Below are 72,089 nucleotides of genomic sequence, written 5' to 3'. Positions count from 1 at the left end.
TGCCGATCTAGTTATGTAAACTGGGTTTTATATAAAAATGAAATATAAAAATACTCTTGTTACGTAGGTTTCATCACAGACGATTCTCAACATTCTTGAGTTACAAATTCATTTCAAAATAGTAAATATAAACGACGTCAAAACATACTTTTACTACGTACCCAAACAGAAAACGTTGTACATAACCAATAAATTAAACCCGCAGTGGCGTGTACAAGGAACTTTATATAAGTTTTCAGCCGCAGGGCTTGCGTGATCTTCATTTGTTGCAGATGATTATCCCTCTCATTGTTTGCAGGCCATTGTGTGGACGACTGTACGTTTGTTTTAATTTACCACGAATAATAGTCGTTACGGGTGCTCATAAAACCTTTTAATTGGTTTTGTTAACATTTTATTTCTCATTTTATTCTTAATTGCTACTTAAATTCTCATTTGTAGTTTCATCTTTTTTGTGTAATAATACTTTTAGTAAAACTTAATATCAGTAATATTATTTCGCTTAAAATAAAAATAAACTTACTACTAGTTGTGTCTTACTTATAAAATATATTTAAGAAATTAAAAATATATTATTTTATTTTTCGCAACCCGAGTTCTGAATTGCCCTATTTAATGTATAAATGGTTTTAAATGTTTTATACAAAATCAACAGGTGTATAACATAAAAGGTACAAAAAGTTTTATAAAACAAAATGTTAGGTTTTATTCTGTAATGAAGAATGTATTTACTCCACTAGAAATTCTGTTTTTCTTCTTTAAATTAGTTTTTATGTTTATAAATTACGATATTTCATTAGCTGCGTAAATTAAAAAGCAAAATCATACAAACATCACGAAATTCTTTTTTGGAACGAAGTTTCTTTTAGAGCGTTGCGGAGGTGTACCCTAGCCAGCAAAAAGTGTCCGTAACGTTAAATAAAAGCGTAAGATTCCGATGGCTATACTATATATATATGATGGCTAAACGTTATCTTATGTATAGTTTACGTGATGACTGTTATTATTATTGCTGTTTGCTATTATTATTATTATATCATTCGATAATTCTTATATATTTTTATAAATCATTGTAAATATAATAAAGGTGTTAAGATAGTTTTGTAATGTAGATTTTTTTATCGATAAAAAATCATAATAAAAAATGTATATCGGAATAATTATTTTCTTTATACCTCGAATAAAACTTGAAAGAAATATTTTATAACGAGGAACTTCGTTCCTATCTAGTGTCCCACGACACCATTTTTCAATCAAGATATAAATATATTGTTAAAGTGGAGTGTTCATAATTTCGCATTTTATGTGCTGTTTGTAATCAACACTAAAAGCAGTATTATTTGGCTGTGATCTTCCGTAAGGTTGGGGTACTTTCCCAGTCCGGCTGCTCCAGATTTCAAGCAGGTTATTTTCTGCTGTACCCTACCTACAGGCAGCGTAATTGTTCTTTTTTACAACTATATAGGCAAACGAGCGTACGTTTTACATGATGGTAAGCGATTGCCGTAGCTTATAATGCCTGTAACACCGAACCATCCCCGAAGAGCTCACCTTAATCACAAAAGTAGTATTATTTAGCTTTCCAGGTACTTCCCCAGTCGCTCCAGATTTTTAGCAGACAATTTCCTGATATGCCCTATATTAATGAAGTATTTTCGATAGAAATGTAAATATTATATTACGATTTATATGGCTAGATGAGGTGGCCAACTCGAGCAGTGAATGTGAGCGTTGATGCGCATCTCAAAGGGGGCCTCTTTAAACCTACATCTAAGTCGCAAGTCCTAGGAACTGTTCTGAGTTTCTCCGTCTGCCACATGATAGACTCGGTGGACGGACCACGATGAATCCATCAAATGCTAAGAAGTTAGTCTCGCCCCCGTTAACTAATAACTATCTTGTGTAACCTTACATTGTAATTAACCAGTCTCAGTACCTTACAGCTCAGTACCTACATATATAACATTAAATTTTAGTTAAAGTCTTTATTGAAAATAATTAATGTATAAATAACGGTAAATGGGCTCGAACATGGTATCGTAAAGTGTCACGTTTCCGAGATATTTGGAAGTAAAGATCGCCATTTGTGTCCAAAGGCGATCATTGAAAATCGAGTTATTATGCGTGTGTGAGCACTCCATTTTTTGTTTGTATAGGCGTCTTCTATCCAAATATACCACTTTTATTGAGCTCGGAAATTTTAAAAAAAAACCAAAATGGCGGCGGCTAGATATGCCACAAAGGTTCGTACCCCTTTGTATTTTCACTTGTGTGGTTGGCGTTGACTGTGTCTTTCCGAGGAAAAAGTTTAATTTCTAGAACTTTTCTAAGTAAATATACCTTGGGCTATGAGCTCATAAAGTTGTCGGATAGAATTTATGATATTACAAACTTTAAAGTTTCTCACATTGCCGTTTATTATACAAATACAAAATAAGAAGAAAAAACAATTGTTTTTCTATTGTCATATGACTCTTATGATGAAATGAATATTATTATAAGATTCAATTAAAAATAAAAGTTAAAATAAAAAAATCATCAAGACAAGCGAATGGGGTAAATTTATCATGTATACATTGCGCTTTAGCCTGTAATTTCCCACTATTGGGCATAGGCCTCTTTTCCCACGAAGGAGAAGGATCAGAGCTTAATCTACCACGCTGCATCAATGCGGGTTGGCGGATATATTCCCTACTATGACTAACGATCGCTATCAGGTGTACATGATAACAACCGGGACCGACGGCTTAACGTGGTCTCCGAGGCACGGTGGGGAGACCCACACGACATGCCGCGTTGGCGCAACGGTCACAGCCATGGACTGTACCTGTTGCGCCGGCGGCTGCGGGTTCGATCCCCGCACGTGACAAACATTTGTATTGGCCACACTGGTGTTTGCCGTTGTCTGGGTGTTTGTGCAGTGTCCTTGTGGGTCTCCCTCCCGTGGCTCGGAGAGCACGTTAAGCCGTCAGTCCCGGTTGTTATGTATACATTATTAAAAGTGATTATTCACTTTCGATCGATATTATTGTTTTATCACCAAAGTTTCGAACCAAACTGAATAAAAACTTTTTAATTTGAAGCCACCAACTGGTTAAAACCTGTCTTGCAAATTTTTTAAACTTTTACAAAAAAAAAGTATAATATTTTATTTTAATTTTTATTTTTATTTCGGAATTTTTATTCATGTATGGTAATACTGTATGTTTGCCAATTTGTATCACTAATTAGCGTTCAACGTTAAATCTTCCAATTCATTTTATTGACGATGCTTTGTATTTAATTACCATAATATGCAATTTTAAGCAAATAAAATCGAGTAACCACTCGCATTTCGATAGTATACGAAATGAATAAAAAATATGGTTTAAAGCTTATCATTTAATTATTCATAATTGTCGTAATCATTGCGTATCTCTGATGAGATTTTAAATTGCCTTTTAATTCGCTTCATTTCATTTCATTGATGAGTTCATTCATGCGATTGCACTTTTAACCTATCATTTGATTTAATTTAAATAGAACCTCATACGGACATTGATGAAATAAATTTTTATATTTTTTTTTTTTTTTGTACGAAATGAAATAATAAAGAACCTAACCGAGTTAGCCTACTAGATGGAAAATATCGATCTCAAATTTATTTTTCAATGGACATTGTCTTGAAATTTGTACTTTAATAAGAAATTCTGATTTTTTTTTCACAATAGAAAAAACATTGTGAATTGTTTTATTTTTTAATAAGTTGTTTTATAAAATATAATATATTTGAGTTACAATTCAATGTTTACCCCACATAAATGTGTTCTTATTGCTATCATAAATAATATTTACTGTTTTCTGTTAACGAAATTGTATGTATGACCATTGTATCGTTGGGTCTTGGTAACCTTAATTTGTAGCAAAATCATGATTCCTTTTAATTTTTCGCACTCCATTGTGAGCGCTAGACATTTGTTTTAATTTACAGTGAATAACTGTTATTACGGTCGGAAAAAATGTAATTGTATTTATTTTTATTTCAAACATTTTGTTAATAAGTTTCGTTCCTGACATTTTAACACGGTCCTTAAATTTTTATTAAAATCTATCTATTTCAAACTGCCTTATCGAACTATTGTATCGATCCATTCGAAAGCAATCATGCCAGAGATAGATACACAGACAGACATTAGCGTCAAAATTATAACATAATTTCTTATTGCGTCAGGAGTTACAAAAGGGCGGCTAATAAGCAGGCAGTATTTATTTATTTATTACTTCTTTATTGCACAATACATTAAAGAATTGTACAAGAGGAGGGCTTAATGATAAAAGCATTCCCTACAAGTCAAACTTAGGATGTATTAGAGCGAACGTTTGTAGGTGTGCAGAATTGAGTATTAGTGAAATTCACTTTAAGAGAAAAAAAAAGAAAAAAAAATTGCGTGCGTACAAAGTACACAATGTCAGAACTCAAATTTCTTTGGCAAAGTAATTAAAAAAAAAACTAATTAAAAAAGAAAAAAAACAAATTGAAAAAACAAAAAGCCAACGTCACGCGGTGTTCCCAGGCGGTCACCCATTCAAGTACTGACCGCGCCTGGCGTTGCTTAACTTCGGTGATCGGAAGAGAACCGGTGTATTCAACGTGGTATAAACCAAGCGGTCACCCATCCAAGTACTGATGCGCCACACGTTGCCGCGTCACACGTTCTTTCAAATTTCACCCCTCATGCGCCTAAAGAAGTTTCAATTCAAAAAGAAAAAGGGAGGGAAAAAAGGTAACCCTAGTGATAATCGTTATATATTGTATACACGAGCAAATAATTCATATACATATATACAAATACATAAAATAAATACATAAACATACATACAGACGTCTACATACGTGACGTGTACATTTACGTACAATAATACAGATGTGTCTGGCATTTGAAGTTAGTGTATGTTTTTGACATACAAATAATAATATATAAAAATAACAAATATTTTTATAAAAAAATCTTAACGTGACACAGATATCTGATATTATAACGACGCGTTAGCGCAGCGGCAATAGCACTGGCTGTTGCGCTGGCGGTCGCGGGTTCGATTCCCGCTCACGACAGACATATGTATCAACCATATAGATGTTAGTCGTGGTCTGGGCGTTGTGTTTGTGTATTGTGTAATCCTACGGGGGGATTCATTGAGTGTAAAGCGTTTATTAATTATTATTATTATTATTATTATTATATGCCTAACCTATTAATGATATATTGCATAGCTTTTTAGGATTTTATAAAATAAGTGAAATAAAATAATGCTCTGCATGAAAAGAGTTCGTTACTTAGCTTATTTATTTAATTACTCCAAAGTGTTTTACTTAAAGAATATAAAGTTTTTTTTTTAAATAATTATTTCTTTATAAAGATTGTTTCTATTAATTCATATGTACATTCTAAAATTTCTCCTTCAATTTACGTAGGTACCTGTTTGCATATACATTAATACATAAATACGCTAATGGACCGCTATCTTAAGTCAAAGGAAGTATTGTTTTTACGTTACTTTATCGCACTAAAAAAATATATACAGAAAATTACACGTATGGTTGAAGGCAAAGGTGGACTTATTATTAATTAGTATTAATTTATAAGCATATAACATGTTCATTCCATAATTTAATTTCATTGCTCTTATTATTATTACTAATGAAGTCAGCCAGTTTAGCTCTTTTTAAAATTGCGCGAATTTGTTTTTATATCTACCACACTACTCCGATATTTTTCGTCTCTGTAAAATTACTTTACGAAGAAATGTCTCCTAACCTAAGAAAACAAAATGAGCACTTATGATATAGTCAAAAGTTAGTTCTTATTCAATCACAATCTATCAAATGAGTTTGAATAGAGGGTAAAACGGGTGAAGTACACGTGAAGAACAAAATCAACATTTTGGCAAAGCAATTCCACCGAATATCTAAGACCCGTTTTAATCATACAACAAATAAAGAGATTTAAAAAAGCACTACGAGAAAAATAAACATTACGAGACACATATACGACTTTCAGACTTTAAAAAAAACTGTTTGAGAATACCGATTCAAAATACTAGGTATTCGGCTGAGCACGACTTTACCGGCGTCATGTGTATTTCACTGCCTGCACTCAGTCTTTTTTATTTGAAAAAGAAAGGTTGTTTTGCATATCTATGCAGATACAAAGAATACATAGCTTGAATGTAGAAAGAAATCATTTTTAAAAAATTTTGTCAAACCTGTGTTAGAAAGTAAAGTTAAAAGCCTAAATATTGATATGTTTTCATCAAGATATAATAATTATAGTTATTATTAAATAATTAAAAATAGTAAATTAAAATCCCTAAAGTATAATTAGCGTACTAAAGCGCTTGTTTGTTGGATTTCAGGCTTTAATTATTACAATAGTAAGAAAATATACTTAATTTAAATTCCATTAAAAGCAAAACATTAAATAAAACGACAAATAATCTAAGTTAGATTATAAACAACTAGAAATAACAAAAAAATTGCTATTTCTTACATTTATTTATTATATTTATAAATTTTTTAATATGTTTTAAAAAACCGAAACGAACTTCACGATCGCACGGCGACTGGATGGTCGGATTTCGCTGCGGTTTACATTGGCGGTTTCACAAGCCTGTCCACTTGTTTACATTTTATAATCCCACGTCGCGGAAGTTAACTTGGTTTTACACTTTTCATTATTTTTAAAATAAATAGATTTCGAGGTAATTAAAAAAAAAAACATAACAAGAACACTAGAAATCTTAATAAGTTCTTCGGGTTTTCGATAAGTTTTTATTTTTACTTACCAGAGTAAAAAAGATAAATATTTGTTTGAAGTATAGGCTATAATAGGTATTTATGAACACGCTACAGTTATTCATAATAAATTTGAAAACTATCAATTAAAAAATGTCTGTATTATATATATAAGTTGTTATATCATTACAACTCTTTTTGTTATCGTCTGGTACTTATATCATATTATATGAAAATTCACGTTCGTCCTTCATAATCTTAAAGACAAAACGACTGAAAGCATTACGTTTTTAAACTCAACTTCAAGGTATTGTGTTGGGCAATACAAAGGATGTGGTGTTGCGACACTACACATGGTTTCAGACGTTATTGTTTGTTACCATTTATCACCAGTTCATTTGTAATCACCCGTTATATGAGATAATAATAATTAAGCTTAGTCAAGTAATCATCTAAATACGTACATTATGTAGGTATTTATTACAAAAGAATTTCATAATCACTAATAATTCTAATCGTTAACTTTATGTTCTTTATTTACTCGACTTTAACTTTTGTGCTTATTTCAACACCGTACATAGGTATCGTAATGTCTGTAAATTTTCTCTAAGTAGGAACTTTCTGTTAAGGACATATCAAATTGATAATCTAACAAATTTCAGCGTAATTGTATACGTATTACGTACATATTTCGAAGTATTTGGTTAATAATACCTATGGAAATAGTTGACTTGGACATTAACTAAGTGACAATAACCTCGTGAAAGCCAATCTGAATTTGGGTATCTATCAATTACGACCCAACGTACTAAAATTAGTTTAAAGTAGTTGCGGTTCAAGACATTAATCTCTCATCGTGGGAGTCGCATGCCATTGTGAACGTAACGATTTTTTTTAGTTTAAAAATTACAAGTCGACGTTGTTATAATTAAAGATTTTTAAGGTTTATACTTTTTTTAATATAAGTTGCTGATTTTATTTTATTAAATTTATTTAATTATTAAAAAAATAAAAATAATTTTAGGTCACTTGGCTATTGGAAACCGTATTGGGCCGCAACATCTAAATGTTTTTGTTCTTAAATTAGGTCTGGGTCTGGCCTTATGAGACTATATCGGTAGTTTATTATTTAGAATAAGGTTATATAAGCTGATGTTTCCCGTTCACTTATTTCCAGTCTGCATTACCCCGAGCCACGGTAATAGCGGTCTAAATAATATAATTAAAGGAAAATATGGAACGTCCGCTGTTAGTAGGTTAGAATTTAGTTGGATAAAACCGCAAGGCTTACGATTAATGATGATAATAATTATTTTCATTATATATGTTGTGTTATGCATATTGATGGTGAGTTAACTGACATGTTTAGGTATTCTTAATGGTCTTTGCGACCCTGTACGACTATTAGTGTAGACAAAATTAGTTATGTATATTTTTGTTATATAGTGCTACCGTTGTAATCACTTTTACAGAAGATCACAGCAAAATAATACTGTTTTCAAGCAGTATTGTGTTCCTGTTGATGAGTAAGGTGACCAGAGCTCCTGGGGGAATTGGGGATTGGGTCGGCAACGCGCTTGCGATGCTTCTGGTGTTGCAGGCGTCTATAAGCTACGGTAATCGCTTCCCATCAGGTGAGCCGTACGCTTGTTTGCCAACCTAGTGAAATAAAAATAAAATAAAAAAAAACTTCTGCTGCAGAGGCGTCATAAAGTTAGGAGGAGTTAACTAACTAACTAGGAATCTAGCAGAAATTTTAAGTCTCTAGAGTAAAAAGTTAAAAAATTATCAACAACTAAAGACCTGGTGTCGCGGAAACTCCGCGAGCCTAAACGATAGGTTAAACAATAAGATTTAATCTTCACTTTTCTAATGTTTTCATATCCTTTAAAAGTAAAAAATTAATTGAATCATATAGTTATCTAATAACTAGCATAATGATCGAAAGGTTAAAAAATTCTTAAACGATGTCATTGAAATAACCCCTTTTTAAGGTAAGTATTTTGCAAATGCAGTTAGAGTACTAGTATTTTTTGTACTAACAATCTCTTAACAAATAATAGTTTATTTAGTATAAAATTTGTCGAAGCTTGAAAGCACTATTGTATCCGCTTTATAAAAATTTCAAGGCTCGGCAAAGAGCCAATCTCTTAATAAAAATAGTTGTTATACGCACGATACTGTATGACGTAACTGGGTTACTTATCTCTAGTGTTTGAAGATAACCAATAATAATTAAATACTAAATCATATATACATTGTTCTAGTATTGCAGTAGTTTTATTGTGTGTACTCAGAAGCTGGCCCAAGACAAACAACGTGGGTAATAAACACATGAGATGTAGCAAACATGTGTACGGTACATACGTTACAATGCAGCTAGGAATATAATTTAAGTTTCCGATCTGACTATACGTTACCATTTCTGGGAAAATTAATTTATTTTGAACATCTTACATAAGTAAGTTAAGAATCTGTGTATGTAACATTCATATATGGACTAGCAGTGTCCACGACTTCGTCTCCGTGGAATTCCAAAAAAAAGTTTCTGCACAGTTTGCAAATACATAAAATAAATAAATTTCTAAAATAAAAGTAGCCTAAATTACTCCTTATTACATCAGCTATCTGCTAGTGAAAGTCTCGTCAAAATCAGTCTCGACGTTTCAGAGATTAGCCGGAACGAACAGACAGACAGACAAAATTGTAAAAAAAAAATATTTTGGTATATGCACCGTGTACATATCCATATGCATTTAATAAGAAGCAGTTATTTTGATATTAAAAACAGATAAACTAATTTTACTTATTTGTGTAGATGGTTCAAGTATGTCAAAATAGTTGATTGTTTTTTAAAACCAGCAATAGCAGGGAGTAATTCATTAAACTCAGGATCGATATAAACAATATCAAAGAGACTTATTTTGTTGATAATATAACGATACGATAATAATTCAGCCTTTTTTTAGCCTGCAACATCCCACAGCTGGGTATAGGCCTCTTTCTCCATCTAAGAGAAGGATTGAGCTTAATCTACCACGCTGATCCAACGCCAGTTTAAGCTTAATCAATTTTCTAACATTTTGTTAAAAAATCTTATATAAACAAAAAAAAATTTTAGATATAAATATGGAAGGCTTAAAACGTCATCACGATACTACCTACGTATAAACGACTTAAGCGACCAGAGTAGAGTTTAAAATTTGCCTGAAGTGACTTCATCAGTGACATACATATCGAAATTTAATTTATTATAGGTAAGACAATAATTGTCATCTAACATTAATAAGCTTATGAAATGATATAAAAAAAGTTTCATTTTTCTTTTTAAGTTTCGTTTCTATCGATAAAAGAAATTCTATAAAAAAAACTTTAAGTTGTTGAGCATTGAACTAATATTAAGATATAAGTGAATGGTGCGAACAGAAAATTAAAACTTAATTTTTTATTTTCTCGACGAAATCGTAAACAAAAACCTTACAAGAGCTCATAATGAAATTGGAAAGGACCACTCAGAATTCTTTTCAAAATACATTATTAAAAAATACATTTTGTCCTCTGAGGCAAATTTGGTAAACTCGTAATACAAGCGTACAATTATCTTATGTTATTGAGGAAATAATATATACTTTATGATCATAAGCTTATCTTCTTGTCTGCCATGACATTATCTATCAGATATATAACTGTTTTATATAACACTAGCGACCCGCCCCGGCTTCGCACGTTTGCAAAAACTATCATTGTACCTCTACTATATTATACATGTATTCTACGTATAAACCTTCCTCTGGAAATCATTCTGTTTACTAAAGAAAACCGCATCAAAATCGGTTGTGTCGTTTTAAAGATCTAAGTATACAGACAGCAGGAAGCGACTTTGTTTTATACTACATATGATACGAATATATTCGTATTTGTACTTGCATGTATCTGCAAATGTCTTAGTTTTACCATACAATTATGATTTTTATTTTTTATAAAACAGCGTTTTTTTTTAATTTTCAAGATGTAAATAATATTTAAATTTCATAATTAGAATCCAATCAGCTGTCATCCGAACGATGAATTGAAAGCCTTCGTCTAAATTAGCAGTACTTTGCTTTAATCCGGGATAAGCCAAGCTAGCCTAAATGGTTTAGGAAATAGATTAAATTTAACGATGTGATCCCAATTTCGGCTCTCAGTCTTCAAACAATTTAATACATGGATAATATGGCGCGACGGACCGATGGTAATTTTAGGCGAGCCCCGGCGACTGTTAACATTAATGGTACAGTGATCCCATTGGGATACAATGATGTTCAACTTATGTTATACTCAACACGTAAGAGTAACGGTAAACGCGTAGCATGAATCCATATTTAATTCATAATTGAATCTTGCGACTCAGCCTCCAGCAATAATTTTAATTGAGTTTCAATTACTTATTTACACTAATATATACTACACATACTTACTTGTTTGTTAAAATTAACGATTAATATTAATTTTTGTATTCTATAAATAATTTGAATACAAGCAAACAAGCATAGCGATATCTAACCAGTGATCAATTACGGAAATAAATATTAATTATAAATTATTTATTTTTGAATTCCAACATGTGCCAATCATTTACAATTTTTACACAATTATAACAATTTATCTGAGATGAAAAAAATACATAAAAAGAATTGTGTGGTTTTATGAAACCACAATGCAAGTGAAACTTTAGTGAATAAAACCATGTACTGTTCCGTTATCGTATTTTTTTGTAGTAAATCGTAGTTTTAACGTTATAATCGATGTTCTGTGTAAGTAGGCTTATGCAGTAACAAAAAGCAGCCTTAAGCTGTTATGCGCGCACTGCCCGCGAGTTGAGATTTTTGACAGAAACTTGAAGGTAATTGCAATTACGCTGACGCTATGCTGACGCGACCGCCACCGCGGGCTTCTATGCGGTTGTTCTATGCGGTGTTATCGTGAAATACCAAACTCTTAGCATCTTCTCAACTCCAAGACTTTTGATGTGATGTGCAGAATCCAACCAGCTGGTGTGCCCAATCGATAGTGGAAGTCATCATCGATTCTCTAAGGTACGTGAGTACATTCGATTTTGTTGCTGCGTGCCTATTATCGTCCTGAACATCGATACCATCGGCAGATTATTCCTGATCTAACCCGAATGTAGTAAGAAGCCACCAATATTTTCCTTTGTTGAGGTGCGTTTGGTACATATACACTAATACACAGTTCAAAACATACAAGTACCGCGGAACATTTTCGACATGCAACATGCGATAGATGAACGAAATTTTTCGTTGACACTTATTCTAAGCCAAATTTTTAATAGTACGTGAAGTCTACCTGTACCTGACACAGTTCCATTACAACGTTTTTAGCAAGAACTCGATCTATTGACATTACTACAAGCATTTTTCTGCTGAGTGGACTTCGATTAGGTCCATTCATCCGAGTCCGCCCCAGGCGAAATCCTTGATCTTTTGTAATTACGGAGTTAAATGTTCAACTTTTTTTTATACTGTGATTTATAAAACCTTAATGTGAGTTCACAATTTTTTAAATTGTGGTTAAAATAAAAATTATTAGATAAGTTTTGAGTAATTTTTACAACAATTATTTTTATCCACTAATAAGGAACTTCATTTTGTAATTTCAAAAGCAAAAAAAAAAACTGTTTTATTACCAAAACGTGTTAGCACATTTGTTTTCTTTATTAGTAATACAATAATTATAATAGTATGACGAACAAGTGCTTTGAAAAATCTACACGACACTTGGTTGGTTAAGAAATTTCTTTAAAATATTTTTTTACCGTATATTTGTAGTATTTTTAATTTTGCCCCGCATTTGCATTTGTTTCGAAGAAACAGCACAATAACTTAGTTTTTTGATTGTGTGATGATTGTGTTTGCAGGCAAACGAAGAAAAACCGATTTCAATTATATCGACAAGTAATACAACGTAGGTAGACGAAAAAATAGTCAAGTAAATACGCATTATCAAAGATTACTCCAAAAGTTGTAATCAGATCTCGATGAAATTTAAATTTGCCCACATGATAAATATCGGCTTTCGATTAAATTAAAAATCATTAAAATCGGTACACCCAGTAAAAAGTTATGCGGATTTTCGAGAGTTTCCATCATCAGATCCTGATTTCCTTATCATGGTAGCAAATCAGGTATATCTCCTTTCCAACAAAACAAAGAATTATCAAAATCGGTTCATAAACGACGGACTTTTCCCCCAACATACATAATGTATATATACGGTCGAATTGAGTAACCTCCTCCTTTTTTGAAGTTGGTTAAAAATAAAGTGGACATACTTGTTTTTAAAATAATGCTTCAAGGTGTATACGACATTTAGATTTGTAATTGTTTGTCTCTAGTAAAATTATGTAACTATATATAATATATTAAGGTTGGTAAGCCGAAGACTCGGTTTTTAACTCTGGCTGATTCTACAAAAAAATATTATTTTTTTAATTAAACTTTCAGAAAAAAATGTTAAGGTAAAAATAACATGGTATGCTTTTGTAGAAAATTTCCTGAATTAAAAAAGTTTCACATCATTTTCTTGTTAAGTTTATAGGTAAACAGTTATTTTTGAAAAACTTTTCACGCCACCTTTTGATCTATTAGGTACTTTGAACGTCTCAAACTTTTTCAGATTGTATAGGTTATTATTTTTAAGAAACACTGTTTTAAAAATACGTCTTGCCGTAATTTTTACAGCTTTTAATGGAAATTACTAACCGTTACAAATCTTCATATCCCTCGATAAAACAAAGTGAAATTAAAAAAAAAAAAAAAATTACACTAATTGCTGTACAAACGACAGTATTAAGTTACTTGCATTCAAAAAAAATTGTAGTAAAAGTTAGTTGAGAGCTATTTTATAGTCCCCTGTGATTAGCTGAACTCAGCGAAAAAGCTTTTACATGTTACACTCAGAATATATTTTCTGATGTTTACATAATATGTAGTTTTACAGTTGAAGACCAATAAATTAAAAAAAAAAAAAAGAAATTAAAGAACCCTATACACTAAGTGATTCGCTAGTGCATTCTTGATCTGTACGGCTAAAGAATGGAACTCTCTACCAGCGTCTGTATTTCCGAAAAACTATAACCTCTAGGTAAGCGTGCTCCATCTTAGACCGCATTTTCACTTATCGTCAGGTGAAATTGTGTTCAAACGTAAGCCTATCATTAGATAAAAAAATGACACCAAGTTTTTCACTAGTATAAATTTGTCACTTTCTGTATGTATAAATAATAAAATCTTCCCTTTATGCTTGGTTTACTCATAGTAATATCAGGTTTAAGAACTTCATTTCTTATAAGAAAAACACAGTTCACTTTCATAAGAAACAATTAAAGTTTAACCATAAAAAGTAAGGGGCAGTTACGTACAATCAAAAAATGTAAAAAATATTGGAGGTAACATAAAGTTTGTTTACAAATGAATATGTTTAAAGATTCCTTAGACTATGCGAAACTGGATGTGGCATGTGTGTAATTTGTAGATATATTAATATTGTGTATATTATTATTGTGTAATTATTTAGTATGTAGTATTTTATATTTATAATGTTATATTAGCTAAATTAAAACAAACCTCATTTTATAACAAATAACTCATATACAAATTATCCCTAAATATCTAAAGGCTCTCAACATTCGTTAGACCATATCAAAATTTTAGGCGAAACGTTATTTCCATTTTAATATTAATTAATTTAAAAGTATACCTGTGAACTAATCCAGGAATTGTAAATTTATTTTATTTATTTATTTTATTTTAATTTAATTTAACGTTAATGTTTCTATTATGCGGCGTTTGGCAGACTCCGTCGAGTCTTCACTTCGAAGATTCCGCAATGCTTGAAGACAAAAGTTTTCGAGCAATGCGTCCTGCCTGTGTTAACATACGGAGCCGAGACGTGGACACTGACCAAGGGACTGGTCCACAAGTTTAAAGTCGCTCAACGTGCAATGGAACGGGCTATGCTTGGGGTCTCTCTCAAAGACAGGATTAGAAATGAGACTATCCGCGAGAGAACGAAGGTAACCGACATAGCCCACAGAATTAGCAAGTTGAAGTGGCAGTGGGCTGGTCATCTGTGTCGCAGGACCGATGGCCGTTGGAGTAGACGGGTCCTAGAGTGGAGACCGCGTCTTGGCAAACGCAGTGTGGGACGTCCTCCGGCCCGTTGGACCGACGATCTACGTAAGATTGCCGGTGTAGGCTGGATGAGGATTGCGGAAGACCGGGATGTGTGGCGCGAACTTGGGGAGGCCTATGTCCAGCAGTGGACTGCGATAGGCTGAAGTGTGTGTTTCTATTATATTCCTAAATGATTTTATTTAAACATTAACTTGTTAAAGGCTTATCTTAAGTAAAATCTCGAGATTATTTCAATTTACACTTTCTAAAACAACTCTATAGAAATTCTATAGATTTGTATTATTATGATAGTAACATCTAAAGCGCTTTAGATTTTATCAATACTTTATGTAACTAAAAATAATTCTAAATCTTACTCCCTTTCAAAGGAAGGGCCAGAGAATAGGGTGCTAAATGCTCTTCACGACTCGTAAATCGACGATTCGAAGCCGAGGGTTGTAATAAAGACCTGATTGTAATATCACTTTTATTAGAATACCGTTTGTGATAAAAAAATCTATTCATAGATATGAGAAATAGAACAATTGCATAGTTAAACGTTTTATTTTTTTTATTTTAATGAAAAACGTCTGCTATCTAGCAATATTTTTTTAGGGTTCCGTACCCAAAGGGTAAAAACGGGACCCTATTACTAAGACTTCGCTGTCTGTACGTCCGTCCGTCTGTCTGTTACCAGGCTATATCTCTAGAACCGCGATAGCCAGACAGTTGAAATTTTCACAACTTATGTATTGCCGCCGTTATAACAACATTTACTAAAAACAAAATAAAATAAATATTTAATGGAAGCTCCCATACAACAAACGCGATTTTTTTAATCTTTTTTGCTTGGTATCAATAACGATAACAGGTAGGCATTTGAAATATTCACAAAACACTCAGGTACATTTTTAATTTAATAAAAGATAATAAAATCGAAATAAAATAAATATTCAAGGGCTTCCATACAAAAAACGCTTTTTTTTGCTTGTTTTAGCCTATTTTATTTTTATCAATAAATGATAACAGGTAGGCACTTGAAATATTCACAAAATATTTATTTGTATATTTTTTATTTGTTTTACTTTAATAAAAAATACTAAATTAATAATAAAGTAATAAAATAAAAATAAAAAATATTTAGATAAAAAATTTTTGTCTAAATATTATACCAATGGTACGAACCATTCGTGCGTGAGTCCGACTCGCACTTGTTGTTATTTGTACCAGCGTAGAATAGAAAACAGAAAAAGCTAAAATAGTATAACATGCGACTTGCTCTCGAGGGTCAAGGAAGTGTGAAAACGTCGTGTTTTTATTTTATTTTATACATAGATAGGCTGGCGTTTGACCGGTATTTCACCTGATGATAAGTGAAAATGCGGTCTAAGATGGAGCACGGTTACCTAGAAGTAACCTATTCACTCGCGACTTAAAGATCCCCAGGTCATAGCTTTCGGGGAACACAGACGCTGGTAGAGAGTTCCATTCTTTGGCGGTCCGGATCAAGAATGTATAAGCGAATCGCTAAGTGCGTATAGGGGGAATGTCAACGGACGGCTTTAAGGGACAAGTTCGTGTCTATTCCGTCAATATTTATGCTGAATTAACAAACAACAAAATTACAAAACAACTTAGTCACAAAACAGTTCTTATTGATGATCATCTAACCTAAGTCTTAGAAAAAATAATAATAATAACACGTGTCACACTGTTACAATTAATAAAATTCTCTCCAAAAAAAGTAAAGTTGTTATGTCTTGTTTTCCAAATATAATGATTTTTGAGGAAATACGTTGTATGTTATTTTTAATGAACGCTTCCTTTTTCCTTCTATTTTATACAAGCTCTGACCCAGGTGCCGCCTGTGTATGAATTTACATTTGTATATATTTAGTACAAGAGGCAGTAACTGTTATTATGCTTCAGCCAGTAATATCCTACTGCTTGGCATAGGCCTCTTTCCCCATGTAGGAAAAGGATCAGAGCTTAATCCACCATGCAGCTCCAATGCGGGTTGGCGGATATATTCCCTGCCATGAGTAACGATCGCTATCAGGTGTACATGATGAAAACCGGGAACGACAGCTTAACGTGCTCTTTGAGGCACCGTGGGGAGACCCACAAGGACTAACAACTAGACCGAAAATAATTATTTATTTAAACACTAATATCCAATTCAAGCGGGAATCGAACTCGCGACCGTCGGTGTTTATTCGCCGCCGACATGGCACACGCACATTACACGCGGTCAAATAAATAAATAAACGATTCACACTCAACGGCCTTCAGTAGGATTTTCTCCTGGGACCCCCCCCGGGTTGGAAAGATATATATAGATATAATGGTAAGAACTAACAGTTTTCATTATTAAAGATTATTTCCTGCAGCCTTCAATATACGCCGTGATAAGGGTCTTGAGTTTGATCCTCTTCCGTAATAAATAATTGAATAGGATACGTAATGTATTGTTTATTGTCATTTATCCATATCACAGAACTTTATATTAGCAAAAGATGAAGTAATTTACTGTTGAATGGGAAGCTTTTAAATAACAATGAAGACTGAAATTGAATTAAATGAAAATACTACACACATAAAGAACATTAAAAAAAATTGAAATTTTTAATAAATAACAATAAACTAGCATTACCTGTGCGAATAATTCGCACTAAATGAGTAAAAATTTTACCGACAGTCAATCACGTTGGCGTTATTTCAAAATTATAAAAAAAATATATAATATAAGCAATAATAATTTTTTTTAGTTAAAAAAGCAATTGTCTATAAAATGATATATAATTCATGTGGAGTAGTTGTGAGGTTTTTTTCTAAAAAGAGAGGCAAACATCCTTAACCTTAGCGTATTAATATATGTGATTATGATAGGAAAATCAATACACAATTTAGAAACATTTTGCAGAGGCGACGAAGCATACAACATTTCACAGAATTAATAATAACCTACTTTAGAAGTTGTCTTGGAACTTCTCTTGACATAATAAAAACGTCCTAAAATAGCTACAGCGCTTACTGTAGCGCTGAGTATAATGAAGCTGATGAAGTATAGTTTAGGTAAAAATATACTATCCTCTACTAAGGTACACAAGCTTTACATATTATTTGTAGCGTTAGCTTAGAACAAATTTATCAAATCACTAAAAACCCAAGCTCATTACTTTTCACTTCCAGAGAACTTTTTTCCTGTTTAGCATATACGTTAGCAGTTATAGAAGATGAATTTTATAGTATACCTTACTCACTCTATAGCTCCATACATAATTTTTATGAAAAATCAGCGAACAATTAGGTGATAGATTTATTGTTACATAATCACCAACGGCAAAAACACTTGGGGAAAAAAATATTATCTTTAGACCATTTATGTGTATTGTCTGTACTGTTTGTTATATTACTATTTGTACTATCGTTATCTTTTGTTAAAAAAAAATAGTCGAATTGAGGAACTCCTCCTTTTTTGAATGTCGGTTAAAACTATGTTTTATGATTTGACGTAAGTTAGTTGACAATTTATACGCCTTTGCAACTTGGTACCTCTGCCAAAGCCACTATGAGTCAAACTTCATAGTTGGTAATTGCTTCTACCTGTGTTGAAAGCATACGCTGGATACATAATATTTTCAACTTTAATATAATATTTATATTCTCAAAATAGAAAACTTTTATTAAGACGCTAAACGAAGTAAGATTACTTCTAACTCCTCTATAGAACTCATTTAAAATTTTCGTTTTCCATTTTAGTAACAAATGGTTTAGCAATAATTGCTAAAGCTGCCGTGAAATTTTGGAATTTTTAGAAACTTGTCCAAAACAAACACCAAAAGTTATATCAAAACTAAATTTTAATATAGAAACACAACTAAATCTCCAACAATTCAAGTTTATTTCTCAATTATCTATGAACATTTAATAGTCACCTTTAATTGTGAAACTGAAATTATTCATGATGTAGAACTCAATTAAAATAACAAACTCGTATAATCTGACCGTGAAGTGGTCTCTCGGTATGTATTATTCAATTTTCCAATCTACTGATCAAAATTGGTAACAATAAAATTAAAAGTTTTGTTATATTTACATAATAATTATATTTCGTTATTTCATTCGAAGATATACTTATAACTATGTAGTACCTTTATCCTACAAGGCAGCTCGCACTATTTAAAAGACAAATCAATTGACGTTTCATTCAATTGTCAAAACTGTCATCGGATCCACTCGGCCAACACTGTCACATTAACTCATTCTTTTCTCGTGCGAGGCAGCGTTCGCACACGCACCTGCTTCCTAGTTTTCTTTTAATTCATCTACCCACATTTTCTAAATTAAAAAATGCCGAAAGATTATCAAAAAAAATTTAATCGTTATAAACGAAAATTAAAACGATTAGAAGAAAAACAAAATAAGAAGCGTCGTAGAATATTAGAATCGTCGGATTCTGAAAACAATTCAGGTATGTAAAAATGTTATTATGCAAGTGTTATAAGTGATTTATTCGCATAAATACCGACTCCTTAGTGAGAAAATTTTAAGCAAAGCCTAGAGGTTAACTGCGGGTTATCACGAAGGCATATAGCAACTAATTAGGATATTAGTTGTTCAATTTTGCTTTTAATGACTGGAGGTTGACTGCGGGTCAACACAAGGGTCAGATGATGCCTAGAGGTTAACCGTGGGTTAACACGTGGCTTATACAGTTAGCGACATATGACGCTGTTAACTTAATCCCACAAAAAAGGGGGTTAAGTTTAAATATATGTTGTTCATGTGGTGACGGATATTTTATTAAGAATACATATGTCATCACCCTATTTTCTCCCATGTGTGCTGTAATAGCCAGCTAAGGGATAAGCCCAATAGTGGGAAGTTTATAGACTGAGAAGGACTATATATATATTTATATATATTTGCTAATTCCAGAACCAGAAAGACTGCCTATCGAACCGGAAGTTCTCGATGAAGAAACACTTCAGAATTCTGAAAATGGTGTGTTGCCAACAGGCGACACTCAAGCGGCAGAACACGAGGAGTTAGACCCTGAGATCATACAAGCCTTAGGGGAAACCACAGAGGAGGCACCAAAATTCGGAGAAAAAATATACGACAACTTGGCGCGCCTGTGGACTCCGATACTACGGACAGGACTTTCCAAGGAAAGTAAAGATACTCTTTTAAAGAAATATCTGATTCCCGAAAATTGTCCACTATTACAACCACCTACTCTCAATCCAGAGATCTCAGCTGCCATCTCAGAACCATCTTGAGCTAGAGATAAGCGTGTTGAATCAATTCAACAACAGTTAGGTCTTGGTGTCACAGCCATTAACAGGGCCCTTGTCCTGCTACTTAACGGTGATAACAATAAATTGGAGGCAATTAAGGTTCTTAGTGATAGTTGCCGCATTTTATGCGACCTCCATCACGTAGAGACTGTAGCTAGAAAAAAATTTATAACTACTGGCCTTGATAAATCGTTTAAGACAATGGTACAAGGGGTAAGCAGAGATGAAATGCTATTCGGTAGTAAGCTTTTAGAACAAATCAAAGCTTCCAAAGTCATAGAAAAGCAAGGTCTACAAATTAAAAGGACTGTCCCTACCCCTAAACCTCTTTCATCGTTTGTACCTCAGCCATCTACGAGTCGCACTAGACCCCAGGGAAACTGGTCGGGCCCTCCTTGCTACCCATCAAACAGGGGGGGACGAGCGGGGGGGGCAAGGAAACCCAACACTGCGGGAGGCAGCTACCGCAGAGGTCCCCCGATGAACCAGTCGAAGTTAACGAAGACAACCCCACGTCCAACTTAACAACATTGCAGGTACATGCGGGTAGATTAAAATATTTCTATAATAATTGGAAAAATATTACCACGAATCCATTAGTTCTTAAATGGGTTCGCGAGGGGTACTCTATACAATTTAATAACACTGTAAAACAAGGGAAAATTCCCCAAAATATATTAAGTACTAACGAAAAAACTTACATGTCCCTTGCAATCAAAAAACTATTAGACTTAGGTGCTATCTCGTTGTCTAAACAAAACGACGATATTTTTATTTCTAGCTCTTTCCTAGCCCCAAAACCCAATGGCGATAAAAGATTTATCCTCAATTTAAAACCACTCAATAAATTTATTATTAATAATCATTTTAAAATGGAAGACCATAGGACAGTGACTAAACTTCTATCAGTAAATGCTTTTATGGCTACTATTGATCTTAAGGAAGCATACTTTTTAGTCCCCATCGCCAAAAGTTGCCGCAAGTACTTATGTTTTGCTTTTGATGGTAAAATCTATCATTTTAATGTCTTACCATATGGTCTATCTGTTGCTCCACGTATTTTTACAAAAATAATGAAAGAAGTTATGAATCATCTGAGGTCCAAGGGTTATAGATCTGTTATATACCTTGATGACATTTTATGCATCGGTGATACGTTCAGTGAATGTGTCAGAAATGTCACAGAAACATTAAATTTATTAGAGCGCTTAGGTTTTGTCGTTAACTGGGAAAAAAGTATGTTATTGCCCCAACAAAACTACAGGTTCTTAGGATTCACGTTTAATACCGTTGAAATGTCACTAGGCTTGCCCGTAGACAAAAGAAATAAGATCTCTAAGTTGATAAATATTTATTTAACGTTACCAAAATGTACAATTCGAGAATTTTCACAACTAATTGGTGTACTTGTAGCAGCATGCCCAGCTATAAAATACGGTTGGCTATACACACGAAGTTTCGAAAGAGCAAAATTCTTAGCCTTATAACAGATTGATGATTACAGTACAAAAATTAAGCTTTCTAAGGATATTTTACCTGATCTACGATGGTGGAATAATAACATAACTTCGTCTAATAACTCTCTAAGACCACAAGATCAATTTATGTTAGAAATATTCTCAGATGCGTCGAAGACGGGTTGGGGAGCTTTCTGTAATGGAAATCGGGTAAATGGGGGATGGAAAGACAGTGAACTTTCCTTACATATTAATTACCTAGAGCTATTAGCTGTATTCATGGGACTTAAGTGCTTTGCTAAGAATCTTTCAAACGGCTCTATTCTGTTACGTGTAGACAACACAACAGCAATATGCTACATTAATCGAATGGGTGGAATTCAATTCCCACACTTGAATGATCTAGCTAGGTCTATTTGGCAGTGGTGTGAGAAGCGCGATATCTGGTTATTTGCTTCATATATAAATTCTCAAGATAACATCAAAGCTGACCAAGAATCTAGAAAACTTAATATTGATATAGAGTGGGAACTTTCAACATGGGCATTTAATAATATAAAGGAAACGCTAGGCACACCAGATATTGACTTGTTTGCCTCTCGCGTCAATGCTAAATGTCAACGGTATATATCGTGGAAAAAAGACCCAGACGCAGTAACTGTAGACGCATTTACAATTAATTGGTCTAAATATTTCTTCTACGCTTTCCCTCCGTTTGCTTTGATACTAAAGTGCTTAAACAAAATAATCAACGATAAAGCCTCAGGCATACTAGTCTTCCCTCATTGGCCTGGACAACCGTGGTTTCCACTACTTAAAACAATGATGACTTCAGAAATCATATTTTTTGAACCTAATCCACATCTTCTCAAATCCCGTTTCAGATCTCTTCACCCGTTGCACCAGACCCTTACCCTGGCAGCTGTGAAGCTCTCCGGTACGCCTTTAAGCACCGCAACGTTCCAAGCGTAGCTCTCGATCTGATGATTTCCTCAATATCAGCAAACACTTTAAGACAGTATAACGTTTCTCTTAAACTTTGGTGGCAGTTCTGTCTGGAACAAAGTCTTAATGTACTAAATACTTCAATAGAATCAGTAATAACATTTCTTACGAATCAATTTTATAATGGTAGTTCATACGGCACTATCAATACCCATCGTTCTGCACTATCGTTATTCTTAGGTAACCATGTAGGCTCCGATGAGAGGATTAAAAGGCTGTTAAAAGGCATTTTTAAGCAAAAACCCTGTCGCCCTAAGTATATTACTACTTGGAATCCCCAAGTGGTACTAGATTACATTTCTCAGTGGGTTCCTAATAAAACCCTGAGCTTAGAACGATTAACTAAAAAGGTGACTGTTCTCTTAGCATTATGCACTGCTCATAGGGTACAAACCTTGTCTCTGATAAAGATTGAAAATATCATAAAATCTTCCGACGGAATTAAAATATTAATAACCGATCTGATAAAGACGTCTTCAGCTGGTAAAGAACAGCCCCATTTGTACTTACCCTTATTTAAAGAAAACCCTAATATATGTCCTGCTATGGCTTTAGAAGATTATATGTATATCACGAAAGATTTAAGACCACCCAATACAAAAACTCTTCTTATTACATATAAAAAGCCTTATAGAAAAGCATCCTCTCAGACTATTAGCAGATGGATTAAGCAGACATTGGCAGAGGGCGGGGTCGACGTTGGCGTGTTTAGCGCGCACAGCACGCGACACGCGTCTTTATAACCGCCAAATTTCAGATACTGTATCTAGAACAGGCAGGCTATTTGCTGAATCAGTGTGTCAAATAGTTACAAATAATTAATATAATAAAAATTGTAAAATAATCAATATATTTGTTAAATTAATTGATTATCTGATAAAACTAATTGTAGATAATTATTATTTTTTTCTTTTTCATTTGTTTTGTATAAAATTAAATAAACATTAACGAAAACGTTTGATATGTTTTGTAATTTTAAACTAGCACACCTATCTCTAAACATCTACATAGTTATAAGTATATCTTCGAATGAAATAACGAAATATAATAGATGATCAACTGAACTTCGAGAAGCGAAGTTCGATCATTATTATATGAGTTATTTCATTCGAAGATATAAACACCCGGCCCACCCTACCCTATAACAAAAACAAGATTTATTTAATTTTATACTCTCTGAAAAGAATGAGTTAATGTGACAGTGTTGGCCGAGTGGATCCGATGACAGTTTTGACAATTGAATGAAACGTCAATTGATTTGTCTTTTAAATAGTGCGAGCTGCCTTGTAGGATAAAGGTACTACATAGTTATAAGTATATCTTCGAATGAAATAACTCGTATAATAATGATCGAACTTCGCTTCTCGAAGTTCAGTTGATCATCTATTATAAAACAAATTTCATGTTATTGTGGATATAAATAATCTTTTAAACAGCAATCCTAAATTATCTTTTGAGCTAAATTCCATCTTTATTTTCCTGAAACTAATTAAATACGTTCGAAGAAAACGTAACTAAAGTTTTTCAGTACATTTCATTATTGCGTTTCGATTCTTTAGGCTACAGATAAGCTGGAAATATCCTGTGACTAGACGCAATGAAGCGAGATCAGTCTCTTCATCCGTGTCTAATTGCATATTCACTATTCATTAGTTCCTAGTTATTGTTAGTTCAAGCATTGCGGCGCGCGTGAGTTTTCCCATTCTAACGCGCTAAATAGTTATAACAATAAACGGTTCACCTTAATTTAAAGGTGACGATAGTTATTAATAACGCAAATGAAATTATGGGATTGATTAAAATTTCTTTGTGGTGATAGATTCCTTTATTATGTACTGTTGATTACCCGGCTGATGAACATTTGTGGTTAGTACAGCAAATCTTTGAGATAAGAGAAAAAGGCATAAAAAATTGAATACAAAGATTAAAATTATTACTGCAGTGAATATTGCTTCATTAAGTAAAGTTTAAAAATTGAAATTATTTAATTAAAAATTAATATCACGATACACGACTGAATATACGTTGCAGTTTAGTTTAGAAGAAAATTAAAAAAAAACAATTCTACGAACTTCACATTATTTAATACATTCCTAGATATCACAAGTCAATTCAGATTGACATTTATGTAGAATACCATTCTATCATCAAATTTCTTCCTGTAAGTTATATGGTAAGTGATATGGCTTATTACCCGACTGCCAAGAAAGGGTTATGTTTTTCGCGCGTATCTTGTATGTATGTATATTTGTATGTAATATTCTTTACTACCTCATATTTCTAGAACTACTGAACGGATTTACATAATTGAGGTATCGTTAGGTTTGTCTTAGCTGCCCAAGTGTTCTTAGATAGGTGACATTAAAAAAAAATCAAACATGGCGGCTGCGCGAAGCCATTGTAGTTAATGAAAAAAAATTTTTTTCCTCGAATACTACAATATGGGTATCAAATTGAATGGCACAATACAAGGATTTTAAAAAGGTATATCATGATTGTTATTACCGTAATACTAATAAAGAAATGCAATATTAAAGTTTAAAATCGCTCTTTCCCACGCCTATGCCATGCCAAACTCGCCTCCTAGGTGACGATCAACTTCGGGGTGTAGACTTTCTAATAAAATACAATGGTTAAAAGAAACATACAATTAAAATTACAAATAAAAATTAATAAATGTCACACCAATTTACAATTACATTAATAAAATCAATAACAAATACATAATACCAAATACAAACAAATAATTTTAATAATAATTTCATTATATTAAAACTAATAGTTGTTGACTTAAGCAGTCACCTATTTGCTAAAGGTGAGGCTTACGTTGCTTTGAGCAGAGTGAGATCTTTTTCCGGGCTTGCTATCAGTTCTCTTGACCCTAAAAAATTATTTAATCAACCACATGATGTAAACTGTTTTAATGAATTGAACCGATTACGTAATTTGTCTGACTTAAAAGACATAAATAAAATAATAATTAAAAAAAAAAAAAAAACCCGCCTGCGTGAAGAACAACTAATAGAAAATCAACTGAAAAAGCTAGAACAAGATAAAAATTCAATATGCACACAAAGTCAGCGAAATAAATAGAAACAATATCAAACATTTTGTGCTGTACATTTAAAATATATTAAATACGGTAGTCCATCGAAACTTTATGCAACGTCGTAGATAATATGCAGTCGGAGGCATGAAATTGAAGGATAAGTCAAATCATTCTCTCTTTGTGCATGTCTCCGACTGCATGTTATGTACGACGTCGCATAAAGTTTCGAAGGATATATGCATATATATATATATGTATATATATATATATATATATATATATATATATATATATATATATATATATAACTCCGTCGGGGATAACTCCGTCGTTTATGAACCGATTTTGATAATTCCTTTCTTATTGGAAAGGAGATATTCCTAGTTTGATACCCTGATAAGGAAACCAGGATCTGATGATGGGATCCTAGAGAAATCGAGGAAAATTCTCGAAAATCCGCATAACTTTTTACTGGGTACCGATTTTGATGATTTTTAATTTAATCGAAAGCCGATGTTTATCATGTGGGCAAATTTAAATTTCATCGAGATCTGATTACAACTTTTGGAGTAATCTTTGATAATGCGTATTTACTTGACTATTTTTTCGTCTACCTACGTTGTATTACTTGTCGATATAATTGAAGTCGGTTTTTATTCGTTTGCCTGCAAACACAATTATTTGAACAATATTATTCCTCGAAAAATATATGAAAAAACGCTACTTCGGACTTGTCATGCGTCGACAAAGCTTTTAAGTGCTATTATTCTGAGGACGGTCGTACAAAAACACCCAATTATCTTACATTCTTATATCCCATCTCTTTCTTGGCTATTTGATAATTCTTTTATCTCATTAATACGTTTCGTTTCCTATACTGGTATTTCATTATTTGACGTCGTTTTCAGGCAACTCAAGATGTCAACTCGACACGTATGCTCGATTATATTATGTTACATTTTTTTTATTGTTATCCGTATTTATCTTCTCTGTTTGTGAAATAATCAAGAAGATAAATATGCCAACTAAATGTTGTTTTTTTTTTTGTGTGAATGAAATTATTAACTAAAGCTTTATTCAGTAGTTTTGCTTTTAACTGACTGGCTTTAAAATGACAGCTACAGCTCATGTCGATTCAAGAACATGGTCGCTGGAAGGTATAAAAATTGGAGCGTTGTTATTGGAAAACTCTATGTTATTACCGATGTCTTTCAGACATACTCGAGTAGGATGAAATAAAATGAAAGTCACAAAGAAATATGTCGAAAATTTCCAAAGTCATGCTTTCCTTTCAAATATTTTCTTCAAATAGTAATTTGTTTTCCTTTTTTTAAGCGATATAATTCACATTTGATTCTTAGTGTAAATATTTGCAATTTAGTGCAAATTAAGCCACAAAAATCAAACACGAAACCCAACAACAGATCGGTAGATTAAAATGTTCCAGTTACGTAATGCTTCCTAACTATTTGTCCCTTTAAGTACGGTTCTACGATTTAAAATCAGTCTCGCTATTCTCCTGAGTCCTTTTATTGACTGGGACTCTATTAGCTCCATTCATTCGTAACTTGCCGAAGGCTTTTACTCTTTTGTACTTCTTACAAAACCTAGCGTAGCGTAATAGCGTTAGCGTGTAATTTGAATGGGTACACTTAATTAACTATAGTAATAGTCAATTTTCGTTGGCCACCTGTGCACGTAGGATTTGGAATGATCCTGTTATTATGTACGATTATATTTTTGTGTTACCCACACATTAGGAATTCTAAACATTTTTGAATATCATATTAAAAATTGATCGTTCCAGCGGGGATCGAACCTGCGTCTCCAACTGACCGTGTCAGCGCTCTCGCCAATTAAGCTATGGAACGATGTACCCGCTAGATCGAAATTTTTGATATGATGATTTTATTTTCGATTTAAGCGAAACGGCGCCACGGTTCGCTTAAACCAAGACTAAACCAAGCTTTAAAAAAAGATCCTGTTATTAATATTTGTATACGTGAATCATAACTTATGATCGTTAGTCCAGGTTGTTATCACTATACGCAAGCTACATTGTATATTTTTTCTTAAGATGGTGCATACTTTAAACGTTTTGAACAGATTAATATACAACAGAATACATAATTATGTACGAGTATATGGAAACACCATAATAATCTCTTCAAAACGCCTTACCGCAAATATGAAATTATTTCTTGACCATAGTGTACTCATTCAATTTATAAACACAATGTTTTATCAAATGCTTAGATACAAACTTCTTAAGTACATAATATTTTTAGATTCAAATGAATCTGAGGGGGGGGGGGGATGAGTAAGGGTGTATTTTTAGAAAATACTTAAGTACATTATTTTCGTAATGTCAGTTAATTAACTTTAAACCAAAAAATAATCAACACTACATCTTAACATTTTTATTCTTTTATAATAAATGAAAAGTCATATTAAAACCGAAAAATCACAAAAAAACCGAGAAAAAAATGATTTCTACGAAAAAATTACATCAGAAGACTTAAGTATTACCAATATAAGAGAAGAAGTAAGAATACCATTCACTTTTTTATTTATAAGTATATTGAGTATTTACATCTTAGAATTTTCTATTCAACATATTTCCAAATAAGTTAACGACGAAATCCAAAATAAACGATGAATTCCATTATCACCCTCGCAACCCATCACTCCATAAAGTATCAATAAACTTTCGTACAAATTTAATATCATAATTTCAATGTAATTTATTCCTGTTTTACCTTACAATCAGGTAAGTCAGTTGATTAATCATATATTCATCATATCCCAAAGTATTCAGACAGTTCTTCAGACTTCGACTTCACTTGCAAAGCTTTTTTCTGTTAAAAAAAAAATGGTTTAAATTTTCTGTTATTCAATTTTAAGGATTCGAATTACTTAAATGTCATATAAAAATCAATTTTTGAATCAAAACTGAATGCAACTGAATAGAAGTGAAGCATTCTCTATGTTTGGACGAGGATATTAGCTCAATCCGCTATGCTATTCCATTTTTTTTACTGTGGTATGCTGGTAAGGTATTTTTCAAACTATGATTACAAAACAATAATTATTATTTACGGTAATAACTGAGAGCGGCCTCAACCTCTACCCTATAAAAGTTATATTTTTCACGAGGCATTATATGTTTTCATGCTGTGTGGCTACGGCACTAAAGAATTTAGCCACCCCCTCTCTTCCCGTGGGTGTCGTAAGAGGCGACTAAGGGATAACTAGGTTCCACAACCATCTTGGAACTTAAGAAGCCGACCGATGGCGGGATAACCATCCAACTGCTGGCTTTGAAATACACAGGCCGAAGACGGGCAGCAGCGTCTTCGGTGCGACAAAGCCAGTACTGCGGTCACCAACCCGTCTGCCCAGCGTGGTGACTATGGGCAAAACACATGAGTTCACGTTATTTTTGGCGTAAACTTGTGGAGGCCTATGTCCAACAGTGGACTGTATAGGCTGTAATGTATATTATATGTTTTCAATAGACATTGCAAGTACTATTATCAAAATTGTTCAATTGCAAGTGCAGTCTATCGAACGCAACACTTTCAATTGATACTTTAAACTGTTTACACTCTAGAGGTAAAGAATATTTGTAATTTTAGAATTACCAGTACAGTTTAGCAAATATATATCTATAATCTATCTATAATATATATAAAAGCGAAAGGTCATTCATCACGAAGTCTCCGAAACTATAACACCTAGAAACTTGAAATTTGGCAGGTAGGTTCCTTATAGAGCGTAGACATCCGCTAAGAACGATTTTTACGAAACTCGATCCTTAAGGGGGTAAAACGGGGGTTGGAAGTTTGTATGAAAGTCCTATGTTTTTGAAGTAAGAGACTTGAAATATAAAATGTATGTTCTATAGATGGTGAGGAGGTGTCCAAATAATGAATCTTTAGAAATCAACTTCCTTTTGGGGTTTAAAGGGGGATGTCAGGTTGACTCACTCATCACGAAATCTCCGAAACTATAACAGCCAATAACTCGAAATTTGGCAGGTAGGCTCCTTATAAGACGTAGGCATCCGCTAAGAACGAATTTTACGAAACTCGACCCCTAAGGGGGTAAAATGGGGGTTGGAAATTTGTATGAAAGTTCTATGTTTTTGAAGTAAGAGACTTGAAATTTAAAATGTATGTTCTATAGATGGTGAGAAGGTGTCCAAATAATGTATCTTTAGAAATCAACTATATTTTGGGGTTAAAACGGGGGATGGTAGGTTGACTCACTCAACACGAAATCTCCGAAACTATAACAGCCAATAACTTGAAATTTGGCAGGTAGGTTCCTTATAAAGTGTCGACATTTATTAAGAAGGGATTTTATGAAACTCGACCTCTAAGGGGATAAAACGGGGGTTGGAAGTTTATATGAGTCCTATGTTTTTGAGTAAGAGACTTGAAATTTAAAATGTATGCTCTATAGATGGTGAGGAGGTGTCCAAATAATGTATCGTAATCTATATGTATAAAAGAGAAAGGTCACTAACTCACTCATGACGAGAACTCAAAAACCACTGGGACCATCCAGTGGTTTTTAATCCATCCAGGATGGATAAAGATGAAATTTAGTAGGTAGGTAGATTATAGTAAGTAGACGTCCGCTAAGAACGGATTTTGCGATATTCCACCGCTAAGAGGGTTTAATTGGGGATGATAGTTTGTACGAAACATAAACAGCAGGTATAAGTTCGCCTGATAGGTTATTTATACTGCAGCCTGAAAATAAAGCTAAAAATGTGATGTATAGAGAGGTTTTATAAAACTAACTATTAAATTATACTAAATTGTGCCTTTTAAAAAGTTACTCAGTGTGATAAGCATTTCAAGTGACTGAAATAAAAAAATAGTTTGCGTTAAACATCTTAATAGTAATGCATATCTTCATAACCACGCGAACGTAGTCGCGGCAACAGTTAATGTATTATAAAACGAAGTCCCCAAAAGCGTATGTGGTCGATTCCCTCAAAATCTACTAAACGGATTTTCATGCAGTTTCACCAATGGAGAGAATGCTTCAAGAGGAAGGTTTACGGAATGACTAAGCCGATTTTGATGAAAGTTGCACTAAAAGTTTGCTGGTAAACTTTGTGAAACACTGATTTCAACGCGGGCGAAGCCGCGGGCACAGCTAGTATATATATATATATATATATATACCTATTTGATATTGTATTATAATACTGAAATATCAACAGCTATTATTATTGTCTAAGAAAATATTTATCTTACCCCGCTGATAAAATTATTGACTTTATGGAGCTCGGAATTATTACAAAACATCTTTTAGAGGAAACTAAATAGTAAAATCAGTAAATTACATTTATAAGTGTAATTAAATTATTATGATACAGGGGTTACAAAATAACAAGGTATGATAAACGAGTCTTATCTTGTTGATAAACGTAAATATCACGAAATGGAGATTTAAAAAAAACATAAACTAATATTAGGCATGTTTTAAGTATTCAGAGTTCGTTAACCCTTAACAAGTAACTTCAAATGCTCAAATAAAAGGCAAAAATAAAATAAAAAACCTTTTGAGAAATATCTCATATAAAAAAAAATGCTAAAAGACTTGGAAAGATGAGAATAAAAATCGTAGTTGACAATCTATGTAACTGAATATTTATTATGTTTTGTCCTTTGTTTTTGTGTATTTGACCGAAAAAAAACAACAAGTTTGCTAAAATATTTTTATACCTAATCAAACTGACTGTTTTCTACGGTAGACGATAATGGTATAGCCTATAATATTCCATGTGCTGGGCATAGACCCCTTTCTCCGTGTAGAAATAGGATCGGAGCTTAAGTCATCACGCTGCTCCACTGCGTGTTGGTGGATATAAATAAATAAATATATTATAACATACACAAGTCGTCTGTCGTACAAAGTTAAGTACAAGTACAAGGTCGTCTGTTCCTATGATAAGCAACTTAATGATACATACATATATAAATATATATATTATACCCAGACTCAGGCGGGAATCGAACCCGCAACCTGCGGAACAGAAAGTAGGGTCACTACAATCTGCGCCAACGGGCTAGTCAATATATTCCTTACCATGAGAAACGATCTTTATCGAGCGTCTACGATAACAACCAGGACCGACAGCCTAACGTGCTCTCCGGAACACGTTGGGGAGACCTACAAAGACAGAATCAGACTCGGAACAAAATATTTGTATAACTACAAATAGAATCCAGAGCGAGAATTTAACCTGCAACCTGCCAGTGCTTAGGGCCCACATGGCACACAAGGCGGTGACAGGTAACAATTAATGTCTTATTAACATGTCTTTGGAAAAGAGCACACGCCCAAATAAATAAATATATACTTTTTAAAGATAAAAAGAGGTCAAAATAAAAATGTGTTTAGTGTGAAAGTGATTGACGTAAATGAGTCCAATGTTTCCTTAAAACTTTTCTTATTTATTTCTTTTAATTGATTTAAGTAAAATTTTATTTTCTCGCTGTTAAGTTAGCTTGACTTAAGAGAAAAATATCATATTCAAGGACCCAGATGATGTAACTTTTTTGTTAGCTAATTGACGAAGTTTTTGTATGTAAATAATTCAAGTGGCTGTATGTTTTATGAGTAGAAGTTTAAGCAACAATACTTCATAATGTCAAGTATTTGATGGTGCGAATAAATTTTATTTCATAATTTTAAAATTTATTTCGCGCAATACATTTTATTGAAATAAATGTCTAAATTCTTTTTTATTGTTTTATTTTATATATAACTGGGTTGACAAACAAGCGTACGGCTTACCTGGTAGTAAGCGATTACCTTGATTACCTTAGCTTATAGACAGACGTCTGCGACACCAGAAGCATCGCAAGCGCCTCACTAATAGGAACACAACAACACTCTTTCAAAACAGTATTATTCCACTGTGATCTTCTGTAAGATTGAGGTACTATCCCAATCTGGCTGCTCCATATTTTGAGCAGGAAATTCCCTGTTTTGATTTACCTCAGTTAATTTATCATAAGAACTTAATTTACTCAGTAAGTAATGTAATTAATATGTATTAGTGATCACTTTTAGTGATAAGACTACCTTTGTGTTCGTTGTTAGTTAAAATATTGTTATTTTATTTATTATAATTTAAATTTTCAATAAACGGTGAAATAAATAAATAAATATACAAATATAATATAAATAAATTTACGTACTTTATAAATAAAGAAACAAATAAATAAATAATAAAGTGTCTAAAAAGTACAGAAATAAATAATACAGTGTGCAATTCACACACGGCAGAAGTGAAACATTTGAAAAGTAGCCTACGATAGATTTTTTTGCGAAGAACACAAAATACTTTGTAATAATGTCATTCTCTTGCCGATTTAATCCTAAACACTTACATATGTTTTTTAACCGTGACGCATTTTTGTTTCATAGAGTTTCAACTCACAATGACTCAGAAGTTTTACTTCAGAAATATTTGCACTTTACTTATTTGACAGCACTTGGATCCAGCGCCTAATACGGCATAAATATCTTGAAGCTCAATTCGTGATACTATTGACTAGGATTTCTATTTAGAGCTAAGCGAACTCTTTCTCCACCTTAAAATCTCATGTTATTACTTTTTTCTGCATGCCTATTGATGCTATTTTGTTTCTACCAAATATGCTGACTAAAGTAAAAATATTCTGTATTTTGAAATACCATTTAAATACTACCATTTTTATTTGTGACCACCTGAGATTCGCGGTTTCATCCGCGTATTTTTCGATTAAAAATTAGCCTTTGTAAATGGAAATCAACAATTTCCTTACTATCTGTTATGACTGTTTGTTGCTACAATTACCGGTGTTTTTTCCATTACAAATAGTAACAATATATATTATTCAAGGAACATGCCATGAAATTTTATTCAGCAGTTTCCGTATCATGCGTCACAGATCGATAGTTAAGTAGATAGCGTGATATCTACTCTGAACTTGGCGTCTACACCAATAACAATGACTAAAGACATTAATGTATTTGAAGTAGCTTATTAAAAATATATTTAAAAGAAACAGCGTATCTTCTGGCACCAACATTCTACTGGATCTTAATAATGTTTACCGTCATTAAAAAAACACAAGGTTTAAGTATAAATTGACGCTTGATGTTAGTAGGTATAAGTAAAATCTGGTCAACTATTATATGCATATGATATCCTGCACACATCACACTGAGCTTAACTCTCGGCATCACAGTTGAATGTTGTTTCACACGATTTCACTGTTGTTTTCTTAGGAAGTAAACTTCAAACAACGGCTTGTTTAGATTGGTTCGGCAGCAAATTTCTCGTAGAAAGGAAATTATTGGATCTGTATTTGCTATGCTGTTCTTTGCCACAGTTTCTAATCTGAAACTTGTGAATATTTATGTCTCCGATGTTTCTAACATTTTAGGCTATCAACGTTATGTATTAATTGAATGTTATTTTATAAGACAAATCCACTTCAACACAGCGTTGCAAGCCCAAATTAAGTATCCATAGTGTGATGTCGGTTTACGGTTTTAATTTGTACTATTACAAATAGAGACACAATCCAAGTTATCCTACTAACTGGTACAAACTGGTCTATCGTTACGAAAAAGATAAAATTATATCTTTTAAATAACATTAACAGTAACATTTAAGATATTGTTACTATGTATAATGTAAAATAAACAATACTATTTACTTTTCCAAAAATTGAGATTCAAGGATATAATACGTTTTCATCATCGATGAAAACATTTTTTTAAGTTCAGTCTATAAGTATCGCTTCAGCTTGAAATATCCCACTACTGGGCTTAGGCCTCATTCCCCATTTAAGAGAAGGATCAGAGCTTAATCCTCCACGCTGTTCCAATGCGGGTTAGCGGATATATTCCCTACTATGAGTAACGATCGCTATCAGATGTACATGATAACAACCGGGACCGACGGCTTAACGTGCTCTCCGATGCACGGTGGAGAGAACCACTAGGACTGCACAAACAACCAGACCGCGGCAAACAGCTGTATGGCCAATACATTTCATCTGCGGGGATCAAACCCGCAACCGCCAGCGCAACAGGTATAATCCATGGCTGTGACCGCTGCGCCAACACGGCGTCACACACACATATATATATATATATATATATATATATATATATATATATATATAAGTTATAACGCGTTATAAGTATATGAATAAGGTATGCTATAATTTTCCTTTATTAGGTAGTATAAGTAAATATCTAAAGGTCTATCTGTGTATTTAGGTTTTTTTACATAACACAAATCCAGAATATATACAGCTCCCTAGAGTACTTTTCCGTTGACTGGTTCATGATTAACTCCATTTGGCCGCACGATGCCTCAGGCGAAGCTGCCAGATTTTTGTAATAGCCACACACGATACTAAATGGATAGCGACAGAATCGAAGTTTTATTTCCTGCACTGACCAAATCCACTTTCATTTTTCTATTGATTAAGAAAAATAAAATACATTTTTTTAAATATATTTTATATACAATATTACACGTGTAAACCATGGACATGACATTTTAACAACTAATGACATTAAAATAATTGTTTCTTTTAGAGAAGGCATTTTAATTACCTTTACTTTTACATTAATAAAGACGGATGTGGTTAAATATTTTTAATACATTGAAAAGTTAAGTTAAAATAAACACAAAGACAATGGATCTGTAACAACGGATAATTAATAATAAAATATGCAATTTTCTGAATGAACCTTTTAGTGATATTTTATAAGCGAATGAAAAACAATCTGCCTTAAGCATGCGCCACGCGCCGTGGAGGACTTCACTGACTAGAGCAGGATAAGTGAGGGACAAAATTATAATTAAATGCTTCATTTCAATTTAATATATAACAAATGTTATAAAAGAAATGCAATTTATATTTTTGTTATAAATTTACATCATACATTTACATTATACATTCTGCAATTTGGAACTTAAAGACTGGTGCAATATCAATCAGTGATGTTTAAAATGATACGATCAATTTATCTCATACATTATCATCTTACGGTACGGTAGAATCAAGTAGATTTAAGTAGTTTATTATTTTGTCTAAACTTCGAAGTTTTAGTAACTTTTGAGAAAGAAAATAATAGGTAGCTATCTTTACAATAATCTTAACCAGTAATATCTATTGGTGATGAAAAAATAATTAGTTTGTGTCAAAATAGACTCTATGGTTTAATTTTTATCTCCTTTTGATTTAAAACTCATGGCCAGTTTGGTAGACATCATTCTATTGGTATATTAAGTAACGCTTAAGTATAGGGACAATTCTTTTAGGCATAGTAATAAAAGCTTTTAAAAAAAGATCTCAAAGTATTCGATAATCTTTCTGGAATGTTCTCATGCTTACAGGTAACTAGATATTTTTTAGTCTTCTATTTTTCTTTACGTAAAGACTCTCGTTATTACGATCGCAAAAAGGTTTTACACCGTCGTAAACGTCGACACCAGCACGTGCAGGGGAAAAAATTTTTACCTCCGTTCGATATTAATTAGATTGATTGATGTTTGTCGATACTGTGCTCTTTTCTGTTTTAGTTTGTCTTAATGCTCTATAAAGAAACTTCTAAGCTATTCAGAAACGAATTAATGAAGCTTCTGTTTTAGTTCCGTTAATATAGTATAACATCAGTAATTTATTTTTAAAACACCTCGGAACCACTGGAAAAATTCGAAAAAAAAAATTTATAATGGAAAAATAAGGCTAAAGTTTAAATATTTATTACTCAATAAAATATTGGCAGCAAAAACCATACACATGGTTATCGTTGATCATGTATTATTAATTTGTTAATAGGTAATATATCGTTTCCAAACTGTGTATTTGGTGGTACGGGCTTGAATTAATAAAACACAATAATACAAAAAAAATTGTATTCTTTTATTTAAACCGACGTCAAAGTTTTAAAAACAAATGACTAGTCTATTACTTAATTCATACTACTAATATTTCAAAGTTTCATTATCATACAACAATTGGAACTGAATTAAGGCCGATGTATACGTATAGAGTCAGAGTCGTGCCGGTTGGATCAATGTAGCTCAGGCACCAATTTCTAAGACCAAAACATAATGATAAAAATTATACGTTGTAAGATTTTTTTTGATCTCAAACATGTACTGCCGATGAAGTGAATGGTAAAAGTAAAAAAGCAAACATTTCATAGGGTACAGTTTCGTGCTGGAAAACTAAATAATTCAATAAAATCTTTCATCATAAAGTGAGTGAAAGTAGATTGTAGTAGAGTCTTATTCTACGGTGTTAGTAGAAACCTTTAAATATTATCAGAAAGAAAAAACACAACGTAACTTAGTGTAATATGAAAAAAGAAACCGGATTATTTGAACATGTCGCTCTGGAAACTGTGACTTTATACGTTATAAACGGTCTTTTTACATTAGTTATAATCCAATTATTAGATTTGTCGGATTCATTTACCCTGGTTCTTAAGATATTATGCGACTTGGCACAGACGCATTTTATATTCGAGTTAATTCGATGTCTTACATCATTATATTACAGGTTAAATATGTATTTATTTATGGTATTAAAATAATAATGTCTATGACTCTTATTAATTAATAACGAAAAATTATAAATTACTTGGGGTGAAGGGATATTTTACAAATTATTGCCATGTAGATATTTAATTTAATCAAATAAATACTAAATTCTTAAACATTACTTGTAGTTAATGATAGTTATAATTTGATCCTATTTTGATGTAAAATACCATAAATAACACGTTTATTTTATATTTAGCAAATATTTACAATACTATTTTAAAATTTGATCAAACACAACGCTTACGTCCTCATCGTTAATCACTTAAATATATAATTAAACTATTTTTATATCACGAAAACTGCTATGTATAATATTGTACTGGCGACACACAAAATGGTGGGAAGTCCGAGTTCCTTGGTACAATGCGCTTTACCTTGCATTGCGGCTGGAGTTTCACCTGTAAAAGAGAAAAGCTTTAAAAAACGTATCTAGTTTATGTGATGGTTATTTTTCACAAATTTATTTTCCATCTTCTATAGAATTATACTTCTAATAATAATTGATGTGCAATTTTGCGTTAAAACTTTGCAAGTAATTTCTTTATATTTGCAAAATTATCTGTAAATAAATAAAGTTTTTTTTAGTACTTTTGAACCTTGTGTTAATAATTATTATGTTCAAACATTGTTATATTAATAAGACGTACGTACTTATATAATGATAATAAAATATAAATAACAAATAATATACACATTATGTAAGTATATCATAAATTAAAACCATATCCGTAACATACCCATACATGTAACATGTCAATTACCGGATATTAATCGCGAATTCTCAACCAGAGATTAGAAATTGACGGATGATAATTAATAATACGCCATTAAGATCAAATTTCTACTCAATATTAAATTCTAATAATCCTCCACGTCTTTATTTTGATAAAACCATTCTAATAAAAAGTAAAGTGGATAATAGTTGAGGTTATTGGAGTCTGCGAAACCGATTGAACGATTTTGATGTCATTTTAAAGATTTACTTACAGGCTGCGCACATTGATAGCTTGCTACGGCAAAGAATCTTTTAGAAAGCCGATATTGAAACGGATTAAAGATTACATACTTCGAGCTATATTGTGACTTCCTCAGATACACTATAAAATAACGAGTTAACCAAACTGTAATCTGTTTCAGAAAAATTCAAAAGTTATACGAAAATCTTACGGGAATACTCGTAAAATACGATTGAGATTGAATAATTTCAGAAAGATGCAACAATATTGCTTCAGTATTGCGAAGGTAGCGATAGCAGATTGTCATCTTTATATTCATTTGAAATCATAAAATAGTATTACTAAAACATTGTATTAGAAAATAAATATCTATATGAACAAAATAGTCAGTAAGTAGTTTTAAAAGTAGGTTCGGAATGTACTTTTAGTTTACGATTATAATTCTTCAAATTTAATAGAAAATTGTAAAAATATTACTATACGTAATATTAACCAAACGAAATTTCTATTACCAAGATGGACAGCTTAATTACCAGGGTAAATAATGATTTCATTATCCTTAAATTTGTTAGCATTAAAATAGCAATAAAGATAGAGTAATTACTTCGCCGCAAAGTAAATAAAGCTGTCATAACCACAGTTATGAGGTTAATAAATAAACCACCATTTAAACGACGTGAAAACTCTATATGAAAGTAAGTTAAATGAAACCAACTTCCATTAAAACCCTATTATTACATATGAACCCGATATGAATTTTGTTTTCATGAAATGAACTCACGAAATGCTAATTTTGGTCAAAACTGGTTCTTTTATCGTTTCAAGAATCTTTTTAGAGCTAAAGTATTTACATATAACACACTTAGAGTAATATAATTAAGGAAATCGTTGATAAGTATCAACAATTTCTTAATTTAGTCAAATATTTGAAAACTTGTTTTTTTGTAATCATTTATCGATTTGATAAATAATTGTGTTTGCAGGCAAACGAAGAAAAACGGACTTCAATTATATCGACAAGTAATACAACGTAGGTAGACGAAAAAATAGTCAAGTAAATACGCATTATCAAAGATTACTTCAAAAGTTGTAATCAGATCTTTATGAAATGAATAAATGTGACCATATAATTATTAACACGGGCTTTCGATTAGATTAAAAATCATCAAAATCGGTACACCAAGTTAAAAGTTATGCGGATTTTCGAGAGTTTCCCTCGATTTCTCTAGGATCCCATCATCAGATCCTGGTTTCGTTATCATGGTACCAAACTAGGGATATCTCCTTTCCAACAAAAAAGAATTAACAAAATCGGTTCATAAACGACGGAGTTATCTCCGAACATACATTAAAAAAAAAAAAAAAAAAATATATATATATATATATTTAAATTTTGATTAATTAATAATGTGAGGCAACTCAAGATAACTATCTATTAGTAAACGGGGAGGGGGACAAACTTCTTAGCATTCGATGGATACACCGTGCTGGTGCCGGGTCCATCGTATAGCAGAGGGAGAAACTCGGAGAAGTTCCTAGGACTTGCGACCCAGGAGTAGGTTTAAGATACGCTTTTTGAGATACGCACCTTCACTGCTCGAGTTGTCCGCCTAGCCAAATTATAGATCGTAATATAATTTCTAACAATTTATTCACTGACAGATTAAATATTTCATATCGCGAAGTAGGAACGCCTAGATTTCAAAGATAAATTCTGTTTTGGAGATAACTATATTTCGACGAGCTTGAAATCGTTTTTATTTCTGAGATATATTAAGATTTATTATGTGATATTTTTCACGCTTTAAAAGACGAGATGGTTAATTGTTTTGTTTCGTAACTAAAGTGGTTTTATTGTAATGTAGTTTTATGTTTCGTTTATTTCGTCCTTCGTTATAAAATAAATTTATTTCATCGTTTGTATTGCTCTATTTTTTTGTATCATTTTCTGGTAAAAAATAATAATAAACTACAGTATGTACGTCTTTTTGGGTTACAGTGTGTACGATTAGGAAATAACAAAGAAGAAATATAGACGTTTTAAAACTAATCCATAATACGCTTGTATGAACCTAATCCACATTTGTTTTGATTAATCAAATCAAATAAATGTAGTAAATTGATAAGTAATAAAAATTATATGTAGAAAATAAGTGGGTCGGACTGATTAATAAAATGTAAAGTAACACAAGATAGTTATTAGTTAACGGGTGACACTAACTTCTTAGCACTCGATGGATTCACCGTGCGAGTGCCGGATCCATCATATGGCAGACTCAGAGCAGTTCCTAGGACTTGCAACCTAGGTGCAGGTTTAAGGAGGCCCCCTTTGAGATGCGCATCAATGCTCACATTCACTGCTCACAGCCAAATTATAGATCGTAATATAATATGTAACAATTTATTCGTTTGCACAAATTAATTATTGAAAAGGTCAAGGTTAAGCTACTTGCAGGATACAACAGGTCCATCGTGCCAAACCAGAGCCAAGACTGCTTAAGCCGCGGTTGCACCGATCATTTTATACACGTCAGAATGACTCGAATAATAGAATGAGTGAGGGTAGGTGACTATCGAACGATGTGCTAGGTGGCGTGATCGGTGCATCTGTTGTTTGTAATTTTTTGCCAATACGTCAGCACAGGTGCCGACATATACTTTAAATATCATCACATAATATTAAAAAGAATTTCAATGTTATTATTGTAAAATGCTGGTCGAGCTTAACAGTTTTGTAAGGAAAAAAAGTAAAGTAGCATAATATACACGTTACTACCTACGTAGTTTCTTTGTAATGTTTTATTCTCTTTTTGAAATGAAACAATACCCATACAAACCTCGTTAACAGAATTATGCATAGACGTAATGCAAAATATCTATTCAGTGTTCAACTTTTACGCTGGAATCTAATAAACCAGCTTTAAACTAAAACTTTTTAACTAAAACCGTACTAACACTGAGCTGAGTTTTCATTTGTTACCAAACACGATAAAATTTTCGGTTTGAAGCATTTTGGAACAACTTGTTTGAATCATATTTTAAATAATGAACTAGGAGTTTTAATAAATTTAAATTTTAGCTCATTCAAATATAATAATTGTTTAAAAATGATCACTAAAGGCAGTGTTTTATAAAATATGTAATAAAAATATATAAATCCAACAAAAACTTGTTTATTTGTCTCCTTATTTATATACCTGTTTTATACCTGTATGTACCTGTGTGTACCTGTATGTTTATTTGTATACCTGTTTTTAACTTTCTGTGTTATTTGATGAAATAATGATACCCAGAGAAATTTTACAAACTCGACGTAGGTATGTACAAAAAATAATATGTAATCATTTTTACTAATTTAGAACGTGTACACATCATTGATTATACATCAAACAGATTATAAAATATTAATGTTTTAATTCCGATGTAAAGCCACCGCTTTTATGTGTCGACATCATCACCGCTAAAACAGCCACCTGTATTTTTTATTAATTATGTCAATTTAAAATGCTCTATATAGTAATCGAAATTTCTCATGCATATTTTAAATACGTTTCGCAGAGCTCGTGCATGACAATTCAATTAGTAAATTGCCTGAATCGATGAACCGCTTGAATAACGTTCGAAACACTATCTGAACTATCAAGTATAAAGATAATTACCTCATTAATTATATTGTAATTTCTACTAATACCATGCTTTTGAATTTCAATAGAACATACTAGGAATTTCACTTGTTTAAGTGACGATTTTTCAAATAATTATTTTTTAATTTTCGATCTAATAAATGTATATGAGGCCCCATATATAATAATTCATTTCTAAAAAAAAATATTTCCGCCTTCAATCGGATTTGGTTGAATACAAAAAGTTTTTACGACAAGCTAGTTTAAACTGAATTCGTATTTAGCAGGAGTAATACACAGTAAAACATTATGACTTACCAGTAAGTACGTGTACTCTCGCTGTAGCTGATTGGGCATTATCAGGCACGCACTGATACGCCCCTGCGTCTGATGTACGTGCCGCTTGTACGAGCAGCCTACTGCTACTGTGTATGCCTTTTTCAGTGACTAATGATATGCCGCCTCGTGTTGAGTCGAAGTTTATAGTCTGTGTATATAGAAAAAATAAAAAATTGATGAAGATTACTCTAACGGATATCAATCCTTTAATATTGTTCATATAATTATAATAGTATTTATATATCAATACAAGTACATATAATAATAAAAAATCTTTTGCAAATTTATTTAGGTTTAATTATCACAGGAATAGAACTTTTTGAAGAAGATATATATATATATATATATTTATTATAAATAGTAAATATTAATCGTGTTTACTACGGAAGTATTGTGTGAAGCGTTTTATTAAAATTTTAACATGGAAATAAAATTACTTTCGTCTTATATTGTTTCTTTTTTACATTATTATGGCTTACTAGATGCTATTCCTTACATAATTTTTACTAGCTGCGTCTGCCTAAATAAAAGTTATTTTTTCTTTAATTACTTTTACTCTCGTGAGAGTTGTGCTGGCCGCTTAAAACAAATGATTCATTTATCAGTCATAGAAACAATACGATATTAATTAATAGTTTAAGCCTCATAGTACTGTACAACTTTAATCTTACTAATCAAGATATTTTCTAATGTTTATTCCAGTCTCCAAAGCACTTACGTTACAAAATTAGCTTTTTTTTTTTATACATAGATAGGCTGGCGTTTGACCGCTATTTCACCTGATGATAAGTGAAAATGCGGTCTAAGATGGAGCACGCTTACCTAGAAGTAACCTATTCACTCGCGACTTAAAGATCCCCAGGTCATAGCTTTCAGGAAACACAGACGCTGGTAGAGAGTTCAATTCTTTGGCCGTACGGATCAAGAATGTACTAGCGAATCGCTTAGTGCGTATAGGGGGAATGTCAACCATATAAGGGTGACGAAACGCAGAGCGTCTGGTTGTACGATGATGGAAGGGGGAGGGAGGAATCAGGTCATGGAGTTCTTGCGCACACTCTCCGAAGTGTATCCGATAAAAAACCGACAGGCCGGCCACCCTACGCCGATGATGTAAGCTTTGCAGCTTTTTGGCGACCAGTGCATCGTCACCGATGAGCCTCCTGGCTCGTCTCTCAATTGATTCAAGAAGCTCCAGCTGGTACTTGGCTGAACCATCCCAAAGATGAGAGCAGTACTCCATGCATGATCGAACTTGTGCTTGATATAAATTCAGAAGCTGTTCCGGAGTGAAGTACCGTCTCACCTTCGCGAGGACGCCCAGTTTTTTGGCAGCTGTTTGAGCTTTTGCCTCTATGTACGAGCCAAAATTGAGGGTGGATGTTAGAGTAACGCCAAGAAGCTCCAGGTGGTCGGATATGGGCACGGGCACACCTCGGAAAGAGGGAGTCAGTTGGAAAGGACTCCGTTTTGCCGAGAAGAGACACGCCTGGGTCTTAGAGGCGTTGAACTTGACCAGATTTGCATCACCCCAATCAGAGACGGCTTTAAGGGACAAGTTCAGACGCTGAATCATGGCTTCCCTCAGCGACTGGATCTCAGACCCACTCGCTCGTGCGTCGGATATGTAACGCTCGACAACGGTGCTGTCATCTGCATACCCAAAGGTCCCGGGTTTGAGCAGGTCGTTGATGTGCAGCAAGAATAGCGTTGCCGAGAGTACAGACCCCTGAGGGACCCCGGCATTGATGACCAAACGATCGGACTCGCAACCGTCTATAACCACGCGAATTGATCGATCCCTCAGGAAGTCAGATATCCAAACACAGAGAGAAGCGGGTAGGCCGTATGAGGGAAGTTTGCTAATAAGGCCATCGTGCCAGACCCTGTCAAATGCCTTCGAGATGTCGAGCGAGACCGCTATGGCTTCCCCGTGTTTCTCGATAGCCTCACTCCAAATGTGTGTGGGATACGCGAGAAGATCACCCGTGGACCGCTTGCGGCGAAAACCGAACTGTCGGTCGCTAAGAAGATCGTTCTCCTCAAGGTGTGCCAGGAGCCGATTATTCAGTATACGTTCCATACTCTTACAGAGTATGGACGTTATGGAAATAGGTCTGTAGTTGACAGGGTCAGCTCGACTGCCCTTTTTGGGCACAGGCTGCACGTTAGCTTGCTTCCAGGCTTTCGGCACGTGTCCTGTCGCTAGAGAGAGACGAAACAGACGTGTCAGGATTGGAGACAACTCAGGTGCGCAAGTTTTAAGTACTATGGCAGGTATTCCGTCAGGACCACTAGCTTTGTTCACGTCCAGATTGCGCAAGGTTTTAAGGACCTCTTTTTGACGAATTCGGACTTCAGACATAGACGTCTCGCATCGAATCGAAGAAATTGGAGGTGTGGCGCTGCCTGAGTCTAAACATGAGGATTCCGCAAAAAGATTTGCAAATAGGTTTGCCTTCTCCTCTGCGGTGTGGGCTAGTGACCCATCGGGTTTTAGCAGTGGGGGTAGTGAGGGGCGACAGAAGTTCGACTCAACCGACTTAGCCAGGGACCAAAAGGCCTTACTACCAGGTGGGTAGCTGAAGTCGAATAGGAGCTTCATTGATAATAATGACTTTTTATAGCAAATCCCAAAACAAATTTAATAAAATATTTATAAATTCACTACTACGATTTAATTATTTGTATATTTTAAATATTTGGTCACACCTATTTACACGATTCTATAAGCTACAATTATTGTTTACGCATACTAAACACGTGATGTTAACAAATGTGAAGCGTAAATGCGACACATGTCGAATAATGTTATGAGAATACTTGAATAATAATAAAGTTGGTGTAAATATTGAGTTGTGAAGTGAATTAATTAATAATAATTACTATCACATTGGAAGTCACCATTAATAATATGTACATGTTAACAATCACGCAGGCACAAGGAAGAAAACTAAAGTCACTAGACTTTATGTTTCAGGTAAAAACCAACTGTACACTAAAGAATCTAAATAAGTAAAGAAATAAAATGATATTTTTTCCTGCAACAAATGTACACAGGTATAAAAAAGATGTGTTATTAAATATGTATAGATTACGTTGTTATATATTGTTAATAAGCCGTGCAGAGATTATAAATTGTAATTATAATCTGCACGATATAGTCACAGTCTACAGTCCTGACTCAGGGTGGAGATTAAAGCCACGACCCCTGGAGCAGAAAGCAGACTGCAGAATGCAAATTGGGCAAGTCATTTTGCAGATATTACTCATATTTATAGTATTCGAAAAAAGTCGTAAAATAATTCGTTAATAATTATAATCATTATTTTTATTAGTTTTATATTTCTTCTTTCTTAAGTATAAATAAAAAACCAGCGTTTAAAACTTAAACACGCTAACATGAAGAAAATAATTATTTTAGCAATAAATATTTCACATTTATTTTATATTTTTAATTTATGCGAAGAACAAAAACATCCGTAAATTGATGAAGTTATTCAGTAATTGCAGCAAATTCCACAGTAAACTTGAAATAAATTGCTCCAAATGTAGAAAAGCATAGGAAATACAATTTGCCAGTTACCGTCACGGAAACCAAGTTCGTGTGACGTGGCTTGTTGTCGTAACCGTATCGTGCAGAATGGAATATTTAACGGAATCCCAAAGGTTATTGTGAAAGCATCCAATTTACAGACCATTTGTGACTCGCGGGAACTCGACTGAAAATTCAAAGATTTGTAGGTTTGTATATTATTTTTAGTGCTATTATTATGTTTACTATGTAATCCGAATAAATATTATATTCATTTTCAAATAAATAAATAGTAAGTAAACGCCTCACATTCAACGGCCTCCATAAGAATTAACTCCTGTGTCAGAGGTCCAGAAACACACACAATACACAAGCACAAATGTTCATACCACGCCAAACATCCGTATGGCCAATACAAATGTTGCCATGTGCGGGATCAAACCCGCAACTACCAGCGTAGCAGCTGAAAACCAGTGCTGAGACCGATGCGACAACGCGTCGTCAAACTTGTATTGATAAGTTGTTTGGGACATATACGTGACAGTCGGTGGGACAGTCGACACTAAAAGTTTTTATTCCTTTTGCATATATCACACACAGACAGCACCGGAAAAGTAATAATATATTGCCATTATACAGAAATACATAAGACTGAATGTAATATACTCCTATAAATTGTAATACCATTTTGTGAACTTAAAATGATTTTTTTGTTTTTTATCATTTTTAATGGATTGTGAGGCTTTTGGCTTTTCACTCAAGTTACGCTCTACATATTTTCAACAATAAGTCATATTTTAGAGGAAACCATAAAGTAGGAGCCTATTCTTTACCGTAATTTCTTAAAAATAAATATTTTAAAAGATACAACATTGTTATGTCCTTGGATAGCGAATATATATACTTTTTATCTTTGCAATATTCAAGTTATTTCTGCTTTTCGAATATTTTTCATTATCTTCGACTGGCCGCAGGCGGATAAGGCATAAGCACAATACGAATATTTATTACTACACTTTAATTAAGTATCCGTTAAAATGTAGTAATAAAAATAATATAAGTAAAATATGAAATAACGATATAAGATTAATTGTAAAATTATTTTTTGTTTTTTTTTTTCAGTCATGTAGTTCAGATCCTTTTTTAATAATAATAATAATAATAAATTATTTTTATAATCCACCAAACTGCGTGACAGTTTATCGGATTTTTATTTTAAGATACCTACATATGTTTTTTTTTTTTAATTATGTTGGTTAGATAAGGTACTATAAATTCGATCAATAGTCTAGATAATATATCAATAAGCTATAAGAATTAACAATTCACACTTTTTTAAATTGAATCTATGAATCCTTTAGTGTTTTTGTACGTGAGATTACAAAATCTCACATGCAAAAATTAGGAACATATCTGTATAGGTGTGTGTGTTGTGTGCTTGTAAATGTGCGTGTTCCTAATTTAAATTGTGCCCTAATAAAGCTTCTATAGCGATAAGTAATTAATCGTATAATTCTTCAATATTCTTATACAATATAGAATTTAACAAAAAAATGTAGCTATATACCAGTCGGCTGTTACCTATAACACAAGCATTAAGTTGCTTAGTTTAGGAGCAGACGACCGTGTTTGTATTGTGTAGATAAAAAAAGAAAAAACTAGGACTACACGTGTCCCTTGTCATCATACGTTTTTATTGTTTAACGATTTCTTTTGTACGAAATGTAAAATTAGCTTTAAAAATATTGTTATTAGAAGAAACCAAAAATATTAATCGAATTTCAGTTCCTTTCGTCTAAAAACAAAATACATTATACAAAAACGTACCTTTCCCCTGTGTGTCCAAGTGATGGTGCTAGGAGGCTCTGGCGTATGCCTCACTATACACGTCAGATTTATTGTAGAACCTGCGTAGATGAACAAATCTGGACCACCCATTATTTCGGTTTCTGGCTCTGTGGAAATTAGAGTTAGCTCAATAAATTAATTTTTTAAATATTTGATGTAATAGTAATATTATTGCTGGTATATAAAGTAGCTCATGCCGTGTGTAATATGCCTATTTTATTACCAAAAACTTTCATTATATTGTATGTCATTGTATTGTTCAAGCTTATAAGAAGTGTGGGTTACGTATGATAAGAATATAAATATCACTGTATCCATAAAACAAAATTAAAACTGATACTACGTTATAACTTTTGGGATAACATATAACGTATATATGACTAATTATCAACCATACAGTAATATAGTATGTAACATTTTTTTTATTCGTTCTAATTTTAAACTTAAAATTGATAAAATTATTTATATTTTCTATCAACTGTGCCTACTCAAAAACTCCAATAAATAGTAAATGAAACGTTAATAGAAATGATAGTTACAAAAAAATTGAAATAATATTCTCGGAAACTTATTGGCAAAGTTATTGTAATTACCGTATTTTATTATTTAAATAAAATTATAATGAGTCACGGTATTTATCACGCCTTTAAATTTGCATATTCTGAGTTTGCAAGTTATTTGTGCCTATACTAAAGGGGTCATGATGTATGTGATTTATATATTTATATAATTTATATATTTATATAATCCAACAAACCAAAAATCTCGATATATTTGCGAACTCAACTCCTTACAACATATTTGTAACTATGTAGATTTAAATCAGATGTCACAAAATAGATAAGACCTTTGGGTAAGAGACTTCAAATATTCATAGAGAGATTAGCTCTTTGAAATGAGCTCAGAAGCAAGCAGGATATGTTTGAAAATGACGGCGACGATAAACAAACAGTATTTAACCACAAAATAGCAACTCGAATTCTGGATGGTCTTTTACTTTAAGTGTGAAAGAGATGGCCAGCCAATTTATTAGGAATGTCTTATTTATTAAATACAGCTAGTATCCGGACATGGACATGTGACATATGCACCCGGACAGATCTCGTTCTGTCAACAGTTAATAGTAAAAAACATTTTTTTTAAATTTTTCTTTATTAAAACCTCCCGTGGGCCTTAAGGAACATAAAAAAAAAAACTAGCCGAATTGGTCGAGCCATTCTCGAGTTATGCGTTTAGCAACATCCATTTTTATTTATATAGATAACGCAGGCAATATTTGCCTTATGTTAGTATTTCTTATGTTGATTTAGCAGAAACAAAAACCTCGTTTAACGTTGCACACATTTTTATCCTTTTTCATATGTCTCATAAACTTAACTAACTGAGAAAGAAATATTAATATTATAAGCTCACCAAGAAAAAAGATAACAGTGCTTTATTTTGAATCGTCATTTACTTTTAACTTATATATTATTTTTATGTATGATGTATTAGTTTACTTATTTCCAAATAGCTTCTACTGCTACATTTATAAAAAGTATATTATGTGTTAATACTACTAGTGATTAATAGCTATACTTATTAATATCACGAGTCCAGTTCTCTTTATGTGTAATATGAACATATTTTTATGACAACCGAACGTTCATAGTCATGTGTGGCATACTAATAGCGTTATTATTTTTTTTCGTTTTATCGACTATAAACATAAAAGATTTAAAAAAAAAGTATATAACCGCAAGATCCCAGAAATGACGTTTCTTTATCATCAATCTTAATATGTATATAAAGCAACGCTTCAAGTGTAATGGTCGTCATAAATGTATGGAATATGATATTGCAAAAAAGTTATACTCACCTACTATATTAAGATACACCGCGTGTCCAATCGGCGGCGTTGTGGATATTTGGCACTCGTACTGCCCGGAGTCTCGTCGTTGTGGGCTGCGGATTCGCAACGCCCACTCCTCAGACCTTGGCTTGTGTTGCGCTTCGAAGCGTTGGTCTGAGGTGTATGTGTAGCGACCAACAGTCAATAAGTGGATGTCTCGATGACGGACCCATGAGACCTGAATTTAAAAAAAGTTTTGAATATGACAAAACTGTTTCCATTTCCTAGTGCTTTATCTATCGATGAATTTACTTTATGTTTAGACATTTCTGTTACAAATAACAAAAAGGAAAAAAAAGGGAACTTTAATTGATTTTATAGCGATAAAATTGCTCCATTCATTTAAACATGTAAAAAAAAAAAAAATATTAAGAGCCCGATGTTTTTATCATAAATGATTATACTAAAATGTTTGAATAAACTAAAATGTCTGCTCTATGTGAAAACGTTACACAAAAATTAGAATAAAACTTGGGTATTCCGTTTTTAGAATATATGTATGTCACATCGATATTGACCACAATTTAAGTAGATCGAAATAATTTAAAATCAAAGTAAAAATGTTTAAGTTATACGGAATTTATAAAAAATACGTATTTGAGATCTAAAAAGACCATACGAATTACCAATGTAAGGTACCTAAAGTGATGGTGGTGTTAATTATTTTAATACCGATGTTTATATGTTTACTTAGGTAGCCCCAGAGAGTGTTAGTAACCATGTTTTTATATGTTGACTTGGGTAGAGTTCTGGTCACTTTAAGCTTTAACGAAGCAAGAAAATAGCTCTTAATTAAACTTTTTTACTTTCAGAGCAACAGAACTACAAGCGTTTCCTCGAAACAAACGCTACTTCGTTAGTTCTTTTGTCAAAGAATTTGACCAGCGCTTCTTATACAGGACAGGCTGTGGTGTTTGTGTATGTTTATGTAGGTTCTCACTTCAGTGGCATCGATGAGACTGATCAACTTGCATCAAACCGAAGATCAACTAATCGTTTGATTCACGTTTGACAATACTACTATGACACGGATTAGTTTTTAGCTAGTGGTATGATTCTCCCATAGATGCAGCCATTAAACGGTTCCAATTTGAAAATAATAATTATTATTTTCAATATTTAAGTTTAATATTATCTATATTAAACTTAAATATTGAAAATAATAATATTTATCTATATCATAATATTTGTTGTTGTGTGTTGTTGTGTTGTTGTGAAAATAAAATGAGAAAGAAGAAATAAATGAATTGAGAATTGTTACCTATAATACTAATTTTAACTCGTTAATAAAGCCATTACGCTAGTCTCATTGAACATTAACCGATTTACTCGATCCTGAAATACGTACAGACTTCCAGACATAAAGCACAATGCTAATAACATTAAGAAGATTTAAAGAGAGTACTAAAGACAAAATTTTCTACATGTCGATTTACCGCTACACACTAAGACAACGGAATTTATGTTCCATTTCCGTTTTCAAGATGCGAATTTCACTGCAGCAAATGGTACAAGTAAGAATCGTCCCGCCGGAACCGTACCTAAAGCCAAAGTATATTTAATTCATCATTCCTATTCAATTATGCATGAAAGTCTTATTATATTCAATTTAAAACGAAATTTTCTCAACGATTTTTAAACGTAATTATATTATTCATGAATTTGATTTCTCGCAAAATTCTTAAATATAATGTAATATTAACTTTGATTAAAATCTTTAAGACGGGTATTTTAATAATCCTACAAGAATTATTGAAGGAGTTTAAGTTTTGTTAACTCTTAGTCTCGTTTTATTAGAGAGGCAATTACCCTTTAATACGAGAGGTACTAAATTATTCCAAGACTAAAATTACCTTCTTACCTTACTTCTTTGTACTTGACAAAAATTACTTAACAGAAATCTAATTTATTTAATTAATAAAACTTGTTTAAGTGTAAGTTCAAGTGTTTTATATGTAATGTTATTAATAATATAATTGGTAATATGAAGTAAGTAATCACGTGACATCTTAACTTATATTTAGTTGTTTTAATGTTTTCTACTATTTAAAATTTTCATATACACATGGTCGTATATCAATCATGTAAGCAACTTAATGCCACTGTTTTGGGTGACAGCCGCTTAATATAGATACATAATATTGTTTGTTGTAATTGTACATATCTAAAAACTTCTTCAACACGCCAGCTATTAATTATGTACTCTAAATAAATTAGTCTTAGACAGAAGTGTCTCGTTGAAAGGCAAGTAACATATTGCCACTGAAGCAATTGAAATCATCCAAACGCTTACACATTTAACACGCAAATGTAATATTTTACTTACTGTTCTGTTTTGCAGATTCTTCACTTTGCACAGTAATGTGACTGGGTGTCCTACCAAGCCAGTAACGTTATCTGGCGTGCTTGGATCGAAGTATGGTGAACCAGGTGTTTGTGGCCAGTCTTCTAAAAATTCCGTACGAAACCGACGAGACGACTCAGATACCGTATTTTGGTCCCTTGGGCGGTTGTTACTGCTGTCTTGATGACACACTGTAACAAGAAACAATGATTTAGAACCAAAAAAAAAGTTAATCATAATCTAATTACAATTTTCTTCTAGTAAATTGAAAATTTACAATGCAGTCTGTATCCCACTGCTGGGCATAGGCTTCATTCTCCGTGAAGGAGAAGGATTGAACCTTAATCTATCACGTTGGTTCACTGCGGGTTGACGAATATATTTCCTACTGAGATTTGATGAGTAACGATCGCTATCAGCATATGATAACAGCCGGGACCGACAGCTGTCCACGTGATGATGAGACCCATGAAGACACATCCAAATCGGAAACAAATATTTGTACAAATTAAACACAAGACAAGCAAATGCAATGATGTAAAATATTGTAATTGTGAATTGATGATATTAAAAAGATGAATGGCTTCGTTATTCGCATAGTTTCGATTAGAAAGTTAGATTAGAGATTTCGATTAGAGGTTAGATTAGAAATGAGAATATCCACGAGAGAACGAAAATAACCGATATAGCTTACAGAAATAGCAAGTTGAAGGGACAGTGGGCCGGTCACGTGTGTAGCGTAACGTAAATTGTTGGAAAACCGGGACGTCTGGCGCGTACTTGGGGAGGCCTATGTCCAGCAGTGGACTGACTGACTGACTGAATTTCAAAAATTCTTTTAACACGAGAAAAGTACATTGTGGATTGTAAGATATCACAACGACATTAGTTACCGTACAGTAGCCATATACTCACAAGGCTATGCGGATGGTAACACATAGGGCATTTAATTCAGTTCGGCTTTAATTACAGGGTGATACTAATTAAAATATGCCACTATATGATTGTAAATATATTTAATACAAGGGTATAATCCTGTTAGAAATCTATCTAAACTTAGTCAGCTTCAAAGGAATACTAAACAAACCACAAATACCCCTGTCAAAGCTGAACACATACAGTTTATGAATCGATGTTTACTAAGCGATATACGATTAGTATACGCATGAACCTAACTAATATAATAAATCAGTAGAGTTTGTATATTCGTATGCGGTAAAAGGATATATTTCACAGTAACGACGAGCTGGCACAGCAATTGATTTATGACAAATGTTTGTACAAGCTATTCTGATCTTTATCTTGATCTGTACGTATCAGAGTCGTATCGCAGTCAGAGTGTCTCGTTTTGGTCTCCTGGTAACATAATTATTTTATTTTTAACGAGCTTCAAAAACATAGGAGGTTTATGAGGAGAAGGTTATGTGTGTTACCTGTTTCCTGTTACCGTGAAATCTGACCGGTAGTTGAGGTTGATGAATGTGTGTTTAATTGACTATTTTTTTAAACTACCTACATTGCTGACGATATAATTTTAATACTTGTTACTTTTCGATGTAAATAGAAGTCGTTTTTTTTGTATTATAAGAAACACAATTATACTGTGAGTCATTAATACTTGAAGTTTTTAGCCATTAACAAATTGGACAGTTTGTATTTTCAAACACAATAGGAAAGCCGTTTTTATTCGATACGACAAACCGTTTTTTTTTTTTTTTTTTATTAGTGATCTCAAATTTCGTATGTGGTCTATATGGATGGAGACTTTTGTGAAAATATCTATAAAACCTGCTTACCAAAATACCGAATTTTCTATTTTAATTATTGTATTATTTACCAGCCTATTTTTTTAATAGACGTAGTTTGTAATTTTAATTAATATTTAGTCTAAAAATAATTATATTGTACTTATTATAATGAAAAATTTTTTTTTTGGATTTTACCGCGATTTATTAAGTTTTTACGGTGCCGTTTCAGATACTTTACAGCAACCATGGTCACGGGAATTTTACTTGAATAAAATTAAAATTATTTGAACCAAAAAATAAATTGTGTCGGTTGTATATTATAGGTATATTTGATAAAGTTTATTTACGTTCTGTATAATTAATATATTTTTTTTATTGACAGTTTTTTAAAAGTATTAAGTACAATATCGTGATATTTAAATCAACTATTGCAGTTTTCTATACATATTTTAACTGTACGTTGGGTACCTATGCTTCAACAAAATTTATTTATGTGACAAGAATGTTTAATCATAATAAAGCAATATCATCGTACACATTTTGTTAAAGCTGTTCAACAGTTTCTAAATGTTAAACGATTCTTCTTATTTTTCGTTAATTATTACAAAAAATAGTTCCCAACAATTTATTAACATAAAAAAGGTGCTAGATATCTAAGTTATTGAAAAAAAAAAAACAAATGATTAAAAACATAACATAACAACTGTTTGGGCCATTTTCGCTGTTTCCTTCCGGTTGGCGGAAATGCTTATGACGTACGAGAAAGCACGATCCTTGTCGTTGTCTATGCTCGTGCGCGCATCGGCCGTGCCCTTTAATCGACCGATATTTTGCGACGTGGGTGGACGTAATCTGTTTTTATAATAACCGCTAAGGTGTGACCATAAGTTCGCGTGTGACCTTAGTACGGCCGCTGAATTATTTATACCGCTGCAGCAGAATTTAGCACTGGTGCACCCGACCCTTGTGAATCCCAGGCGCCTGGCACGCGCAGAGAAGAAGACACACAGGTGAGTGCTTTCCCTTTTGCGTTAGGGCATTGATGCCGACGGTGGGATCGGGGAAAGTGGCCTTTATTTGAACTGCGTACCGAGGGCGCGTGAACCACCCTTATCTTCCTTAAAACTGCTAACGAGGGCGGTGAATGCGATTGGCGCGATCATTGCCCCCGCGTGGTCCTTCCTTCGAGCCTAGATTACCATTCTTTTTTTTTTTGCAATTATATTTTTTCTCACCGCTTACAGACCTTAATAAGGCTGTAATTTACGCTTTATATTATTCCCGCTATTTTAATAATTAGTATATATTATATATATTTATTTTCGCTTTTACTTACACTGTAATAGTATATTATTTTGTAAATTTGCATACTTATACTCGCTACAATAATTCGTTTAGTGTACCATTTATTTGTTACTCATTATATTAACTGCATAAATATAAAATTGACCTTAAAACGTCTCGCTGTAACTATTGCACGCATTTCTCGATTTGTTGACTCGCATCATTAGTACTCGAACGAATTTTTATTATTCTACCTTAAACTTTACGCATAATTAATTATTATTCAAAATGCAAAGTCGAGCGCAAAAGATAGATACCGGTGTTCCTATAACAATTAAGTTAATAGAATCTCGTATGCAAGCATATTTTAGTAGGTTGCAATCTATTTATGACGCTTCTAATAATATAAGTACTTCTCAGCTACAAGATACATTTTTACGTTCTGCATATAATATCGATCAGTTAAGGACAGACTATCTTAAGTCAATAGAAGAATTAAATTTGCTTAAAATGCAGAATGATCCTGAATTTTCTCCAGATCATAATATGTTCCTCGCGTTCGAGGAAATTTATTGTATCATAAAGTCTATAGTTCAGCAGCTAAAAAGCCATACTACACCGCCATCTACAGAGAAGTCTAGATTAAATTTACCTCCTATTAATTTAAAAACGTTTGATGGAGAATTAAAAAATTGGCCATCATTTTTTGAATGTTTTAATAACGCAGTACATAATAACACAAATTTAAGTAAATCCGATAAGGTATTTTATCTGTCGGGTATTCTTTCAAAGTCCGCGTTAACCGCTATTTCTGGTATACCGCCTACCGCAGATAATTACGATTTAATATATTCTACGCTGGTTGACAAATACCAGGACATCCGCACGCTTGCAAGTACATATTTACAACAAATTATAAGTTTAAAGCCGTTGACCACAGCCTCCGCTGATGGTTTAAATGTTTTCTTAGATAAATTTGCAGCATCTGTATGTGCATTCGACAGATTAAATATTTCAAACAAAAAAGATTTTATTTTTCTATTTTTAGCATTACAAAAGTTAGATAAAGAAACTATTCGTAACTTTGAACTTTATGTTAGAAGTGAAAAATTACCCACTTATGAATCTTTAGTTAAGTTTATAAAGGAACAAGTAAAAATTATAGAACGTTCTTCGTCGAATACTTTTAATACTCCATCCACTAGTAAAAACTCATATAGTAAAGGTTCTTCGTACTTCGCACCTAAACCGGTTAATAATGTTAAGCACACTAAATCCTTTATTACTTCCGAATCAAATAATAATTGTTGTCCATTATGCTTAAAAATAGGTCACGAACAATTTTATCGCTGCCCTAAATTTCTTAAATTAACACCTAAAGAACGCTATAATATTGTTAAAGAAAACAATAGTTGCTGCAACTGCTTAAGTTTTAATCATAAAACATTTTTATGTAAATCAAATAAATCTTGTAGTATCTGTGAATCTAAAACGCATCACACTCTTTTACATTTTCATAAAAATCTAACATCGAGTCCCGCCTCAGGAATCGAACCCCGACTCACCGCGGAACAAAACCCCGCTACGCACGCACCGCACACCGCTGAGTCATCGGGCGCGACAAATTACTCGCCTGCCATAGCTAGCTCGTACGACGCGTCTCATACAATGCAACCGCTATCAATGTGTTCGAATACGTTGTTGAGTTTACGCGACGCGCACACCGTGTTACTTGCTACGGCGCGCATTGTCCTGCGCACCAGTGACGGTTACGAATATATCGCTCGCGCTCTGATTGATAACGGATCTATGAATGACTTTGTTACTATTAATCTTTGTAAGAAATTATCATTAAAAATTAATTCACTTCCTGAGAAAGTTACTGTAAACGGATTTGGTGGTTCTTCTAAGGAGGTTAAGGGACAAACAAATATTAAATTTTACTCGCGTTTTGATCGCAATATTTCTTTTAATTTACAACCACTTGTTGTGGAAAATATTACGGACCGCATTCCTACGTTACCTATTGATAGGTCGATGTTAGCATATCTTTCCCGCACGCCACTTGCTGATGATACATTCTCTGATCCCGGTGAGGTCGAGATGTTGATTGGCGCTAAGTTATTTACCCGCTTACTGCTGCCTGGCCGCGTCCATGGACCTCCAGGTACCCCTACGGGGATTCAAACTCCACTTGGATTTATTTTAATGGGCGATGCTCCTGTTAAGTGTCGCTCCCACCGCACCGCCGCTCCGCCCTCTCATACGTTGTGTGCATTTACCGGCCAGCCGTTAGATGTACTGATGAGAAGTTTTTGGGAAACTGAAGAAGTTTCCACTCCTCGCTCCGCCTTGCTTAGTCATGAGGAGAAAGTATGTGAAGATCTATACAAGTCTTCAACTACCCGCGAAGCAACAGGTACTTATGTTGTTTCTCTGCCATTTAAAACTAACCCCTCAGCTTTAGGTGACTCAATGCAGAGTTCTAAAAGTAGATTTTTTGCTTTGGAGAAGCGTTTTTTGCGCGATCCAAATTACCGCTCCGCTTACAATAATATTATTACTGATTATTGTGATAAGGATTACATTTCTCCGATATCCGCAGACAGTAAGCTTCCTTCATTAACTTACGTCATTCCGCATCACGGTGTAATACGTGAAGATAAAATTACTACAAAAGTCCGCATGGTCTTGGACGCTAGTGCACGTACTGATACAGGGGTGTCACTAAATGATATTTTATTTTCCGGACCAAATTTGCAAGCAGACTTGTTTATAATTTTGCTTAATTTCCGCTTACTTCCAATCGCACTGTGCGCTGATGTCGAGCAAATGTATTTGCGTATAAAGGTACATCCACAGTTTTATAAATTTCAACAAATACTTTATCGCTTCAACACTTCTGATCCTATTCAGTTGTTTGAATTTAAACGTGTTTGCTTCGGACTGACTTCCAGTCCATTCCTAGCACTCCGCACGCTGCGACAACTCGCAGACGACGAGAAAAATAATTTTCCACTCGCCTCTGAAGTGATTAATGGTGGTTTTTTCTTCATGGATGACATTTGTTGTTCCATAAATGATGTGCACTCGGCGCAGAAGGTAGCCTCGCAACTTATTGATATGTTCGCTGCTGGAGGTTTCAAACTCCATAAGTGGTTAAGTAACTCGCCCGAAGTGCTCTCTTCTCTTCCGCAAAACCATTTGCATCCACAATCACTCAATTTTGCTTCAACCGCAACACAAAAGGTTTTAGGTGTAACATGGGAGCCTCATGAAGATAATTTTAATTTTTTCATTCGCCCCGCTGAGGTACCATGTACTAAGCGAAATATGCTGTCTGTTATAGCCCGTTTATGGGATATAATGGGTTTCGCTGCTCCTTTAATTATGTTCGCTAAGCTCCTAATTAAAGAGCTTTGGTTAATAAAGCTGGATTGGGACGACGAGCCTCCATCGCATATCCAAACCCAATGGTCAAGGTTCCAAAGTGAACTTCCACTTTTATCAAACTTATCCCTCCCGCGTCACATTGGCGTGACTCATGGTTGCAACGCTGCACTCTTAGGGTTCTCAGATGCTTCTGAGATGGGTTATGGAGCTGCACTTTATGTTCGCGTACAATCTGAAGACGGAGTTTCTGTACGCCTATTGTGCGCAAAGTCAAAGGTTGCACCTGTTCAAACGATAAGTCTGGCTAGGTTAGAACTTATGGGAGTACATTTAATGTCTAAATTGATTCACGTCGTTCTTAAAGCCTATGACAATCGCTTTATATTTAATAATTTTTTTGCCTTTTGTGACTCAACTATTGTTCTTAACTGGATTAATTCCAGTCCGCACCGCTTAAAAACCTTTGTAGCTAACCGCGTTACTAAAATTCAAGAATGTTTAGATGTTCAAAACATTTATCACATTTCGGGAAAGGAAAATCCCAGTGATTGTTTGTCGCGTGGTTTAACTCCAGCACAACTTATTTCGCATACTCTATGGTTTAACGCACCGCCTTGGGTCCACCAAGACATTTCTCAGTGGCCTATTAAGCCCTTTATATGTGTTGAATCCGCCCAGGAGTTACCTGAATATAAGGCAGTCGTTCTGTCAAATGTTTTACCGCCTTCCAATAAAGAAAACTCTACATTAACTACGTTGACTGAACGGATTTCTAGTTGGTCAAAATTACTTCGTGTGTTTACTTATGTATTGCGATTTTCGAAACGCTTAAAAACGCGAGGTAGTATTACCGCGGAAGATTTAAATAAATTGGAAAACTTTATAGTTCGCTCCGTTCAGGCCGCTCATTTTTCGGATTTATTAAAACTATTACAAGCTGGCAAGCAACCACCTCTCTCGATGCGTAAACTGAGACCGTTTTTGTTCGAGGATGTTATACGAGTCGGCGGTCGATTAGAGAATAGCGATTTAACCTTTGATCACAAACATCCTATTCTTTTGCCTTCTAAACATAAAATAACCGATCTTATCATCGATTATGTTCACCGCACCGCTTGTCATGCTGGACCACAACATGTGATTTCTTTGCTTCGGCAAAGGTATTGGATATTATCCGCTCGTCGCACTGTACGTGCGAAAATTCACTCTTGCATCGCATGTTTCAGAGCACGCCCTAAGCCTGCTCAGCCGCCGGTTATGGCTAACTTACCCACCTGCCGCTTAAAAATATCCAAAGCTTTTGCGCACACCGGTGTTGATTACGGTGGACCGCTTATGATCACTTTGACTAGGAGACGTGGTATAAAAAGCCAAAAGGCTTATTTATGCGCTTTCGTGTGCCTGACTACTCGTGCAGTGCATATCGAGGTTGCCACCGATTTAAGTACCGACGCTTTTTTGAATGCTTTCAAAAGGTTTATTTCTCGTCGCGGTCCTGTCGAAAGGATTTATTCGGATCATGGTACAAATTTCGTTGGTGCAAAATCATATGTAACAGAAATTCAGCATTTTTTAAAGTCTAACGCTTTCAGTGAAGATTTTAAAACAGAATTAGCTAAAAATCGCATTTCTTGGGAAATGATTCCACCTAACGCTCCCCACTTCGGTGGTGGATGGGAAGCGACCATTAAATCTTTTAAAACGCATCTTTTTCGAGTGATTGGTTCGCAGATCCTTACTTACGAAGAGCTCTTAACCGTACTCTGCCAGATCGAGGCAATTCTTAATTCAAGGCCGTTAGGAATACTCAGTGAAGATCCTGCGGAACCTTTACCTCTTACCCCTGCACATTTTTTAAACACGACGCCTTTGGCTTATCTTCCATCACCTAACGTGGAAACGGATAAACCAAATTTACTATCGCGCTTTATGCTGCTTGACGGACTGGTCCGTTCCTATTGGCGAAGGTGGAGTGATGAATATTTACACACGCTCCAGATTCGGCAAAAATGGAATACGGATGTACCGAAGGTGTATAAGGGAATGATAGTGCTGATTATGCGAGATAATAGCCCTCCATTGCATTGGCCATTAGGTATTATAAGTGAGACGATTGAAGGTAAAGACGGTCACGTTAGGATAGCTTTAGTTAAAACTAAAACTGGTACATTGAAGCGTCCTATTGTTCGCCTCTGTCCTTTACCCAATATTTACTAACTTCATTTTCTTTCCTCGCATTAGCTTAAAAATAAATAAATTAACCGCCATTTATTTTACTTTTACTGCATTAAAAATATAAATATTCTTGTTAATTATAATTAATTGTTTATTATTTATTTATATCCGCACTTTATTCTTGTAACCGCATTTTTAGTATAGCCGCATAATTTTACTTTATTGTTACTGCATTTATAGTATAACCGCGTATGTATATATTTTTTCTGTATCTGCATCTAAAATTTTTAACCCTCGGTCGGTCGCGCATTTTTTGTTTACGCGGTTGGTCGCGTGGGGTCTCTCAAGACCCCAAAAATAAACAGCCTAAAAAACAACTATCTAATTAAATTTTCTTAACTATCTTAGCAAATTATTGGTAATTAACCTAATTACAATATAACTACAACGAGTTACGTAAAATATTCTTTTATTTCTGCCTTCAACTTACAATCTAAAAGTAGGAACCTAAATTTCTCTCCTTGAGATCACAATCACAAAAAAAATGTTTTAATGTAACTAAATGCAGGAATTTCTCCTTTTAATAAATATATATACAATAACACTAAAATAACAAAGACAGTTACGTAAAATTTGGAAAACACCAACAAAAAAAAACATAAACTTTTACCAATTGAAGTCAGTCATTTTTTTACCGACTATCTTTTTGGACACAGTCGGTGTAGACCGTTTTAATACGTGTTAGGCATATGTTACCCTTACAATAATGGCAAACAGATTTGAATTTTCGATCTGTTGATCTTGGACGATGAATGCAAAGGTGTCTTCCTCAATTTTTTTTATGTCACTGTAATTTATCAATCAATTTGCAACTTATTTCGTAGGTCCCATTTCTCTCCCTCTTTTTGACGATGAAAAACTTTTGTGACGATATATTTATCAATGGCTCTTCATTATCATCTCTATACGAACTTTTCAAATGTATGTGTTGTTTATTCGATTCCAAAAACACATGCTGTTCGTCCAACGATTCCAGAACCTGACGACGCTCACGCAAAGATTCCCAATTCTCAAGCAGTTTGTCCGGAGATACCTCATGTTATTCTGTAGATTCATCTTCACATTTCTGCTCAGAATCAGTTTTATGCTTACTCCTTTTATCCGGATATATACTGCCTTCACCATCTTCATCATTACTACCACCGTACACATCGTTATTTTCATCATCTAACCAGCTTGATATATGACGTTGTTATTCTTCGTCCATTTTACAAGTTAATAAAATTTTAAAATAACAAAAAAATACATAAAAATATGTTACAAATAAAATCTAATCTAAAAAAATCAATTAAATTTTACTTACGCGGTTAGTCGCGTGGGGTCTTTCAAAGCCCGTACGCACAAAACACGTTTGTATCTCACGGCACTTACGCACGAATTGAAGTTAATGGGTATACGCAGCAAGTATAATCCAAATTAGGAGGGTACCCAAAATATTGAATCGCTGAGATGGTTTTAAATGTTAAAATTTTACATTTCTGTAACACCTGGGCTTTCAAAGACCCCACGCGACCAACGGAGGGTTAATTGCACCACCTCGCGACCCTCTCTTTTGTTAGTTAGCCTATTTAGGCTGATTATTCCTGCGTGTTGAAAGGCATTGCCTTTCAAGGCGGGGGATGCTGTTTGGGCCATTTTCGCTGTTTCCTTCCGGTTGGCGGAAATGCTTATGACGTACGAGAAAGCACGATCCTTGTCGTTGTCTATGCTCGTGCGCGCATCGGCCGTGCCCTTTAATCGACCGATATTTTGCGACGTGGGTGGACGTAATCTGTTTTTATAATAACCGCTAAGGTGTGACCATAAGTTCGCGTGTGACCTTAGTACGGCCGCTGAATTATTTATACCGCTGCAGCAGAATTTAGCACTGGTGCACCCGACCCTTGTGAATCCCAGGCGCCTGGCACGCGCAGAGAAGAAGACACACAGGTGAGTGCTTTCCCTTTTGCGTTAGGGCATTGATGCCGACGGTGGGATCGGGGAAAGTGGCCTTTATTTGAACTGCGTACCGAGGGCGCGTGAACCACCCTTATCTTCCTTAAAACTGCTAACGAGGGCGGTGAATGCGATTGGCGCGATCAACAACAGTATTTTTGGTGAAGCACAATCTCGACACACATTGTTGGGATCTGGGATCACTTGTTTGAATCAATGCTAGTGGTATGTCACAAATAATACGATAAATATGGACATTCAGATCGTCAATTATTGTCTGTTTATCAGTGTAACCTACTTATCTCACGTGACTCCACGAGAAATGAAGAAAAGACCAATTGAAAGACTATTTCTCAAAATGAAGTTATCGCAAAATATTGCGGTCGTTTCATCGTGTTGTTGAAGTCGCATCTCAGACGAATAAATATCATCCATATATTGGAACAAAAAATAATTGATCGTGATCATGGTTGATAGAAATCCCGCGACCAACGACAAATCAATAAATTTGGATCTTTTTCCACACTTTCGTTTACACTGTTGACGTTCTCTTTAGTACGCACATATTTTCAATGTGTTGGTCTTATTACATTATTTAGAGAGTATGTAGCAAGAAATCTATCTATCGATAGATGGCTTGCACAGATGGACGATTAAGATTGCCATAAATATAACGTATTCTTCTATAAGCTACTTAAATTCATGGCTGATTTTCATCATTAGCGTTTTAGTCCGTCTATTGCAGACGATTTAGACAGTGTCAGACAGACACTGTGTCGCCTAGGACACTCTTCAGGAAAACGCAGAGTTGCCTAAGCTCTGCGCGACCCTCTTGACCTTATTGGCTAGGCCTACAGGAACGACGAGTCGATACGTGTGGAGCCAGTTCGGCTGCAGGAGTCTTTCGCATTTTAGAGCTATGCCACGAATGCTTGACGGAGACCCCATTCCGGGTTTCAAATGGAGTTTTCCTTCCCCAGGACAGGATGATGATTTTGAGCCAGGTTTATTCCTCGGTCGCCTTTTACGACCCCCACGGGAAGAAAGGGGGTGGTGCTATTCTACTCGGCCGACACCATACGGCATCTGATTTTCAAAGTGATTCTGTATCATTTAGGGTGTTTTAAACGTCAATAATGACGATTTGCTAGAGTTTGATCTGGCCTTCAATGTTCAAAAATTAACACAGTATGAATTTTTTTTCAACAGTTAACGCTTTAGGAAGATTAATCAGGCTAAAATAAACATCCATTGTAATCAAATTAAAAATAAAGGGTATTTGATGCGAATGGTAATTCGTAATCTCATGATGATATTTAGTTTGGTGAAATTTTTCTCCAGTTGCTGATAAGGATTTTAAATATTTCTCTAACTTATTGTGGAATACAAAAGACAAAAGTTTCCTTTTGTCTGTTTTACAACGATTCTCCACTTTATTTGTTAGGCATTCCAAATCAAAACGCAAAAGTAGTCCTTTTTAGGTCTTTAATAGCCCATCAATGACTTAAGTACAAAATAAACTTTATCAGATCGCGGTGAAAATGACGGTTTTCTCATTGTCCTAAAAAGGAATAAAAGATAAAATTAACGTGCTTACATAATTGACATCCATATCAATTGTGATAAATAATATCTACCTATTTCTATATTCTAAAATTGAATATGAAATTCAATGAATATGATTTTTTTCATTTTTCATTGAAATATTAACTTCGTTAAAATTAAAAAAAAAAAAATTATGTACATCGCTCCCAAAAATTTCATGCATCTGTAAAAAAAGTTGCAGAGCTTTTATTGGATTATATTTTCGTGAGCGTAGCCAAAAAGCGGTATAACTATTGTATCCTTTTCACATACCGTTACACTGCCATAAACATTAACTCTGGCCAAAAATTATTTTAAAAATATTTGTTTGTAGTTAGATAGTGTTTTAATTGATAGTTTAACCGAAGTGTTATTGTTATTAACATACATGTACTATGTTTTGTTAGTTTTATTGAAGCACCAGATTTATACGTGTATCAGTCATATAATTAACGAATAAAACACTTAAATAGCTCTTAAATATTATTTTTAAACAAATATATGTGGCTTTTATTTTATTGCCATTAAGTTTCACAATTTTGTCAGATTTACTGCGATTATAAAGTTTTTTTTCTATTAGCGTCTGATATTTGTGACCTTAAAAAAGTAAAGTATAAAACATAAAATAATGTTATAGTTTATAATATTCAAATACATGCAAATATTGAATCTTAAACTATACCGAAACGAAATCATGTTAGAATTTCCTGCGATAAGCAATTTCGTTGTGTCTATTAGACAAAGCGCCAAGTTTTATCGCAAATTTACGTGATACACTTGACATGTGTTATAGAGGCAAGGTCAAATATAATCGGTTTTGCAAATTAATATTATAAGTTTATGTTATGAATTTATGTGCTGTGTGGCTACGGCACTAAAGAATTTAGCCACCCCCTCTCTTCCCGTGGGTGTCGTAAGAGGCGACTAAGGGATAACAACGTTCCACAACCACCTTGGAACTTAAGAAGCCGACCGATGGCGGGATAACCATCCAACTGCTGGCTTTGAAATACACAGGCCGAAGACGGGCAGCAGCGTCTTCGGTGCGACAAAGCCAGTACTGCGGTCACCAACCCGCCGGCCCAGCGTGGTGACTATGGGCAAAACACATGAGTTCACATTATTTTTGGCGTAAGCTTGTGGAGGCCTATGTCCAGCAGTGGACTGTATAGGCTGTAATGATAATGATGATGTAATAAGCAACAAAATACATTAAAATTTTATTTAAAAGTTTTTTAATCTAAGAATGCAAATTATAGTTTTAAACAGTATGCAAAAAATTGATTGAATGGAATTTTTGAATGTAATGATTTTAAATACTATTCAGGAAAGCAAAAGTTTTAAGCGACCATTCATAATGAAAGTACTAATTTTTTATCTTTCTAATATATAAAATTCTCGTGTCATGGTGTTAAAAATTGAACTGCTCCGAAACGGCTCGACCGATTTTAATAAAATTTTGTGGGCATATCGGGTAGGTCTGAGAATCGACCAACATCTATTTTTCATACCCCTAAGTTATAAGGGGGGGGGGGGGGGGAGATTAAGCGGGTTAATAACATATATGGCAAAGAAACGTTTGCGGGGTCAGCTAGTAAATATATAAAACCTTTAAAAAGCTTAGTTATATTTATCGCTTAGGTACTTGATTTCATTTAAAATCTATGTTTCATATATATATCTGATTTTTCATTTATCCGTATTAATTACAATTTAAATTACAAAGTATTTACAGTCATTACAGATGTTTAGGTAATTAATGGTTTATGTTGAAATAATGTAATAGCGAATAATATACAAATTAGAGATTATTTTGTTCCTCGAAACCCTTAACATGTCTAATCTATGTAATAAATCACATATTGTTAGAATATTTTCACCAACTATTATTTTTGTTTTAACACAACAACAAGCAACGTTGTTTTTGGAAGATTTCATTTAAAATTCAAATTTCAATATTAGTTTTAATAGTTAAACAATCAACACTTAATTGAAGCACATTGAAAATACCTTGGTAAGGTATCTACTTATCTACTACATAACTACTTGCCTTTAGATAATATATAAGATTTTTAATAAAATTTCAATAAGTTTATTATGTATTAAAATTCATTACAACTGTGTGCATTATTTTATTTTTTTTTTTGACTTTCCTCTATAGTTCGGTTTAAATTTCGGTTTGTATATCGATCGCACTCATTGATTAAAAATTAGAACTTGCGATGTTTTGGTTTAGCACAGTTCTCTTATGAGAGGGGATGTAGTTCCACATGTAATGTACACTTAGTTGTAATTCTATTGCTCACTGTTTCGCTCACGCTAATTACATCTCTAGCTTTGGCCTTTACCACAGATATAGTAAATCACTGACTAATATTAACAACTGGAATCGGCATGACATACGTAGGCCGATGGATTATTTGACACTGTCACTTCACTCAGATTTTGAAGGCCGTTCTAGGATTTCTAGTTTTCCTTCCAATACTGCAATCGTTTTATCGCTTCGTGTGTACTGGTATAAACTGGCTTAGATTAGCTATTCTGACAATAGATAAGGTTTCACGCGTAGAGTTTCGTGTTGATATCCGTTACAATATCTTAATGCAAAAAGCTTATCAGGACAGAAACCATCTCAAAGTGTATCGTGTGTAGAACACGACTAAAAACACTCATTGAAACACTTATTTCTCACTTCAAATTTATAGTTATTCATTCCCAATACAGACTTTTAACTACATAGAATAAGTTATCACACTAAACTCTTGTACTCCACGTATCGTGTAGCAACGTTAGCCACACAATAATTAAACAATAACTGCTTCTTCACTTAAAAAATATGATATTTATAGGACAACAATCCCGCCAATTAATGCAAATATGGCAACTGACCAATCAGAAAATTAGTATTAACTATTTGGAAGATGTTAGCCGCACAATAATTAAACAAAAACTGCTTCTTCACTTAAAAATTATGATATTTATAGGACAAAAATCCCGCCAATAGATCAATGATGGCGACCGACCAATCAGAAACTTAGTATTAACTATTTGGAAGATGGTGTCTCATCTTTATGCTCTTCCGTTAATACTTACTTCAACCAATAATAATCACAGTAAGAACAATACAATCTTATCTCTTCTTCTCGTAAGATCGTATCGCCTTCGTAAATGAATATTAACCATTCGAAAGTTTTGCTTATTTATTGTAATTTATAATTATGTTTAAATTTAAGAGTTAGAATATATTTCTAAATCAATTATGTACGACATGGCAAACAGCGAAGTCTGTAAAAGCACACTTGTTATATTGATGCAGTGATTAAGTCATTTCTTACGAAATGTCATATTATATGAAATTTAAAAACAAAAACTTGCTATAAATGACAGTAAAATTCAAACATTAAAATGTATAGAATAAATAATTTAAAATGCCTATAATATTCAGCAAACGTCCATTAAACGTCTGTTTACAGCTGAATTCGCCCAGCAACCTTGTAACTGAAGCTGTGTAATGTCGCGTCAACGAGGCAAGGGATCATAATTTAAAATTTAACACTTAATCAAGTTGACAATCAGGATTTACGTCTGGTCCTTCGGGATCTAATATTTTCCGCACCATTTCTTTATTCACGTCTTTGAAACGTCGTGATTAATACATAATTCCCTCAAGTACCATTAACGATTACATTTTGAACAATTTGTTATAGAAGTGATATAATTATTATTTTTAGAAGAGATATTTAAAAAAAAAGATGTTTATTATTTCTGTATCTATAAATAAATTAAAAATACTAGAATTATCTAGAATACTGGCGATCCATCACCGCGTTACTTACGAATTTTTGCACCAGTGACATTAATCGTCGTATCAACCTGAATAGTTAAGGAAAAAGAATACTTAAATGATTTTATATTATTAAATATTAGTCTCTCAAATATTTATATATTTTTGTTCTTAAATAAACGATGAATTCACTTAAAGCTCGTAATAAAACTTACATTAAGATGATAAATTAAATATTTTGCTCATTAAATGATTTCTGTGAAATTATTTTAATGTTACCATGTTCCAGTATAAATTTCAGTAAGATTCGGCTTACGTGTTTCAGACAATGGATTTGGTGATTGATATTAAACAACAGCTTAATGAATGTATGTTAAATCTTGTCCCTCAATGATAATAATCACAAACATCGATTCATGTCCATTCATGTTTCAATGCTATTGAAACCGATAATTTATTCGACAATTTCCTATCAGTCACAAGCGTACAATTGAACAATGATATATGAGAGAGTACAAATATTATGTGCTACCGACTGATGGTTATTAAGGGGTACTACTGATATTATCTGAATATACTCGTATTTGTTCATCGAAATCTACATTACAACGAAAATAAACAGTGAACGAAAATAAAAAGAACAGTGTACAAAGGCGATCTTAACGCTAGAAGACGCAGAAAACCTTTGGGCATATAGGACACGGGATAGTGAAAAGGGTAGGGAAGTGTACAAAGAGATGTGATGAATAGTGTCACCTAGGACGATTTCAATTAGCGAGTAAAATAATTATTATAATTAAATCAAACTACATAAAAACTAAATACAATATGTATAAATGGAATATATAATTATGTATAATATGGATAAATTCACAGAATAATTATGTATTATACAAGTGTAGCAATACTCATATTTGATATTATACAGAAATATTAAAAATAATTTTGACGCATTGAGTGCCAAATAGTGCGGCTTGTTTTACAGTAGGAGGTGAACGAATTTCACAAACTTTGAAAAATATTTACAAGTTATAATGATGACTCATAGAGAAAGCTGTCAATTTTTATTTGACTCTTAATGTCATAGAAAGTAATCGCAATAAATAGTGCCATTAGTGAATTAGTTAGTTTTTTATTCTATACGAGCGACCCGCCCCGGCTTCGCGCGAATACAAAACTCAGTGTTTCTCTACTATATTATGCACGTATTATTCATAAACCTTCCTCTGGAATCACTCTATTTACTAGAGAAAACCGCATCAAAATGCGTTGCGTAGTTTTAAAGATCCAAGACAGCGGGAAGCGACTTTGTTTTATACTATGTAATGATATCTAAATCATTAATGTACCAAGAACTAACAATCCTATGGTAACGCCAAAATAAGAATTAAATGATTGTATTTTAGTTTTTTTTTGACTTAATGTCTTTCAAGGTCAAGTACGAGATGAATAATTAAAACATCAGCAGTTGAAAACATAGAGGCGCTAGCTCAAGTTTGAAGTCGATTGGTACTGTGTTTTGACTAACGAGGCCTATTCATTATGCCAACTCGTACTTCTCGTGAAATCGATATAAATAAAAAACCCGAACTCAAATCTAATATATATATATATATATATATATTTCTAATACTTTAGCAGATTCTTACGAAAAGAAAAATTGCAAAATTGTGCAGTAAATTGGACAATTTCAGAAAGCGTAACAATTCTTTAAGCTGCATGTATTTGACAGTTCGCAAGATATGATAGCGTCTGTCATGTTAGCTATTTTGTGACATAAGCTACGCTCAAGTTGTTAGAACTATATTGCTTACCGAGGATAGTATAATTATGTTTGCTAGCAAATAAAAAAAAAAAACAAACACTTCAATTACATTGACTAGTAAGATCGTGTATCGAGTAGTACAACGCCATCATCATCATCATCATCACTTCACGCTATGGCAGCTCACTGCTGGACATAGGCCTCTATAAGTTCGCGCCAAAAATGGTGTGAACTCATGTTTGTTGCCCATAGTCACCACGCTGAGCAGGCCGTTTGGTGATCGCAGGGCTGACTTTGTAGCACCGAAGACGCTGCTGCTCGTCTTCGACCTGAATATTATACAACGTAAATAGTCGAAAAAAATTAACAAAAGCTTGAGTCACCACTACGATTTTCGAAGCTTCCCCCCGATTTCTCTGTCATGTCATCATCATATGGTGGTTGTCTTATCATAGTACTACCTCTGAGATATCTTCTTTTCAATAAAATAATTGTGTTTGCTCGCAAACGAAAAAAAACCGACTTCAATTACATCGACGAGTAATACAACGTAGATCGAAGAAAAAATACTCAAGTAACTGCGCGTTATCAAAGATTACTCAAAAAGTAGTTATCAGATCTCAATGAAATTTATATGTGACCACATGACAAACATCAGCTTTCGATTAAATTAAAAATTATTAAAATCGGTACACCCAGTAAAAAGTTATTGCAGATTTTCGAGAGTTTCCCTCGATTTCTCTGAGATCCTATCATCAGATCCTGGTTTCCTTATAATGGTACCAAAGTAGGGATATCCCCTTTCCAACAAAAAAAGAATTATCAAAATCGGTACACCCAGTAAAAAGTTATTGCGGATTTTCAAGAGTTTCCCTCGATTTCTCTGGAATCCCATCATCAGATCCTGGTTTCCATATCATGGTACTAAACTAGGTATATCCCCTTTCTAACAAAAAAAGAATTATTCAAATCAGTACATCCAGTAGAAAGTTATGCCGTATAATACAACGCAGGTCGACGAAAAAAGCGTCAAGTAAAAACGCATTATTAGATATAGCTCGAAAAGTAGTTGTTAGATCTCAAATAAATTTAAATGGGACCAATTGGCACACACCACCTTTCGATTAAAAGAAAATTTGTCGAAATAGCTCCACTCAGTCAAAAGTTCTGATGTAACATACATAAAAAAAAAAAAAAAATAAATAAAAAAATAAAAAAAAATACAGTCGAATTGAGAACCTCCTCCTTTTTTGGAAGTCGGTTAAAAAGAATCATCATAACCGGTTCATAAACGACGCAAGGCGACGAGCGAACACATACAATAATACATACGAGTCGGGGTCGAGTTGAGAAAACTCCCTTTTTTGAAGTCGGTGAAAAGTATTAAAATTTACTTAAGAATAACCAAATACGAGCCAGGCTTGTATACAAAGGTTTCTATAAAACCTTACAGTATTTATTTTCGCAAGAGCTGGCTAAAATAGTGTTTAACAATAGGTTCAAGAAACGATCTTCAAAAACAAATGCCTTTACAACAAATGGAAAATAACGTTATTATTGAGGTATACAGAAAATATAAATTCTTCTCTTTTGGCGTTAAAAAACACAATTTTTTTTAAAACTTAATTAGACATTTATTACATTGTGTACTTTGATACGCTGCTATAATTTCATTTGTCTTTTATAAATTTAATAGAGTGCTAATAATCGTCTTTTTTATGTATGCGATAATATTAAAATACACGAAGAATATCTAGAAAACTAAGAAAATGGTTTTCAATCAACTACCAAACCCGTGTGGTTTTACGCCTCCTAACAAGTATGTAGATATGCAAAAAAGGGTGGATGTTAGTTGCTAATCCACCCATAAAAAATTGAACTTAAACCGTTAAAAATCATTTTTACCAAATTGATTTTTAACATAACCCTTCCCAATAAAGTAGCTTATTAGTAAGCTACTTATAAGCTACGTTACTAGATATTGTTTTTGTTTTTTAATATATTCTACAAATTAATATTATAACTATTATATTTATATCGACAATACATCCCTAAACATATTTAAAATATTAACGACAAAGCTGTGGACTTGTTTTCTGTCGGTTATTTACTATAATAATATTAAAGTCCCATTTAGTTATCTCTTTGGTTGAACAGGTTTTTCATTCAGTCAATCAGTTCAGTCTATTGCCGTCTACTGCTGGATATAGTCATAATATGATCCCCAAGTTCGTACCAGATACCCTGGTTTTCCGCAAGCCTCATCCAACCTACACCGGCTTCTCTCTAGCTCTCTAAATCTTACGTAGATCGTCCGTCCAGCGGACTGGAAGACGTCTCACACTGCGTTTGCCAACACGCGGTTTCTACTACAGTACAGATTTTTAATGAAATTAAATCAATAAGCATCAAAAA

The 72,089-nt window shown here is 33.4% G+C and overlaps 3 protein-coding genes and 1 pseudogene across 3 annotated transcripts; 2 read left to right on the top strand and 2 right to left on the bottom strand.

Moving 5' to 3' along the window:
* Positions 1-4,528: 4,528 nt before the first annotated feature.
* Positions 4,529-4,646, bottom strand: LOC123656105 (annotated as a pseudogene).
* A 16,478-nt stretch (positions 4,647-21,124) lies between these two features.
* On the top strand, positions 21,125-23,457 carry LOC123655809. Its single transcript, XM_045591562.1, has 3 exons — positions 21,125-21,234; positions 21,757-22,363; positions 22,594-23,457. The coding sequence occupies exons 1-3, from the start codon at positions 21,125-21,127 to the stop codon at positions 23,455-23,457; spliced, it is 1,581 nt and encodes a 526-aa protein (XP_045447518.1).
* An 11,680-nt stretch (positions 23,458-35,137) lies between these two features.
* On the bottom strand, positions 35,138-54,857 carry LOC123655807 (zwei Ig domain protein zig-8-like). Its single transcript, XM_045591561.1, has 7 exons — positions 54,785-54,857; positions 51,929-52,137; positions 49,570-49,780; positions 47,691-47,818; positions 42,308-42,476; positions 37,780-37,808; positions 35,138-35,173 (listed from the first exon to the last, which is right to left on the bottom strand). The coding sequence occupies exons 1-7, from the start codon at positions 54,855-54,857 to the stop codon at positions 35,138-35,140; spliced, it is 855 nt and encodes a 284-aa protein (XP_045447517.1).
* A 409-nt stretch (positions 54,858-55,266) lies between these two features.
* On the top strand, positions 55,267-60,588 carry LOC123655805. Its single transcript, XM_045591559.1, has one exon. The coding sequence runs from the start codon at positions 55,267-55,269 to the stop codon at positions 60,586-60,588; it is 5,322 nt and encodes a 1,773-aa protein (XP_045447515.1).
* Positions 60,589-72,089: the final 11,501 nt, after the last annotated feature.

This window comes from Melitaea cinxia, chromosome 8 (genome assembly GCF_905220565.1).
Source record: "Melitaea cinxia chromosome 8, ilMelCinx1.1, whole genome shotgun sequence".
NCBI classification, from domain to species: domain Eukaryota; kingdom Metazoa; phylum Arthropoda; class Insecta; order Lepidoptera; family Nymphalidae; genus Melitaea; species Melitaea cinxia.
The sequence above is the reverse complement of the archived record's forward strand: the minus strand, read 5'-3'. Positions and strand labels throughout refer to the sequence as shown.

Coding starts and splice junctions, on each gene's coding strand:
- LOC123655805 (XM_045591559.1), top strand. CDS start 55,267: ATGCAAAGTCGAGCGCAAAAGATAGATACCGGTGTTCCTATAACAATT.
- LOC123655807 (XM_045591561.1), bottom strand. CDS start 54,857: ATGATCGCGCCAATCGCATTCACCGCCCTCGTTAGCAGTTTTAAGGAA. Junction 49,781..51,928: donor AGAATCTGCAAAACAGAACA/GTAAGTAAAATA, acceptor TTTTAAATTCAG/GTCTCATGGGTCCGTCATCG. Junction 47,819..49,569: donor GGTGTATCTTAATATAGTAG/GTGAGTATAACT, acceptor TAATTTCCACAG/AGCCAGAAACCGAAATAATG.
- LOC123655809 (XM_045591562.1), top strand. CDS start 21,125: ATGGAAGACCATAGGACAGTGACTAAACTTCTATCAGTAAATGCTTTT. Junction 21,235..21,756: donor ATCGCCAAAAGTTGCCGCAA/GTACTTATGTTT, acceptor TGATGATTACAG/TACAAAAATTAAGCTTTCTA. Junction 22,364..22,593: donor GGAAAAAAGACCCAGACGCA/GTAACTGTAGAC, acceptor ATCCCGTTTCAG/ATCTCTTCACCCGTTGCACC.